The 72,089-nt window shown below is 39.0% G+C and overlaps 3 protein-coding genes across 3 annotated transcripts; 1 reads left to right on the plus strand and 2 right to left on the minus strand.

The window, feature by feature from the left end:
* Positions 1-1,502: 1,502 nt before the first annotated feature.
* Positions 1,503-2,413, minus strand: LOC138907237 (uncharacterized). The gene is made up of 2 exons (XM_070197729.1): positions 1,958-2,413; positions 1,503-1,835 (listed from the first exon to the last, which is right to left on the minus strand). The coding sequence occupies exons 1-2, from the start codon at positions 2,411-2,413 to the stop codon at positions 1,503-1,505; spliced, it is 789 nt and encodes a 262-aa protein (XP_070053830.1).
* Positions 2,414-11,594: 9,181 nt separating this feature from the next.
* LOC104115540 (probable polygalacturonase) lies at positions 11,595-16,049 on the minus strand. Its single transcript, XM_009626207.3, has 6 exons — positions 15,828-16,049; positions 14,179-14,496; positions 13,630-13,750; positions 13,365-13,539; positions 13,191-13,261; positions 11,595-12,682 (listed from the first exon to the last, which is right to left on the minus strand). The coding sequence occupies exons 1-6, from the start codon at positions 15,855-15,857 to the stop codon at positions 12,009-12,011; spliced, it is 1,389 nt and encodes a 462-aa protein (XP_009624502.2). The 5' UTR covers positions 15,858-16,049; the 3' UTR covers positions 11,595-12,008.
* Positions 16,050-37,224: 21,175 nt separating this feature from the next.
* On the plus strand, positions 37,225-37,656 carry LOC104115542 (uncharacterized). Its single transcript, XM_009626208.1, has one exon. The coding sequence runs from the start codon at positions 37,225-37,227 to the stop codon at positions 37,654-37,656; it is 432 nt and encodes a 143-aa protein (XP_009624503.1).
* Positions 37,657-72,089: the final 34,433 nt, after the last annotated feature.

The raw sequence follows: 72,089 nt of genomic DNA on the forward strand, positions 1-72,089 counted from the left end.
AATAATTTCTAAAGCTCAAATTGAATTGTTGGTAAATAATTTGCTAAGTTTGATCGGTTTGGAGAATAATGTGAAAGGAAAAGATGTGGTCGAGTGATCATTTGAAATTGCGGAACAAGGTAAGTATCGTGGTTAACCTTGACTTGAGGGAATAGAACCCTGAAATTATTTTTTACGTGAATTTCATGTGTAACGATGTATAGGCAAGGTGACGAGTGGCTATACGTCGTCAAGTTGATTATTTGCATATTTATCTGGAAATTATAAATTATTTTCTTTATCATGAGTTAATTATTATATTGATTGTTTATCTCATATTCCTCGCCAAATATTAAGTCTTGAATGCATGTTATAATTGCTACATGCTTATTTGACTTATGTGACTTAATTACTACTTTACATTTAGTATATTAGATATTAAATTACCTATTTTCTCCCTGATTTCCACAATTAATTGTTACTTGTCATTACTTGTTTACTAAATAATTTATAAATATTGTATGCTTTGTTACCTAATAATTTCTTATTGAATGTGATATTTATTGGAGTATTTTTATTACATTTAAGAGATGTTAAGTTATATTGTTGGAGCGGGTTGCACTCCGCAACAGAGATAAAAATAAATATATTGGGGGATCGGGTTGAACGCCGCAATGGATTATATTTTAAGTTTATTTGTTGGACCGAGTTGTACACTGCAATAGAATTTAATTGAAGGATTATGTTGGGGGAACGGGTTGCACGCCGCAACAGAATGAGAAAAGAAGTAATTGGTTGTGACTGCTGAAATAATTTCAGTTATTGTTATGATTTACTTGTCTTACTTCTATTCCTGTTATTATTATTATTATTATTATTATTATTATTATTATTATTATTATTATTATTATTATTATTATTATTATTATTATTATTATTATTATTATTATTATTATTATTATTATTATTATTATTATTATTATTATTATTATTATTATTATTATTATTATTATTATTATTATTATTATTATTATTATTATTGCGTACATGTTAATGTAAGTGACCTGCCTTAGCCTCGTCACAACTTCGTCGGGGTTAGGCTCGACACTTATAGAGTACATGGAGTCGGTTGTACTCATACTACACTCTGCACTTCTTGTGCAGATTCCGGAGTTGGTCCCAGCGGCGTACTGTAGATTTTGCTCGGATTCAGCTATCAGTGGAGACTTGAGGTATAGATGCACGACGTTCGCAGCTTTGAAGTCCTCTTCTACATTATTTTAGATGCGTGCTTTCTTTCAGACAACTTTATTTTTATTCAGACCATTGTTTGTATTATTCTAGAAGCTCGTACACTTGTGACTCCAGTTCTGGGTTGGTATTTAGACAGCGTTATTATTTTGGATTGTTCACTTTAATTCAGACATTTTTTTAGTTGTTTAGTATCTTTATTAATTAATTAAAATGGATTGTTAAAAATAGTTTAAATTATTCTAACGTTGGCTTGCCTATCAAGTGAAATGTTAGGCACCATCACGGTCCCGAAGGTGAGAATTTTGGATCGTGACAGTTCTAAGCATATTTAAATCTGCAGTAATATAGTGTGAAGCACCTGAATCTATGATCCATTCTCCAGAACATACATAAGCCATTAAACATGTAGTGATACCTGACATGTTTGCTTGTGGATTAGTGGTTTCCTTGTTCAACATCCCCAAAATCTGCTTGTATTGATCCTCTATAAAGTAGGAACCAAACTTTGGGGGCTCAGAGTTGTTTCCTCCTTCCATTCCCTCTGGCCTTGTGTCAAATTCAGCATTTCTAGTCATATTATTAACTGCATACTTCTTCTTTCCCTTGAAGTCACTTGGATAACCAATCAATTTGTAACAATTTTTCTTCAAATGACTTTTTATATTATAATATTCACACTGTATAAAAGATTTTTTTTTCCGGTGTAAGGTTGTCTTCGACCAACCTGCATAGCCAATGGATCCACCTTCTTTGCCAGTGCTGGAAATGGATTGGACCTTTGACTTTCATCCTCAATGATCATAGCATATGCCTGATTCAAGCTAGGTTTAATAGTTTTCATAAGAATCTGCCTTCGTGTCTGCTCATATGACTCATTAAGTCCACTAAGGAACTGAAGTAACCTCTGACGATACAGATACTCAATGTAATCTCTCGATTTTGGGCAGTCACAGCCCGGTGAAGGCACTAGGGTATCATACTCCGCCCATAGCTCCTTTAGTTTGGTGAAATATGCTGCAACTGAATCAGTTCCTTGTGAAATTGTGGCAATTTCTCTGTGTAATTGAAAGATACGCACTCGATTCACCTTATCAAAATGCCCATGTAGGTCTTTACAAATCAGATGTGCATTCGATGCATAAATAATTCCGCTAAGAAAGTCTAATGACACGGTGTTCATGATCCAAGATAAGACAATCGCATTGCAAGTTTCCCAATAGTAGATTAAAGACAGATTATTTAGAGTTGGGATTAAAATTGAACAAAATTCTGATCTACAAGGGAATTAATCAATAATTGAAATTGCAATGTTCAAGTTCGGATTCCAGTGACCTCATTATCACCGTTACTCAGTTAAATCTTAACTAGTCTTTAATTAATTATGTGACACGAAAATTCATGTCCGCAAAAATATTGATCTAGTATATTTCACAAGGTAAACAACCCTAATTTATTTTGGGTTGTCTCACTTAACTTTTCACCCACTTAAACCATAAATAAACACATCCAAATACAAATCCTAACAAGGTGCATGAAACTTCTGGAAGGAAGGCAGTGACCACATAAGTCCTTGGACCACCACATATACATTTTCCCATCTCTACAATTTGTGGGTAACATTTGTTTCGGAAGTCCAAACATTTGCTAAAAGTAGTAGTAACGTTGTACTGTCATGTTAAATTTAAGATGAGAAACAAGGTCTAGACTCTAGAACCTTCTCCTGAGTTCCTAACTCATTGTTCACTTTTCTCTTCTTTTTGGATGTAGGATTACTATTGCTCTCCTTTGAAACTTCACCGATCTAGAATTTTGTCAATCCTTCTCTGTAATTCGGCCCTCTTTCATGGGCACATCCGATTAGAGGCCGAATTGGCCGTAGTATATATAGACATATATAATTTTAAAAGTTTAACGTGTTCATTAATAAGAATTTTAAGCTTGCACCATCAAATTTAAATCTTGGATCTTCTCTTTGCATTCCACTATCTGCATAGTGTTCGTCTAATCATATATGTTGCATTGACCTTGTATCAATTAATAATTTGCAGTTCTATCGGACAAGAGGGAAAGATCACTATATGACACAGGGTTACTTCACCTCATAGGAGATGATAATGATGATATAGTCAGTTCCTTTCTTCTTCTGTCTGTCCCATTTCAGGTGTAACTTATACTTGTATATAACTAAAGATGTTGCAAAGGAGTAATTTTGTGTTACTATGTTAGCAGGAATTCTGCGAGTTTATGCAAGAAATGATAACAATGATGAAAGCTGAAAAATCTAGGGTAATCTTCCTTCAGTTTCTATTATTGAAATGAAAATCCTAACGTGAAAACAATGTCTTTTCTTTTTGTAATCAGTTGATAATTGAAACACAGGGTGCGAACACCTTGGAGGAATTTCAAGAGCTGTTATTAGACATGACGGGTGAACTTGATATTGATGAATCCCATCAAGTCCGCACGCCAAAGCGAAGACGTGTATAGAGAATGAAGAACCTCTTGGTCGGGAGCGCTTCACCCCTTTAGTGTGTCTACACGACACCAATACAGAATAGACTAACCAAAAAATAAAATTTTATTCGTCTATGATCCTTGATTACGTATAATCTGTTTTGTTTATTTTATTCCATTTTCCGTTCGATCGATATCTTTGTTTAGTTCCAATATGTGAGGATAGAGAAGGCGATCTTCTCTTGCAATAACTCGGTCAAATTTGTTGACGTTTTTTGTTTTTAAGATGAAATAGTCTTAAAATGAGGGTGAATGGGAAATGAAGGGAAAATAAAATTGAGTAAAATTTTAAGTTTCCCCCTCTTGACAATGAGACATTGTCCCATATTGGAAGAGGAAGAGATTTTTGGTGGGTATATATATAATTGCTCTTCTTGTAACTCTTAAAGAGTTAAGAAGAAAGCAAGCCTCGCACCGTCGTCGTCGTCGCTCGCTCGGCTTCGGCTACGGCTACGGCTTCGGCTTCGGCTTCGGTCAAATGATTGATTGATTAATTTTTTGGACCAAATTTATTTGTTAATAGTAAATATTAACGTAAGATTATCCGCATTTGTAACGGATATTTTCCAATCCGTGTATTGACCACAAGGCAGCCGCCTAATGCTCTTCCCACCATGATTGTGCTTGTCCCACAAACAAGCTAATGCTTGCTCCACCATGGAGGGTGGACGAGTGTTCTTCTTCAACACTGGTTGCTATATATATATGTGCAGCAGCTGTTGAAGAAAGACACACACAACACACAAGACATAAACTGAAAACGCTCAACTTTGGCTATACATTGCACTCCTTCCTCTCAGCATTTCCATACGAGTTTCTACTCCTTTGTTCTGCATTGTTTTAACTTCAAACAAAGCAACTGTAAGTGTGATTTGCTACCGAACTTTGTGTTCGCTGAAACACTGGGGTTTGAAGTACCGCTACACCAGTGTGTGATTCGTTCTATCCTGGGAGGAAATAATCCATTACCTTGGGTACTAGGAGGGATTAAATTCCTTAAGGAAACACTGTGAATTCAGTGGGCTCGAATTATTTATTGTTTCATTACGATAACTTATATTTTGCAGAATTATTATTTACATATACAGCAATATTGGCGGGACTAACAAGCTTAAGGAATTTAATAATTATTTCTGTATTTGTGTTATTCTTATTATTCTGCAAACTAAAACCTTTGTAGTTTTGTGTACTCCCGTTTTGGAGAGTAAAGCCTTCGTGGTGTTTTGTTGGAGATTAAAATCTACGTGATTTTTACTCCAGTTTGAAAACGTTTGTTTGTGTCATTCTTTTACAGAAAAAATGACGACTGAAAACGAAAACCAAGCTATTCCGATGGTGACTGCCAACGCATCGACAAGCCGAACACCGGCGTTGGCACTGGCAGAAAAACCCAGAAAATTTTTCGGGATTGATTTCAAGCGCTGGCAGCAGAAGATGTTCTTCTACTTAACTACGTTATGTCTACAGAAGTTCATCAAGGAAGATGTTCCTGATCTGCCAGATAAAACTCCAGAGAATGAACGCTTTCTCGTGATTGAAGCGTGGAAGCATTCTGATTTTTTATGCAAGAATTATATTCTTAGCGGACTGGATGATAATCTGTATAATGTATACAGTAGCGTGGAGACGTCAAAAGAATTGTGGAATGCGCTTGAAAAGAAATATAAAACTGAAGATGCCGGGATGAAGAAATTCGTTGCCGCAAAATTTTTGGACTACAAAATGGTAGATAGCAAGTCTGTTATTATCCAAGTCCAGGAATTGCAAGTGATTATTCATGATCTACTTGCTGAAGGTCTTGTCATCAACGAAGCATTCCAAGTAGCAGCAATGATTGAGAAGTTGCCTCCGTTATGGAAGGACTTCAAAAATTATTTGAAACACAAACGAAAGAAAATGTCCCTTGAAGATCTCATTGTTCGGTTGAGAATCGAAGAGGACAATAAAGCTGCTGAAAGGAGAGGCCGTGGAAATTCAATAATAATGGGAGCAAATATTGTTGAAGATAACAAAAAGAGGAAGAAGGCTTCTGGTCCGAAATACAACCCAAGCAAGAAGCGGTTCAGTGGAAACTGCTACAACTGTGGGAAAACCGGACATAAATCTACGGAGTGTCGTGCTCCGAAGAAAGACAAGAAAAGGGGTCAAGCAAACATGGTAGTAAACCATGATGATGTTGATAACTTGTGTGCCATGCTTTCTGAATGTAACTTGGTGGGAAATCCTAAACTGTGGTGGTTTGATTCAGGAGCCACTCGCCATGTTTGTGCAGTTAGAGAAGCTTTTGCTACTTATGCTCCTGCTGGACCCGGAGAGACAGTTTATATGGGAAATGCTTCAACAGCAAAAGTTGAAGGATATGGGAAGATATTTCTGAAAATGACTTCTGGCAAGGTCATGACTTTGAACAATGTCCTTCATGTTCCCGAAATGAGAAAGAATTTAGTCTCTACTGGACTTCTTGTTAAGCACGGTTTTAAGTGCGTTTTTGTGTCCAACAAGGTTGTCATTAGTAAGAATAAAATATTTGTAGGAAAAGGTTACCTCACCGAGGGCCTTTTCAATCTGAATGTAATGGTTGTGGAAAACAATAATAATATTTCAGCTTCTTCTTACTTACTTGAGTCAAATGATTTATGGCATGTACGTTTGGGTCATGTCAATTATAAAACCTTGCGGAAAATGATTAACTTGGAAGTACTGCCCAAGTTTGAATGCGAAAAATCAAAATGTCAAACATGTGTGAAATCTAAGTATGTTAAACATCCTTATAAGTCAGTTGAAAGGAATTCAAATCCTTTAGACTTAATTCACACAGATATTTATGACATGAAGTCAATACCATCTCGCGGTGGAAAGAAGTATTTCATAACTTTTATTGACGATGGTACTCGATATTGCTATGTTTACTTACTGAATAGTAAAGATGAAGCAATAGACGCATTCAGGCAATACAAAAATGAAGTTGAAACGCAACTTAACAAGAAAGTAAAAATGATAAGAAGTGATAGGGGTGGTGAATATGAATCTCCTTTTGAAGAAATATGTTTAGAATATGGAATTATTCATCAAACAACAGCCCCTTACACGCCCCAATCTAATGGGATTGCGGAAAGAAAGAATCGCACATTAAAGGAGATGATGAATGCGTTGTTGATAAGTTCTGGTTTGCCACAGAACTTGTGGAGGGAAGCCATTCTTACGGCTAATCGAATATTAAATCGAGTGCCCCATAGCAAAACACAATCCATTCCATATGAAAAATGGAAAGGAAGGAAGCCCAACTTGAATTATTTTAAAGTGTGGGGGTGTTTGGCAAAAGTGCAAGTTCCTAAACCCAAAAGGGTAAAGATAGGACCGAAAACCGTTGATTGTGTTTTCATAGGATATGCGACAAATAGTAAAGCATATCGATTTCTGGTTCATAAATCAGAAAATTCCGACATTCATAATAATACGGTTATAGAATCAGATAATGCTGAATTTTTTGAAAATATATATCCGTATAAAAAGGAATATGAGTCATTTGGTGAAGGATCTAAATGACCTCGGGAAGAAACAAAAGAAAGTACATGTAATCAGGAGGATCCAAGACGTAGTAAACGTCAAAGAACGTCTACTTTATTTGGACCAGATTTTGTGACTTTCTTATTGGAGAATGAGCCTCAAACATTTAAAGAAGCTATGATTTCTTCGGAATTATTGTTTTGGAAAGAGGCAGTCAATAGTGAAATAGAATCCATATTGAACAACCATACATGGGAATTGGTTGATCTTCCTCCTGGAAATAAACCTTTGGGTTCTAAATGGATTTTTAAGAGAAAAATCAAAGATGATGGCACTATTGATAAATTCAAGGCAAGACTCGTAGTCAAAGGGTATAGACAACGAGAAGGTCTAGACTACTTTGATACATACTCTCCAGTTACAAGAATTACGTCCATACGGATGTTAGTAGCATTAGCTACAGTGTATAGTCTTGAAATTCATCAAATGGATGTTAAGACGGCCTTCTTAAATGGAGAGTTGGAGGAAGAAATTTACATGGAACAACCTGAAGGGTTTGTGGTTCCAGGTAAAGAAAAGAAGGTATGTAGACTTGTTAAGTCTCTTTACGGACTAAAACAAGCACCCAAACAATGGCATGCGAAATTTGACCAAACAATGTTGTCAAATGGTTTTAAGATAAATGAATGTGATAAATGTGTGTACATTAAAAATGTTCCAAATCACATAGTCATTGTTTGCCTATATGTGGATGATATGCTGATAATGAGTAATGACATTGTCAACATAAATGCTACTAAGCGTATGCTCAATAGCAAGTTTGATATGAAAGACTTGGGAGTTGCTGATTTAATTTTGGGAATTAAGATCCATAAGACTCCTCAAGGTCTGGCATTGTCACAATCTCATTATATTAAGACAGTACTTGAAAAATTCAAGCACTTGGGCTTTAAAGTTGCAAAGACTCCAATTGACGTGAATCTTGCATTAGCAAAGAATAAAGGCCAAAGCATATCACAATTGGATTATGCTCGTGTGTTGGGATGCTTAATGTATATCATGAATTGTACACGACCAGATATAGCTTGTGCTATAAGTAAACTGAGTCGATATACGAGCAATCCAGGCCAATCTCATTGGATGGCAATGAAACGAGTTTTGGGATATTTAGAACATACCCAGAACTTTGACATGCACTACAGTAAATTCCCTGCGGTGATTGAGGGATACTGTGATACAAATTGGATCACCAGTTCAACTGATTCTAAGTCCACGAGTAGATTTGTATTCACTATTGGTGGAGGAGCGGTATCTTGGAAGTCGTCCAAACAAACATGTATTGCCCGCTCTACAATGGAGGCTGAATTCATAGCCTTAGATAAAGCCGGTGAAGAAGCTGAATGGCTCCGGAATTTCTTGGAAGACATTCCATTTTGGCCCAAACCGTTGGCACCAATATGCATACATTGTGATAGTCAAGCGACAATTGGAAGGGCTGGGAGCGTTATGTATAACGGTAAATCTCGTCATATACGACGAAGACATAAAACCGTTAGGCAATTACTCTCTAGAGGAATTATCACGATTGACTATGTAAAGTCAAGTGATAATGTGTCGGATCCACTTACAAAAGGCCTAACTAGAGAGGTAGTTGAGAAATCATCAAGGGGAATGGGGCTATGGCCGAGAACAAGTCATTGTGGCGGTAACTCTACCTAGAAGACTGGAGATCCCAAGATCTAGGTTCAAGGAGATCAAACAAAGTCATTAATGACGGTTCAACATTGTCAAATAAAATTTTAGTCCGTTCTCGTGATGAGACAATGTTCAGTACCAAGGATAAAGCATTAAGGCTTTTTAATGATTTCTAAATTTGATACGGGGTATATCAAATAGTGTATCTACAGGATGACACGTTTAGGAATCACCTATGTAAGTGTGAAGTGTTAGCCGCTTCAAGGAGAACTTTGTAAGGCCAGTTCTCTACGCACTTATGAAACCAGGCGGTGTTCATGGCTGAAACGAACACAACAATGAGAACCAAAGACGGTTAAGGGTTGATTGTGTGACTTATGGTTGTCTAGGTATACACCAAAGATCGACGGTTCAAAGATATCAAATCTACCGATTGACCGAGTATATCCGACATAAGTTTACTACGGAAAGTTCAAAGGGAAACCTACTTATCCAGATGCGATTAATCCTTGTTTGTAAATCACACAGTTTTTTCATGCATACTTCCGTGATATAGCCATTCCCCATTCATGTGGGGGATTGTTGAGGTTTTTTGTTTTTAAGATAAAATAGTCTTAAAATGAGGGTGAATGGGAAATGGAGGGAAAATAAAATTTTGAGTAAAATTTTTAAGTTTTCCCCTCTTGACAATGAGACATTGTCCCATATTGGAAGAGGAAGAGATTTTTGGTGGGTATATATATAATTGCTCTTCTTGTAGCTCTTAAAGAGTTAAGAAGAAAGCAAGCCTCGCGCCGCCGTCGTCGTCGCTCGCTCGGCTCGGCTCGGCTTCGGCTTCGGCTACGGCTTTGAATTTGGATTTGGATTTGGTCAAATGATCGATTGATTGATTAATTTTTTGGACCAAATTTATTTGTTAATAGTAAATATTAACGTAAGATTATCCGCATTTGTAACGGATATTTTCCAATCCGTGTATTGACCACAAAGCAGCCGCCTAATGCTCTTCCCACCATGATTGTGCTTGCTCCACAAACAAGCTAATGCTTGCTCCACCATGGAGGGTGGACTATTGTTCTTCTTCAACATTGGTTGCTATATATATGTGCAGCAGCTGTTGAAGAAAGACACACACAACACACAAGACATAAACTGAAAACGCTCAACTTTGGCTATACATTGCACTCCTTCCTCTCAGCATTTCCATACGAGTTTCTACTCCTTTGTTCTGCATTGTTTTAACTTCAAACAAAGCAACTGTAAGTGTGATTTGCTACCGAACTTTGTGTTCGCTGAAACACTGGGGTTTGAAGTACCGCTACACCAGTGTGTGATTCGTTCTATCCTGGGAGGAAATAATCCATTACCTTGGGTACTAGGAGGGGATTAAATTCCTTAAGGAAACACTGTGAATTCAGTGGGCTCGAATTATTTATTGTTTCATTACGATAACTTATATTTTGCAGAATTATTATTTACATATACAACAATATTGGCGGGACTAACAAAACTTTCGCAACCAAACACGTGATAATGTTGGTAAACTCACTTATTTTTTCCTTCCACTTTTTCTTCTTTTGTTTTCTTTTTCTTCTTGTCCAGGGGGGGGATTGAGTTCGTTTGGGTCATGATAATAATAAACCAATTGCAGTTAACTTGCTTCAAGTAGAAAGAAAATTCTTCATTGCACTTGCAATCTATCTGTTTCAACCTCCATTTATTTTATTTTTCTTCTAAATTACAGTTTGCAAATAAAACACTGCAGCAATTGCTGATATTTTTCATGCAACATTAAGAAAATGTTTCAGAAAAAATGATACAAAAACAAATGTAATTAAATAACTCGCCAAACTACTTTGCAACAAAGCAAATCAAAACCAAGTACAAGTCGATTTATAATCAATTTATGCAATTTATCAGTTTGATTTAATTTTTCGGTTTTTCCTTGAACACCCCTTCCACCAAAGTCTCCTGAATTGCTTTTGCAGCAGCAATCAGCAATTTTGCTTTTAAGATTCAACAACTTTTTCCTTATTCTTCAACTTTTCCCAAGAGCTTGTTTGTATCTATTGAAAACTATATCTTGATGACATAAAGACAGATGCTGGGGGTTAATATCCTCCATTTTCAGAATTCAACTTTTCAATGCATTATGGTGTCCACCGGGGGAGCTAGAAATGGTTACAAGCTTATTGGATCCAAACAGGATCTTAACTCCGCAATAACAAACACATTGTAATCTCACAAGTGGGGTATGGGGAGGGTAATGTGTACGCAGACCTTACACCTACCTTGTGACGATAGAGATGTTGTTTTCGGTAGACCTTAATTCCAATGGGGCAAAAACCAAAATTTAAGGACAATAGAAATGGTTACAAGCTTATTGGATCCAAACAGGACCTTAATTCGAATGGGGAAAAAACAAAAAAATTAAGGACAAAGGACAAAGAAAAGGTTGGAATGAAACCAAATTCGCGAACTGTTAGACTATTCTGCATTATAGATTTTCCCATTATGAACATTATGATCTTCAAATGTTTGACATAACTTAAAACTCAAAATGCGATGTATGTGAAGGTACCATTGATACAAGCTTTTCAGGAGTCTAAATATGAGATCTTGAACCAAAGACCAAAGAGCAAGCGTTATATGTTTTAATCAAATGGCTAGAACTTTTTATTGCAACAATGACAATCAACAATAACACTCCTTCAACCATATAGCATTAACCAATCTTACCGCAATCTCCATAAACCCAATTTACAAATGTAAAAAAAATCAAATGAAGAATGACACAAGGAACGACGTATCTGAATTTACTGAACTACCAAAACTTTTCTTACACATGAATAAAAGAAACGGATGCTGTACACAGGAACGATGTGCAGTGCAAGGCTACTTTTTTGAAGAGATTGCTCACCAGTGTTTTGACGTTGACTTGGGAAACCATGATACCGAAGATTCTGACTTGCATCTTATTGAAAGATTGTACACCAGAACTTGAACAAGATATGTGTCTCACTGTTCAGGTTCAATGAATAAATAGTTCCAATCGGAGATTATAATACTGCAATTTCAGTGTATGGGTTTGGAAGAGCAAAGCAAGCAGAACTAGAACTGGAAAACGAGCTCTGAAGCTCAGGACATGGTTCAGGAAACACATTTTCAGAAGATCCCGATACATCAGAGCATAACCATGGTGTAGAAGGGTCGGAAGAAATGGAGAAAGAGATATTTGATAGACATATTGAGGTGAAGGGAGATTCAGATAACCCAGTGAAATTGCCTGCTATCGAAATATTCGTACCAACAATGTCCTTAAAGGTGATCCCACTAACTACAGGTAATGAAGAGGGATCATATTTCTCATCTGGATGCGAATCATAGTAACCTGTGGCCCTGATTCCCACTTGCACATTTTCCATAACCACATTCATAATGAGAATATCTCTGATGTAACCACCCCTTCCTCTTGCTGTCTTCAGGTCAATCCCGAAAAGGGAGTCGTGTAGGGAAATGTGCTCAACAAGCACATTGGAGATACCACCAGACATCTCACTACCAAAAGCCACAGCAGAACCTGCAGACGACTGTAACCTCACACCTCGAATGTGGACATTTGAGGTAGGTTTCCCATAGGAAATACCATACTCATCCCAACCGCTTTTGAGAACGACAGCATCATAACCAATGGTAATGTTGCTGTTTTCAATGCAGACATGCTCAGACGAATCTGAAAAAGTACACATAAGGTTGCATGTTATGTAGGTCTAAACACGTGGTGTATCAATTACTTAGAAACAAAGGGAATAACATACATGTTTTCACAAAATCAACAAGCCTAATTGTTTCACTTTATCATCACAAAAAGACAAATCTGTTCCAAGCTCATGTACCAATCATATGTATATTACTCAGGCATGAAGAATTAGCTACTTCACTTTTATTTGCACAATTAAAGTCTAAAGAAATTTGTATCTATGATGCTACAAGGAAGCTCTTATCATCAAAACTCAGATTTTAGCAATATCTGGAAAGCTAGCATTTAATCTTTACGAACAGCTAAATTTGATCTGCAAAAGTTGTTTTTGTGGTGCTTGAGAAGCTTCCATCGTAAGACACATTCTAGATAATTTTGAAGACCCATGAACACTTAACTGATGAATGTCTAAGACAAATATAGCTTTTTAATTAGCTTGGCCATTTAAAAACTAAGGCGAAAGATTTTATTTTTAACCAACCTGGGACGATCCCATTAGTGTATGGGGAGTCTCGTGGAGAATGAACCGTTAAGTTCTGAATGATCACATTACTGCAAAACGTAAAATTCTCTCAAGGATTAGCCAAACCCAGATCTTAACACAAGCAAGAAGTATATGAAACGTTAAACTCCTTATAGGGGTAAATCAAGTTACCTGCAATATGCTGGGCGGATGTTCCAACCAGGAGCATTCAAAAGGGTCAAGTTTGAAATAACAACATTTTTGGAGCTAACAAACTCTACTAGATGTGGTCGAGTATAATTTAAGGAATGGGAATTGAACATCTCCCACCATATAGAGCCCTGGCCATCAATAGTCCCGTTGTTACCTGCAAAATTATTAGAAATCAGAAGGTTGCATGAAGGTGGGACAGAGAGAAACATAAAACTAAAAATCCGCGTAATGAAGGAATTCCTACCGGTTATTACAACATCAGTTAAATTATTTCCAGCAATCAAGCTGCGGTATCTTCCATATTGTGCCTCAATACCTCGGCCATAAGATGGTAAGGCTTCAACTACATCCCAATGAGCATAATCCTGAATATTGAACACATAAAATATTTACCATGACATGCATTAAGATGATCCAAATTGATAGATGGATAAAAATTGAAGCACTTATCTAAACCATCATTGGCAACTAAAAATGTAGTTACTAAAATTTGAGTTACTGCAGTATAGACAACATATCATGTCGAAAACCTCTCTATTGGAGTTACCACGAATATGTCAAGAATTCATTTTATTTGTGAAACAATAAGCCATAGAATCTAATTCCAAAATGCCAATGTATCTCGTGCTTGAAACCACTTGTTGATCGAACCTATTACACGACTACTGAACTTTTCTTTTCCAGAAAAAATGTTTTAGTTTTGCTAAGGCTAGCCTTTTTGGCTAAAACACAAATATATATGATTAGAAGTGCAAAAAAAAAAAAGACATGCAGGCAAAGACCAGTGGCTAACCTCAGATCCTAGAATAACGGCATCTTTTTCCAGGAACAGCGTAAGGTGGCTAGTAAGATTGATGCTTCTTGTCAGCCACTTGCCAGCGGGAACATAGAGCTGCGCACCGCCCTTATCAGCAAAGGACTTGAGATAGAAAATAGCATTCTGAAAAGCTACGGTATTTATAGTTTTCCCATCCCCCACAGCCCCAAAGTCCAATACTGAGACACTGTGAGGTCTGGGTTTCAAAGGCTTATTGAACTTGCATTCTCCATCAAACTGAGCTTCAGTATGTAATATACAATGACTGAATGCCAATAGCAAAAGTAGCACTGCCTGGAAACAAAATCAAAGAGAAATGGTAAATCATTCATCATCCAGCATATTACTACTTCTAAGCTTTCACAATCATGTAAAAAGGGCAGCCCGGTGCACTAATCTCCCGCTAAGCGCGGAGCCCGGGGAAGGGCCGGACCACAAGGGTCTATTGTACGCAGCCTTACCCCGCATTTTTGCAAGAGGCTGTTTCCACGGCTCAAATCTGTGATATCCTGGTCATGGCAGCAACTTTACCAATTACGCCAAGGCTCCCCTCAAGCTTTCACGATCATGTAAGCTAACAAAATCTATGTCAATTTGCAGGCAAGATATTCAGGCATGAAGTGCCAAAGTGATGCAGAAGAGTGGTCAATCCCATATCGTAATTTAACATATTTTGGCAAGTTTCACTTTTAGCACATCTCGCAAATAAAAAATTCAGGTCTTTGGCTGCTGTTTTTTTCCCTTTCACATTCACATTCTTTTGTTCAAGAGATTTAACAGGAAAAAAAAATATGTAGAAAGCAGATGACCACATTGAAAAAGCTTTAATCTTTTCCCACATTCAACAAAGAAGAACCCCAATTACAAATTTTAATCACAAGTGAACTCCTACAAAAGTAGATGTCACAAAGGAGCAGGTAATACCAGTAGAAAGAACACAGCTAGATATTATTTTCCTTTTATAGAAAAAGAACTCAACTTGTTAGAGACTTCATTGGAGCAAAAACGCTGAACAATTTTAAGTTCAAAAGGGGAGGAGAAACAAAGAAAACAATTTATGAGAATAAAAAAGAAAGAGAAAATTGATAACTTGGTCTAACTTATACTAGTACTGAAGCAAAGTCAATGTATACCAGTAGTGACTCCCTATCAGATCCAACTACCAAGATTGATGGGCTATAATACAAAACAAATTTCATTCTTTTCCGTGATAAGTAGGAAAGTAAAGGGTAAAAAAATCAAAACTTTATGATTGCAAAATAACATCCAAACAAAACTTAAATCCAACAATTCTTGTTTTGGGAAAAAAGGACAATGTAGACAAAACAATAGGCACCCTAGTTGGAGAAAAGAAGAGATCAAGCGAATCTGTAAAAAATCTGTCACAAAAAGGCAATTCAGAGCCTCTCTTCAGCAAGAAAAAGAAGAGAAACCAAACCAATTGAACAAATCAATTTGAAGAATATAGATTGCCACCAAATAAAATACCCAGTAATATTTCAAGTCAAAATGTTAGACTACTGACGAGGAAATCAAGATTTAGTCCAAAAACAAGACACCCCTAGTAATTATTCAGTGAACAAATACAAGAACACAAATGATAATAAATAAACAAACGTACTTACTAGCCTCTTCATGATTATATTCTGTGTCATAGTGTCATTCACAAATCTGAAACCACCCCTCTTCTCCAAAAAATGCTTATTAATTTTGTAGAACCAAAGTGAGAAGAGGGAGGATGAAGAAGGGAAGGTAGAGAAAATAAGAGGGTTGTATGTTAATTGTATGATGATGAGAGAGTGAGTGGCAATTAAGGAGAAAAATAAATAAAATACTAGTAATAAATTAAATATGGAACTAATACTACTAGTAGTACTACCAATAGAAAAGAAAAACGGACGGTAAGAGAAAGGGACAGCGAAGAAATAGAAAAAGACAGCTCTTCATCTACACATTATTAACACTATAACAACACAATGAATATGAAACAATTTTGGTTTGGTTCATTTTTGTAATGTTTTATATGGGGTTTAGTCTAACAAATAATGGAAAGAAAGGACTACAGAATAATCATATTTAATTCCCATAATTATTAGCCATTAATCACTCTTGTAAATTTTAGTCAATTTTCTAACGGACATTGCCGACACTCAATCAGCACAACTTGAAGCAGTAAGAGGCATTGACTGTTGTAACTACTACAGTTATAAGCATGACTTTAGGTAATAATACTAAAACAATTAATAGGTTCCTAATTCCGCCAGGTAAAATTTCTTTACCAGTTTTGTCCTAAGAGATCCAGCTTACTGGTCAATTTGTATCAATTATAGGGAGTATCCCGATGTTGACCCAATGACTCCTTCCGTCGAATTGAATAATCGATATTTACATTAAACCATATTAATTAATTTTAATTAAAAATAACAAAAAAAATATACAAGAATATTATATATTTATTAGTTTTGTATAAACACTAAAATGTATAATAGCATGTTTGGCACTTTTTGCCAAAAATTGAGTTGTTTGGCTAGCTTTTGGAAGGAAAAAAAAGTACTTTTGAGGAGAAGCAGAAACAGTTTTTGAGAAGCAGAAAAAAGTAGCTTCTCTCCAAAAATATTTTTTTGAGAAGCACTTTTGAGAAAAATACACTTAGAAGAAATTTTTAAAAGTTTGGTCAAACACTAATTAATGCTCAAAAGTGCTTTTCAAACTAATTAACCAAACACAAATTGATTCTCACCAAATGCACTTTTTTAAAAAGTATATTTCAAAAAATCACTTTTAAAAATAAACTGATTTTAGAAGCTTGGCAAACAGACGATAAGTCTCCCTATCATCATTGTAGTAGTAGAAACTAAACTACTTTCGTCCTACGAAATTTGTAATTAAAAAAAAATCTTCACTAACATAAGTCTAGTATTCGAACCTCGAATATAGAACTATCTTTTGTATGGGGCTGAACCCACTACACTATAGTAGACTTTCTATGGCGCAAATCTGAATTAATCGAATTGGTGAGTTTGGGACACTAGTTTAACTTGTTATATCTAGTTGGGTCTTTTTCTCATTACGGTGGTGATTAAATTAATTTTATCGTACCCCAACTATTCTACTAAATACTTACTCGTAGTACCTCCCTCAACTATTCTAAATAATACTTATATTGGTATATACTGTCAGACATCTCTATAACAGCATCCCTATATAATAACACTTCACTATAAAAATCAAGCTTTTTCGAAATTACTTTTCATATTATGTTATAATATGTGTTCTATATAATAGTATTTCGCTATAACATCTAAAAATATTCGAAACAAACAAGTTTATTACGATAAGATTTGACTACACATCAAATAATTTTGTCCACCAAAATTTAGAGGGATGGCTAATAAGGTCATTCTTAGGAGGAGGTTGCATGTGCTTGATGAGAATTTAGGAGGGGGCCACACCAATGATGTGTGGAAAATGCAAGGCTGGCAACACTGAACTAGCCAGATCATATAGGGGTATGCCGTAGTGGGCTGGATCCCCCCACCACCCCACTCCACCCCGGTGGGTCCTGCTCTTGTTCTTTCTTCTACTAATAACACACATAAAAACAGCAAATGTCATGACCCAATTAGAATAGCCTTGCTGTTGTGGTCCTCCTTGTCTCTTGTGCTCCGTTGAACTCAATCTACCAATTATTCCCTCTCCCTTTTTTATTCTTGTGCTTTTCCAGTTAGTCATATTCTTTTAAACTAATTGCCTGCTCTAAAAGATTTTAAGGTGGTGTTTCTTTCAAGTTTTCCTGTCAGTTTTCCTTAGCCTGTTTGTTTAAAATGAGTTATTTCAAAACTTAACTATCTAAATAAAGTTACTCCGGCCTCCTACATGTTTTAATTAAAATAGCATCAAACGAATTACTTCTTTTTCTAACATCTATTTGGTGCATGCACAAAGTGCAAGTAAATTCTTTTTTTCAAGTCAAGGTGTAAGGTTACAACAGTTAAATCAATTCGTAATTAAAAAATTTACTCGTAAGTTGTATTTGATGTTTACACTAAATTATATTGTTAATGTTTTATGGTCAAAATTACAAACTAAGGCGACAATATGTTACTTATTAGCTTGTATATTTTAATGATAAAATATGCATCATGTATTGGTTGGTATTGTTTACCCTCAAAATCGGATAACAATTGAATTTGTAAGTGGTTTTAAGGATACGTGGACTAACTTGACACAAAATGATAAATTAGATTGCAATTGAAATAAATAATGATAAAGTAAATGCAAATCACACGAATTGAACGATCTTAGCCTTGGGAGGTTAATCACCCTCGAATTAGGTACGCTCCGATCGGTGCCAGGATACAGAAGAACAAGAGCTTAAAATAAAAATGATATATAGCTTTAGAATACGTGTTACAATGTGTAATGAATTATCAGACCCCCCCCCCCCCCCCTTTATATAATATAGGAGTGCTACTTTAGGTACAATTCTATAAAAGGAAAAAAATCTCTTGATTTGATGATTGTCGGTGCCTTGTTGATATGTGCCGAGATTTTCGCCGTAATATCTGACCGGTCACGGATATTTCAGCCTTCTGTTGGTTATGCTAACAACGCTTCTTCGAGCTCGATCGAGGCTAAGGTCGACTATGGGATTACGAACTCAGTGTTCTCGAAGGCAGGCGTTATGACCCCGGGTTCTAGCTCGGTGGGATTCGGGGTCGATCTTCAGTCTTTGGTTGTCATGTTCCTGACCTGTCATGTCGTAGGCGAGCTCGATTTCGACCGTACACAGATAGTCCCCTCGTTTTTCAGAGAGTAGGCGACGAGAAACAACATGAGCTTCTGATTCTTTCTTCGATATCACCCGATAGAAATGACAAAACCTTCGAAATGTCTCGTCAGTCAAGTCTTAATGGCATTAAACGCTTGTCAGTTGCTAGTCGGCCACTCCTAGATGTGAACCGTCGCTGGAAAAATATAAATACCCCCTAATTTGTTCATCCAAACTTTACATTCAAACCTTCTGCCCTCGTTCCTAAGAAATTTCAATACTTCCAAGTACTTATATTCTTGTTACTTTGAGATTTTTTACAAGAACTCTCACTCGACCTTTTCTCAAACCACTGAGTATACTCTTTTAACTTCCTTTTTTTCCTTATTTCCTCTTTATAAAGAAATGGCGAAACTTCCAAAACGGTTCCCCAAAAAGAAACTCATTCTACCTCGCGGTTGGCTACCGAAGAGACCGTTTCACGCACTGTTATCGAGGAACCAACACCGAAACCTCCTCTAAAAATGTTCATCCTGGGGGGATGCCCGGTAAATGCTGATTTTAAAGTCGAAAAGCCCTCATCCGTACCAGACCGGTGTGAGGAGGTCTTGTGGTATATCTGCTCGATCACCGAGGATATTCTCTCCGAAGTCAAGAAAGATTGCAACTGGACTGACAAACATGTGGTGATTCCTGAACCTAATGAAGCTATCACCACTCACGTCGAGGGATTCTTAAGTGTTTACACTTATTCCTCCACGTTGGGCCTCTTGGACCCGGTTATCGTTGACTTTTGCAAAAGATACAAGGTAACCCTGGGTCAAATTCACCCTTCTTTCTGGAGGATCGTAATCCTCCTCTGTTTCTTTGTAAGCAAGATCGAAGGGTGCCCTTTCATGATCGATCACCTCATGCACTTATATAGTCCCCGACTATACCAGGGGGGACTGATCAAGCTCGCCCGTTGGACTAATTAAGTTGCGTTCTCGAGTATCGATGAAGATAGGGATCGAGGTTGGCTAGGTTGTTTCGTCCGAGTGAGGACCTCGGACTTGATCCCGGCCGAGCACATGTCATTCCCTGAGAAGTGGAACAAGAAACGTAAGTATATAATTTTGCTTCCAAGATTTTATTTATCGCCCTTTTTCTTCCTTCTTATCGGTGTTTTGTGATGGTGCAGTTGTTGCTCAGATCTCGAACACAGTTCCTCAACTCAAGGAGTGGGTCGAGGTCATCGTATTGCAAAGGCCTTATTCTGAGCGCTCGTGGCGCGAGCTTTCAAAGGGCCGATGGGAGGCCCGTTCGCACGGTGAGATCTCTTTCATAAGTGATATTTGGTTTCCCCTTTGCATGATTAAGTCCTTACTTGTTTTATTTCCTTCTGCAGGTTTATCCAAGGATGTCCAAATGAGGACCCCATCCAGTAGTGACGATTTTCCCACTGAGTCCCCTACTCCGAAACAGGGTGAAGAGAAGAAGAGAAAAAGGGCTCCGAGTTCTCCGAGCTCAGAGAAAAAGAAACCAAAGAGAAGGCTTATCCACAAGCCAAAAGAAACTTCCAGCTCCCGAATACTTGATTTGGACTCCCTCTACCGGCTCAGGGACGAGTCTGTAGAGGAGGAAATATTAGTGGCCCGGGAGACATCGGTCAATGAAGAACGGGCATCAACCAAAGGGGGCCCCGATAGAGGCCAATCCTTCCCAAACTCAAGAGGTCGACACATCAGTGAGGGTCGAGGACCCTCAAGACGTCGGTTCTGCTCCACCTGGTGTCATCGATATAACGTGATCACCTTCGTTCATGGACTCAATGTTTGGTAAAGCTCAAGCGGTGAATGAGCGTTCAAACGAGGGGGTCCAAGGAGCGAACGATCCCCTCCAAAGCTATTTTGATGGCATGGACTCTATTGCCACAGAGGATGTTATCGGTTTGGGTGATTTGGAAGTACCAAGAAGAAGTCCACCCTCGGGAACAAGTGGATCTAGCTCGAGCCCGAGGTTGGTCAACCGATTCCTTACCCCGAGTGCTGATCCCAATCGGAAGCGGTCGATCATTATCTATGTTTCGGAGGACGCCCGAGTCCTTTCTGCACCTATTGGGGTAGCTAGTTACCTCCGGTGCCTGGTGACTGAAAAAGACCAGTCAAAGATAAACGGGGTGAAATCTCCATGCTTGTTCAACAAAGCACAGCAGGCATTGGATCGGGTAAGGTGTTACCAAACCTTTTCATTTTCCAGTTTGGTTACTTAATGATCTTAATATTTTTTCTTGTATTCGCAGGCCTCGATGCTTCACCACGAGACCTTCCTCTGATATCGGGAAAAGTTGAGTCTCCTCGAGGTCGAAGTCAAAGAGCTCACAGAGAAGAGAAATATGTACAAACTTCTCAGTGAGCAACGTGAAAGGGAGGTTAAGAGCCTCCGAGCTGAGATGGAGGTGGCTCGAAAGGAGCATACCGACTTGGTCGAGCAGGTAAAAATATTTGAGGTTAGTGATGAAGAGCTAAGATCGGTGACTAACGGTCGGAATCCGCAGGTCCAATAAACAATTGATCGGATCGATCAACTGCGAGCTAAGATGGATGCTGTCAAGGCCGAGACCGACGAATGAAGGGGCATGATGGATCGTCTAGCCTCAAAAAAATAGGTTGCTCAGGTGCAAATGACTTCGGCCGAGGTCCAGCTTCGAGCAGCAAAGGAAAAGGTCGAGGTGCAAGCCAAAAAGTTTGAAGAGCTCCACTCTAGGCTAAGTTCGGCTGCCTATGATCGAAAAATTATGGCCAAGGAACTTGAAACGGCCAAGTCAATAGCTGTTGTGGTTAAAGCCGATGCCGACGAGATGGTGGCCCAATATAAGGCCGATGCCGAGGCAGCCCAGGACCGGTTGAAGGACGTTGTTGATTATGAGAAGCGACAGTCGCGAAGAGAGGCCCTCGAGGAGATTCATGCTCGGGGTTTCGATCTATCAGCCGAGATCAAAGCCGTTAAGGGGCTCGAGGCCGAGGCCAAGAAGTTTGCCTACTCAGAAGAAGAAGAAGAAGAAGAAGAAGACTCTGAGGGTTCCGATGATGGACCCGGGGGTGGAGAAGACTAGGCTATTTTGACGCTTTTGTAAAAAACTTTCCTTTTTTGTTTTTTATTTTTTGTATTTGTGTACTTTAGTATTTTTGTTAGGGCTATTTGGCCTTTTTAAAGACTGTATATAATATACAAGGCTTTGTTTTTCCCTTCGGCAGCTTAAGAATTTCGCTTTCCTTTTCTTTATTCAATATGCTTTGCAAAGATCGAAATACCTTAGCATAAAATAGTTAAGTCATGTTCGGGGGTTCGAACAAGCCTTGCCTTAGACATTATTTTGTTTAAGGAATCATGGGGGTTCGATATGACAGAAACTTTTCCCCCCAAAGTACTTATAATTTTTTAGATTATAGTTTGCCGAAGATAGTCTTTAGAACTGGTTATGAAATTTTGAAGGCCTTTTTTTTGTTACGGGTCTCGGACGTCTCCGGGCCATTTTAATATGGTCGTAGCCTTTAGTTCGGGTGCTGCTCAGTGGGCTTGTTACCCCGAGTTATCCGGGGTTGCCTAAGATAACAGTTTCTGAATAGGGATGGTCGTAGCCTTTAAGATTCAGGCGTTGCCTAATAGGTCTTGTGCCCTCGGGCTTTCTCATCCCAAGCCGTCCGAGTTTATTTTTGGACGGCAGTCCCCGATTGGGAGTGATCGTTTGAACCCAGGTAAAGGCGGCCCTTGGGCTCGATACCTTTAATGGATCGGATGTAGGAAATTCTTGGTGATAAAAAATAAAAAGAGAAATTCTTAAGGGACAAGATATTTATCCGCAAGGTAGAAACTTCTTTTTATTCTTGTGCGTAATAGTTACACATGTGTACAAGTTTTGTGCCAGTTGTTCAGTAGTTTCTCATCGTTCGTTGTTCTAAGCTTGTACGATCCTTTACCGGTGATATCGATAATTTGATAAGGTCTTTCCCAGTTCGGCCCCAGCTTTCCTTCGTTTGGGTTCCGGGTGTTTAGTGTGACCTTCCTTAACACTAAGTCCCCAAAATTGAAATGTCTAAGGTTGGCCCTTCGATTATATCATCTCTCGATCTGCTATTTTTATGTAGCCAACCGAACAAGGGATGTTTTGCGCCTTTCATCTAATAGATATAGGCTCGTGTTCATAGCCTCGTCGTTCGACTCCTTGGCTGCATATTGGAATCTGAGACTTGGTTCTCCGACTTTGATTGGTATTAGAGTTTTGGCGCCATAAACCAGTGAGAACGGGTTGGACCTGGTACTGGAGTTCGAGGTCGTACGGTATGCCCATAAGTTTCGGGCAGGATTTCCTTCCATTTTCCTTTGGCATCGGTCAGTCTCTTCTTGAGGTTTTGGAGTATGATTTTATTAGTCGATTATGATTGTCCATTACCACTAGGGTAGTAGGGTGTTGATAGGATCCTTTTGATCTTATGATCTTCGAGAAACTTGCTAACTTTGCTGCCGATGAATTGTTTCCCGTTATCGCACATGATCTCTATCGGCATTCCGAATCAGCATATGATGTGGTCCCAAATGAAATCGATGACTTCCTTCTCCCTGACCTTCTCGTATGCCTGGGCTTCTACCTACTTAGAAATATAGTCAGTCATAAATATTATAAATTTAGCCTTACCGGGTGCCCACGGAAGGGGGCCAACGATATCCATTCCTCACTTCATGAACGACTATGGCGACAAATTCGAATGCAGTAGCTCCCCGGGTCGATGAATTATCGGAGCGTGCTTTGACATTCATCACATTTTCGTACGAACTCCTTCGCGTCCTTTTCCATATCGATCCAGTAGTAGCCGACTCTGGTCACTTTTCGAACCAATGATTCGGCACCTAAATGATTTCCACAAGTGCCTTTGTGGATTTCCCTCAAAACGTACTCAGTGTCCCTGATCCTAGACATATCGTGAGTGGGCTATCGAATGTTCTTCTGAACAGGGTTCCGTCTTCGGACAGCTAAACCGGGCTGCCTTTGAACGTAGGCCCTTGATTCATTTGGATCGGAAGGCAGTTTTCCGATCTTTAGGTATTCTATATATTTATTTCTCCAGCCCCAGGTTAGGCTCGTTGAGTTAATCTCGGCATGACCTTCTTCCACTACCGATCTCGTAAGTTGTACTACTACCCCCGAGTTGAACTCGTTGTCCTCGACCGATGACCCTAGGTTAGCGAGGGCATCAGCCTCACTATTTTGATCCCGAGGTATGTGTTGCAAAGTCCATTCTTTGAATCGATGTAATGTTACCTGCTATTTATCCAGGTACCTTTGCATTCGTTCTTCTCTAACCTCAAACGTCCCATTAACTTGGTTTACCACAAAGAGGGAGTCGCATTTAGATTCAATTACCTCTGCCCCCAAGCTTTTGGCTAGTTCGAGACCTGCGATCATGGCCTCACACTCAGCCTCATTGTTAGTCAATTTCACAGTCCTAATAGATTATCTAAATATATTGCTTGTTGGTGGCTTCAATACGATGCCAAGTCCAGACCCTTTTGTGTTCGAGGCGCCGTCCGTAAAGAGGGTCCAGATTCCCGAGGAGGTTCCTGAGTTGATTAATAACTCTCTTTCGACCTCGGGTATTAAGGCCGGCGTAAAGTCAGCCACAAAGTCTGCCAAAATTTGAGACTTAATGGCGGTCTGGGGTCGATATTCAATATCGTACCCACTGATTTCCACAGCCCATTTGGCCAACCGGGCCTAGAGCTTGGGCTTATGCATAACATTCCTTAATGGGTAAGTAGTCACGACATATATGAGGTGACACTGGAAGTATGGTTTTAGCTTTCTAGAAGCGCTTAGCAAAGCGAGCGCCATCTTTTCTAGGTGAAGATACCTAGTTTCGGCCTCACCTGGGGTCCTCCTAACATAGTCAATTGGAAATTGCGTACCTTGCTCTTCCCGGACCAGGACTCCACTTATCGCTATCTCTGATATTTCCAAGTACAAGTATAGTTGTTCGTCTATCTTCGGCGTGTGGAGCATCGGTGGGCTCGATAGATACCGCTTGAGTTCCTCCAAGGCCCGTTGGCACTCCGGGGTCCATGAGAAGTTATTCTTCTTCTTCAATAATGTGAAGAACTGGTGGCTCTTGGCAGAGGATCTCGAGATGAATTGCCCAAGGGCGGCTATGCGCCCGGTTAATCTTTGCACGACCTTCACATTGTCCACAACCGTGATATCTTCGATGACTTTGATCTTGCCGGGTTGATCTCGATTCCTCGGTCGGATACCATTAATCCGAGGAATTTACATGACCAACTCTAAACGTACATTTCTCCATGTTTAGCTTCATATTGTATTTCTTTGATATGCTGAAGGTTTTCTGCAAATATTTTAAACGGTCCTCTGCTCCCAAGGACTTAACCAACATATCCTCAATATAAACCTCCATTGATTTTCCTATTTATTCTTCGAATATCCGATTTACTAGGCGTTGGTAAGTGGTACCGGCATTTTTTAACCCGAATGGCATCACGTTATAGCAGTAGGTGTCGTATTTAGTGATGAAAGAGGTCTTTTCCTGGTCACCCGAGTCCATCCGTATTTGGTTGTCCCCGGAGTAGGTATCGAGAAAACTGAGGATCTCTTGGCCGGCTGTGGCATCGATCATGCGATCAATGTTGGGAAAAAGGAAAGAGTTCTTGGGACATGCCTTATTCACATCCTTACAGTCTACAAACATTCTTAATTCGTTCCCTTTTTTAGGGACTACCACTACGTTCGCTAACCAATCCGGGTATTTAACCTCCCAAATTTAACCTATTTTAACGAGTCTAAATACCTCGTCCTTGATGAAAACATGTTTGATCTCGGACTGGGGTCTCCTCTTCTGCTTCACCGGATGGGATTTCGGGTCCAGGCTTAGATTATGAGTGGTTATTTCTGGCGGGATCCCTGTCATGTCAAAGTGGGACCAAGAGAAACAATCTATGTTAGCTATAAGAAACTAAATGAGTTTTTTCCTGAGCTCGGGATTTAACCTCGTGCCCAGGTATACCTTTCGATCAGGTAGGTGCTCGACCAATATGACCTGTTCCAGCTCCTCGACCGTCTAGTGGCATCGGAATCATCAGGGGCTATAAAAGACCTGGGTACCCCGTAATCATAATCATCGTCTTCATCAGTCCGCTGTTTCTCCTATTGGGTCGGGGCTGGTGTCAGTAATTGCTATTTAGTTTCTGGCTTTGTGACCGAACTCAACCCTTTTTGTCTTTGCAAGTGCGGATATCGGGATCGCCTCTTCGACCGCAAACATCTCCTTTGCGGCTGGCTGTTCTCCGTAGATTGTTTTAATTCCACTTGGTATTGGGAATTTTAACACTTGGTGCAGAGTTGAGGGTACTTACCTCATGTTGTAGATCCATGGCCTTCCGAGCAAAGCCTTGTATCTCATGTCTTCTTCGATTACATAAAACTTAGCTTCCTGGATAGTCCCGGTGGTGTTCACCGGTAATGTTATCTCACCCTTAGTGGTTTCACATGCCATGTTGAATCCGTTTAGAACTCGGACTGCATGCACGATTTGATCTTGTTGACCGAGCTACTCCAGGACCCTCGATCGGATAATGTTCGCCGAGCTACCTGGATCAATTAACACACGTTTAACTCGAATTTTATTTACGAGTACAAATATTACCAGTGCATCATTATGGGCTGCGTGATCTCTCCGCGTCTTCGTCGTTGAAAGATAAAGTTCCTTTCGTTATGTAATCTCGAGTTCGTTTCTCCCTCGTGATGGACACTTGGTGCATTTCAACATCGGCCCCTGAGGGACATCGACCCCACCAATGATCATGTTAATGATGTGTTGAGGTTCTTCTTGTTCGGTCTGTTTGTTAGAATCCTTATTCCTGAAATGATTCTTGGCTCGATCGCTTAGGAACTCTCGAAGATGCCAGTTGTTGAATAGTCAGGCTACTTCCTCTCTCAACTGTCAGCAATCCTCCGTTATGTGGCCGTGTGTGCAGTGATATTTACATATATGGTTAGGATCCCTTTGGGTTGGATCAGATTATAGAGGTCAAGGCCATTTGGAATCTTTGATGCTTCTGATAGCTGATACAATGGCGGCAGTATCGACATTAAAGTTGTATTATGATAACCTCGGTGCTTCTTTAGGCCCCATGGGCCTATCGAAGCTGTTTTTGCTCATGAGTCTCCGGTTGCTCTGACCTCGGTCACTTCTCCTTTAGTTTCTCATAGAGCTATGCCCGGACCTACTGCTTCTTCGGTCTCCATTATATGGATGGTACAGATCCCTATTTGGTCTTGGTTCACGATCGATGTCTCTCTTGACTCTGTCGATGTTTCTGACGGGATAAACAGACCTCGAAGGGGCCCCGAGTTTATCATCATCCACTTTGATCTTTGATTGATACCTGTTATGCACGTCGGCCCAAGTAACGGCCGGATTTTCTATTAGATTTTGTTTTAACTGTTATGAAGCCACTAAGCTTCGAACGTTGAGCCCTTGAGTGAAAGCCTGAATGGCCCAATCATCAGCGACAGGTGGCTGGCCCATTCGTTCCATTTGAAATCGGGACACGAACTCTTTGAGCATCTCGTTATCCTTCTGATTTACTTTGAAAAGGTCTGATTTCCTGGTTTCGACCTTGATGGCCCCGGCGTGTGCTTTCACGAAAGAACCCACAAGCATAGCAAATGAATTAATAGAATTAGTAGGTAAGTTGTGATACTATATCATAGCCCCTTTTGACAAGGTCTCTCCGAACTTATTCAATAGGACACACTCGATCTCATCATCCTCCAAGTCGTTCCCTTTGATGGTACATGTGTAAGAGGTTACATGCTCATTTGGGTCGGTCGTTCTGTTATACTTAGCAGTCTCGGGAATGAGGAATTTTTTAGGGATCGGCTTCGGAGTCGCGCTTGGAGGAAAAAGTTTTTGCATGAACTTCGTAGAATCCAGGCCTTTCAATATTGGCGGTGCTCCTAGAATCTGGTCTACCCTGGAATTGTAGGTTTCCACCTTTTTGTTATTAGCTTCGATTTTCTTCTCCCCCGATTCTATCTGTTTTGTCAGCTCTTCGAGCATCTTTATGATTGTTAGCCCCCGATTCATGTTTATTTGACCTTTCTGCGACCGGTTTATCCCTGCAGGTGACTGGTAGATCGGGTTCAACCCTGCTCGGTGCACGACTTTGGTTCTGTAGCTGAGCTATCGCCGCTTGTTGAGCCTGCAACATTTCAAAGATCACCCGTAAACTGATCCCGTCTCCTCCAATATTTTGTGTGTTTTGAGTTGCCGATCGGGCTCCACCACAGACGCTATTCTCGGGGTCGGTAGGCAAGTTTGCATCGATAGCCACATGTGAATTAGCATCAATCAGACCCGCAGTCGGAATTCCGATAGGATCAACGGGCGGTACCTCGTCACATGGCGCTATATTGTTATTTTCACCGTGATGGCCGGACTCGTTGTCAACATGTAGGGGTGCTGATTGAGAGTTTGACATTTTGAGTTTTAACCTGAAATTAAAGACACTTCAAGAACAAGTGTAAAGTAATGTGTGTTAAGGAGATTTGTATCAAATAACAACTATTATCCTTGGCCCCTCGGTGGGCGCCAAACTTTACACTCAAAATCGGATAACAATTGAATTTGTAAGTGGTTTTAAGGATACGTGGACTAACTTGACACAAAACGATAAATTAGATTGCAATTGAAATAAATAATGATAAAGTAAATGCAAACCACATGAATTGAACGATCTTAGCCTTGGGAGGTTAATCAGCCTCGAATCAGGTACGCTTCGATCGGTGCCAGGATACAGAGGAACAAGAGCTTAAAATAATAATGATATATAGCTTTGGAATGCGTGTTTCAATATGTCTAATAAATTATCAAACCCCCTTTATATAATAAAAGAGTCCTACCTTAGGTACAATTCTATAAAAGGTAAAAAATCTCTTGATTTGATGATTGTCGGTGCCTTGTTGATACGTGCCGAGATTCCCACCGTAATATCCGACCGGTCATAGATATTTTGGCCTTCTGTTGGTTATGCTAACAACGTTTCTTCGAGCTCGATCGAGGCTAAGGTCGACTGCGGGATTACAGACTCAATATTCTCGAAGGCAGGCATTATGACCCCGGGTTCTAGCTCAGTGGGACTCGGGGTCGATCTTCAGTGGTTATCATGTTCTTGACCTGCCATGTCGTAGGCTAGCTCGATTTCGACCGTACACATGTATAAATTTTGGATTCGAGTAAGTTTTTACCATTAACTAATAATAGTAATAAAATACTAAATTGAGGCCAGCAAACTATTCTATTCTTCGGTCAGAAAATGAAAGGATAAAACATTCTTTAATCTTTTCGGTTTGATTTAGATTTTTATTTTTCCTTGATCATTTGAAGTAAGAAACATTTATAGAAATACATATATAAATAAATAAATAAAAGCTATACGAGAAATCATTATGACCTGTTTATGATGGGTATTGGAAAAGGCTAAACAAGAGAGGCACCAACATGTTACACTTTAGTTGAGCATATTTTCTTTTCACTGTAAAACCAAATTTTGAAACCCTAAAAAGGGTTTCTCGGAGAAACTTAGGTGACCACATTGTACCATAGATGGGAAAAAAAGTGCATTGGAAAATTGATGGGTTTTAAAGAACTCGGAGATATGAAGGAAGACAGTAGTGGATCTAAAATATAGATAATGTTGATTCTGAGTTGAAAAATAAGTTCTAAAATGTATATCTGATTTTTTTAATATTTTCTCTTTTTTCAAACTCCTAAAGAGACGATATTTAGTAGTAGTTTTTTTTTTCTTCCATCACATTTTAATTATCAAAAGTAATTACATGCCTAAGTTAATTAATGCTGTCCCCTTGTCTTTGCATAAAATATATTTTCGGGACTTTGTTGTCGAACATGGTTATGTAATTGTTTTCCTAATGATCATCAATTCATAAGAACAGCAGTGAATATACATGCCGAATCAAGGGTCGGTTTTCTTTGTTTCTCCTTAAACTTAAGCATAAAAATGAAAGAAGAAAAAATATATAATGCGTTTAAGTTTTTAGACTATCAAATTTAAACAACTCAGCATTGCACGATAGCAAGTAGAATCTTGTGTTAGATTCTCAATTTCGATCCTTAACAAAAGTTATTATGTGTACTTGGGATAAAAATTTAATCAAACTCCCTTGTAAGAAGCTTATTACAGATTTAAAAGCAATTGTAAAGGGGGATATTTTAATGTATATTAACGTTTAAATGTGTTGACCATCAATGCTAGAAACTTGACAGTATTTTTACTATATTATCCGAAATTACTCAAAAAAAAAATTATTATACTTTTACATTTAACAAATTGTCTCGTATTTGCACTTGTCATTAATGAAGCTTCAACACGAAATAAATAGATTCTATGAGTCCAAATTCTTTTAGACAAAACATCAAAGTTACCTCTCAACTTTTGACTATAGTTTAAAATTACCCTTAAGTTGGAGCTCTATTTGAAGTGAAGGCCTGAAACAAGATTTCCCCCCCCCCCCCCCATGGCATGGAAATATTGGACCAAAATTCTAAATATGTTGATTATCGGGGGCAAAATATAAAATTGGTCATTCGATCGACTCTACTTTTCATGTTACTACTAAAAAGTGTGTGTATATATATATATATATATATATATATATATATATATATATATATATATATATATAATAAAAAAAATTGGGAACAATTAAACATATATATTTCTTCTTTTTTTCGGCTCGAAAATATCTTCACAATCAAATGCCAATTGATCTATGGTCTGTAACAGCTTGCATTGCGCCGTTGGGAAAGAGTATATATCCAACGGGAGAGCTTTACCTACCACATGCTGTCACCTCTCTTTTCCACATGATTTAATTCCACAATTCCATTATCAGACTTATTCCCATTTTCTTCTGTCCGTTGTGACCTCTTGATCTTCTTTCATAGGACACCGAAACTTAATAGAACCTTATTTTAAGTGATCATAGTCCAAAGTTTATAGGAGCAATATGGCCCTCGAGATACAGGACATTTATTGTATCTTAGTCGTGCTTGGGCTCGTATAGCTAGAGTAATGTTATACACTTGGCATACTTGTTGTTGATATACGTATGTTTTGTGGGTACGAGCATTATGGCTTGGTGGGTATTTCCTTATTGATTGTTATGTGTGGATCGGGCGGCACACCGCCACGAGTATCATGTTTGGAACGGGTTGCACGCTGCAACGGTATCATGTGTGGATCGGGTTGCACGCCGCAACAGTGAGATGTTGAGTACGGTTCCTTACATTTATTTTGTGTGCCTTGTTTTTTTATCTTTGAGATAAGTTCATAGCATTGGTTTGGTTGGTTTAGTACGTTGCGCGGGCCGGATAGTCTTGTACTCAGGTTCGTGATTCCTTATTGGTCATATTCGAGTTGTGGCTTGTTGGCGCATTGATAGCGTCATATGAGATTTTAGACAGTGTTTGAGGTCGATTATTGCCCCAGCAGCTTGTATTGGGTGAGACGAGGTTGTTGGACCTGGAATTAGTGCAATCAGATTTATATAATGTATATTAAAGGAGAAATTTCACTAATCAGTTCAGAATGAGGCAATGGTTTTCGCCAAGCGGAGAGACTCCATGAGTTATTGATTTGGTAGGTAGTTATGAGTTTCTACACATCTCTTACATCATTACAGTATTTTGAGGGTTGGAACAAGACTTATATGCATTTATGACAGGCATCAGCTTCGTAAATTTGCAGCTATTGTGGTTCGAGGTTGTTATTACGAGCATACGAATTATGCGGTGCACTGCGCGAATTCAGCATGGGTGTATGATCATGTTTTGGTATATTGTGTTGAGATTGATACAACGTGCGTATGTTAGAATCAAACCTGGTAGAGAATTCCAGATGTTGGAATTTGGTTTTAAGGCTTGTGGGCTAAGGTAGCCGGAAGGATCTTCAATCTGGCTTGAGCTAATATGCTCATATGGGTTGTGGTGGCACGGGTAGGTGCATGAGGTGCTAAACAATGATTTTGGGCAACTATGGAACGACTCTTGGTACGTTCGAGGACAAACGTATGTTTAAGTGGGGGAGAATATAACGACCCGATCGGTTTTTAAGCTCTACCGTATCGTTCGGCGGTTCGAGACTGTGAGTAGCTTCACTTAATGTATTATGACTTGCACGTGTAGTCGGATTAGATTTTCGGGAAGATCAAAGTTGGTTTGGAAGACTAATTCTCAATTCAGAAGCTTTAATTTGGAAGAGTTGACCATTGACTTTTGGGTAAACGACCTCGGATCGGAGTTTTGACAGTTCCATTAGGTCCGGATGATAATTTCGTACTTAGCCGTATGTCCAGATTTAGATTTGAAAGTCCATAATTGACCTGGTACTTTTTGGCAAAAGTTGAAAGATTGAAGGTTGATAGGTTTGACCGAGAGTTGACTTTATTGATATCGGATACAGATTATAGTTTCAGGAGTTGGTATAGATTTGTTGTGTCATTTTGAACTTGCATGCAAAATTTGAGGTCATTCCGGGATGATTTGGTATGGTTCGACATGATTTTTAGAAGTTTAAATGTTCATTAGGCTTGAATTGATGTGCGATTCATAGTTTTGATGTTGTTTGGTATGATTTGAGGTCTCGAGTAGGTTCGTGTTATATTTTGGGACTGGTTTGTGTGATTGGGCGGGGTCCCGGAGGCCTCGGGTATGTTTCGGATGTGTTTGGGTTGTGTTGCGCTCTTATTTGATGTTTCAGCATCGTTTCTTTCGGCATAAAGGGTACTATATTGAGAAAATAACCTTTGATATATGATTAAATTGAATCATTAGATCCGTATCGTAATTACAGAACCATAGCAACAAGAATCGTCGAATTCCGAGGTCGTATGAGAGAGTTATGCCCATTTCCGTATCGGGAAAGATTGCTGGTTTCTGGTGCGAACTTTTGTTCTTCGCAAATGCAAGAGAGGTTCTGCGAACGCGAAGAAGGATTTCTAGGTTGACAGGTCAATGCAAAAAATTGCTCTTCGCGAACGCGAAGGTCTCTCGTGAAAGCGATGAACAAAAATCATTTGGATAGTGTTTTAAATCGAGAATTTTAATATTTTGAGCATATCTTGAGTTCTAGAGCTCTGTTTGAGGTGATTTTCACGGCGTTGTTCTCGTCTCAACAAAGGGTTAAATATATGACCTTTATTTTAATATTTTTCCATGATTAGTTTTATTGATTATTATTTTTATCCGTCTTTGAATTGTAGAAATTAGGGTTTTTAGCCCCCAAAGATGAGAAATGGTAAATCTTTCATTTGAGGTTCAATCTGTGGATGAAATTGGATAATTTTTTGGATATATACTATATAAGTTAAGGGTAATACTTATTTTCGATAATATTTGGAATCTCGGTACGTGGGTTCGGGCGTTGACCTTGTTGACTTTTCGAGCGGAGTTGAGAATTGTCACAAATTATTAAATTACAAGTATTGGAGTATATTTTGGTTGGTTTGCAAGTTGTTTTATTAGTTTCGGATCGTTTGGCATCGGTTTAAGGAGTTAGAGAGGCGTTGGAGCCGGATATCGGATTTTGGAGCGAGGCAAGTCTCTTGTCTAACCTTTTTAGGGGAAATTTACACCATAGGTGTTATATCTATTATGTGCTACATGTCGTGGGAGATACACGTGTATGAGGTGACGAGAGTCTGTGCATATGCTAGAATTCCTGATTATATCCGGGTAGACTTAGACTCACGTCATGCTTTAATTGTACTATTTCAGTTATTCTTGCCTATTCAAATGCTTTAATTTCCATTTAACCTGAGACTAGACTAGTGTAGAGTATCAGACTTGCTATTTTAGATACTTAATGAGCTACTTGATTAGCCATAAAAATTGTACTTTCCTTTACAGATTTCTTCCGCGTTGTGCGTATTCGTGCGATAATTTTTCTTGAATTTTATAACTCACACGTATATTCATGAGTGGGGTCAGTGACCCATCAAAGTTTCATATTCTAATGAGATCAGGTTGAATGATGGTAGGCTATAATTGCGTATTTTGGCCATTAATTACATTCTAATTTGCTGCATTTTACTAGTGTTTGAGCTTTAAATGGTATTATTTTGTATTGAGTGTGTGATTTATGCTTTGTAGAAGCGATTCCGAGTTACGATGAGGTTTTGGAGCCAATTCGAGCTAGTCTAGAGCTTTGAAGTCTGAGTAAAAGCCCATGGATTAAGTTGAGATCATAATCGAGGATCAACGGACAATAATGCACTTAATGAAGAGAAACGGCGAATGGAACAGGAAGCCACCTAGGTGTGCGATCGCGTACTGAGCGCGCAAGTGGAGCAGAACACTGTCCAATATGCACGGCCACATGCGCGGTCACCTGCCCAGGTGCGCGACTGCACACGTCTATTCCGAAAAATTTTCCAAGCCTATTTTTATAATTTCGGAGGCGACTCCTCTGACCTATATGAAGCCCAGCTCGTCTAAAAGAGGATATCTTGGATTTTTAGAGCAACTTTTGGGAGAGAAGAAGGAAGAAAAGAAACAACGAAAATGCAAAAGACTTGATCCAATTCATTCAATACGGAAGTTTGTTTGAATTTGGGAATTGTAATGTCTTCTTGTTCTTCTAATACTTTTGTGATGAATACTTTTTCCATTATGGAGTAATCTTGCTTAGGGTTATTGACGGATGTTGTGATTTGACTATTGCTTTAGGTTTTACTCTCTGTTAATTGCCCCGATTCATTGAATGAGTTATTAATTTTATTGCAAGGTTTATTGTGGTTTTACTTTAATCGAAAGAGAAGTGTTGCTGCAATTTGCATTGTGCCATATCGTTTAGGTTAATTTTACACCTTTTCTAGGTAATCGAAAGAGCTTAGAGAGTTATCAAATAACCTAGTTTAGAAGAATAATCAATAGGTGTCCTTCGAAGGATCATTCATTCATTGTGTTTGTACATATGTTCATAAGACCTATTATTAGGTGGATTAAGGGAACTCTCATTCATTCGGAAGAAGAGTTTGAATCCCTAAGGTAGCCTAATCATCTGTTGAAATCGAAGGAGTCAATAGAAGTTAAGAATGAACTTAACCCAGAGTTACCCGTAACAATAGTTGGTCACATATCTTGTCACAACCCTTACTTCTCACCCTGATATTAAATCGTTGCTCCTTAATCATTAAAGTGCCATTAGTTTATTATAATGGATAATCTTAATTTTATTTGTAGTCGATAATAACATCAATCAAAGGTTTATTATTCTGGATAGTGTTTAACTAAAGATTTATTAGAACATTAGTTAAATCAATCCCTGTGGAGACGATTTAATACTATACTATTTTTGACTAGCGAGCCTAAGTTTTATACACCGGTTTTGCGCTCGTTAAATTTTGGCGCCGTTGCCGGGGATTGGAAATTAATAGTGTTTAAATTAATTTTCAGTGCTAATTCAGGAACAACTTTTTTTTATTTTTCTTTTTTATGCTCTTCTCATCTGTGTGCAGGCAACATGTTATGTTCAGCGGTGTATGACTCGATCCTTCTCAAAGGACTTGGTGTCATACGACCCAGAGTTAAACAAGCACCTGAGGCAGTTGAGAAGAGAGAAAGGATCGAGTGGATTGTTATTGGGTCAGCCTTCAACTCAAAATACAATGGTAAAAAATAAAGAGGTAGTGGACCTAGCTGTGAGAGAGGCGACTCAGTAACGGGAAGCACGGTTAGCAGCTGAAGCAGCCAGAATTGCGGATGAAATGATCAACGGGGAGCGAAGGTTCAATCCAAATCTAAACGTGATAGAAGATGAATTTGAAAATGCAGCTCCTAGACTTGAGAGGTCGTTAGGAGATTATGCCAGACCGGTGTACAACCAACAACCATCTGATGGACTTTGATGAAATTATGAACACATTCCATTGCAATGGAGCATCACATGATGCCATCTACCTCAGAGCATTCCCATTCTCTCTTAAGGATAATGCAAAGTAGTGGTTGAGAAGTCTGCCCACAGGGTCAATCCGTACATGGGAGGAGATGACGACCAAGTTCTTAGAAAAATATTTCTCTGCCGCTAAGACTGGACGAATGAGGAAAGAGGTTCACAATTTTAGCCAGTGTGATGGGGAGACAGTGTTCTAGGAATGGAAAAGATTCAAGGAGCTATTGAAGAGGTGCCCTCATAACGGAATGGAGCAATGGATGCAACTCCAGGACTTCTGGGACGGTTTAAACCTGTCATCAAGGAAATTGTTGAATAGTGTCGTTGCAGGCCCTCTAATGAAGAAGACTCTTGAAGAGATTGTCACTCTTCTTAATGAACTATCTGAAGACGCAGAACAATGGTCCACTGATCAAGGAGACCGAAAAAGATCAGCAGGGGTGCACCAAGTAGAATCCTCGATAGCAATGTAGGCCCAAATTGCAGCTATGGCTAAGGATATCAAGCAACTGACACTAGCTCAGGTGCAAAATAAACTACAAGTGGGATGTGATATTTGTGGATTGGAACACCCGATACATGAGTGTCAAGCTACAACAGAGGAAGTCAACGTTGTGGGGAACTTCAACAGAAGCAACTACCAAGGAGGTGGTAATTTCAATTCTATGGGGTAGAGACATCCAGGGTTCTCATGGAGTTCTTCAACTGGTAGTTTGAACTCATAGCAGCAGCAAAATCCCAGAGCACCAGTGCAAGGACCTCCTGGTTTCCAAACTCAACAGAGGCAACCATACCAACCTCTACAACCCAACAACTCAGGTTTAGAAGATCTAATGAAGGCATTTATAAATAAATTCGATGGGAAACTTGAGACTCAAGGGACCGCTATCAAGGAGCAAGGCACAGCCATCCAAAATCTAGAAAGACAAATGGGGCAGCTTGCAACATTGTTGTCAGAACGGGCGCCGGGGACTTTGCCGGCAGACACTGAAAAGAATCCAAAAGAGACAATCAAAGTTGTGTCTCTCATAAGTGGGAAAATATTAGTAGAGACAAAGGCAAAACCAAGGGACGAGAAGGAGATCAACTCAACCAAGATAGCTGAAGAACAGAAAATCGATGAATCTTTGCCCAAGGAGAATGTTAGCATCAAGGATGGTGATAAGTAGAAGGTGAACACCGCAGTTGAGGAAAGCAAGCACATACCATTATTACCTTTTTCTCAAAATATGAAGCGGGAGAAATTAGACAAATGCTTTGGGAAATTCTTGGAGATGCTGAAACAGTTGTATGTGAACGTCCCGTTCACGGAGGTGCTCACGCAGATGCCAACCTATGCAAAATTCCTGAAGGAAATCCTCTCAAGCAAAAGAAAGCTCGATGAAACAAAAGTAGTCAAACTCAATGCCTACTACAGTGCCATTCTACAAAACAAAATTCCCAAGAAGTGTGGGGATCCTGGCAGTTTCACTATACCTTATTCGTTGGGTAGCGAAAATTTTGACAAAGCCTTGTGCGATTCAGATGCATCCATTAACTTGATGCCATTATCGGTGTTCAAGAAATTGGAAGGAGAGCTAGGAGTGATCAAATCTGCGCCCGTATCCTTGCAACTGGCTGATCAGACCACGATCAGACCACGATCATACCAGAGGGCATAATCAAGGATATTTTGGTAAGGGTAGACAAATTTGTTTTCCCTGTAGATTTCATCGTAGTAGATATGGAAGAGAATAAGGAGGTACCTCTAATCCTGGGGAGACCATTCCTTTATACTGACCGGGCTATTCTTGATATATATGAGGGAAAACTCATACTACGAGTGGGAAACGAAAAGTGGTGTTTCAAATAAAGAGAATGATGAAATACCCGTATGATGAGGCATCTGCCTATACTTGTCTTAAGCTAGATGTGGTGGGAGAGTTAGCTGAACAACACAAACTGGATAATCGGGTAGCTAACTCACTTGAGATATACATTAGTCAATCAAGCACAACAGAGGATGAAGATCGTGAGATCAAGAAGGAAGTTGAGGCGCTGGAAAATGAGAACCAGGTGGTAGATGAAGAAGAATTCGAGAAATAAAAGAGAAAGCCGAAGCTGGAATTGAAAGTACTCACGACCCACTTGAAATATGCTTTTTTGGAGACTAACAATGTTCCTGTGATTGTTGGTGCTGATTTGACAGCTGAATAGGAACACATGCTTGTGGAGTTACTACGAAAGCATAAAAAGACAATCGGTTAGAGTATAGCCGAAAGGGGATCAGCCCTGCAATCTGCATGCATAAGATCATGTTTGAAGGGGGGAGTAAACCAGTGGTGCAGCCCAATGCAAATTGAACAAGAATCTTGAGGATGTGGTTCAAAAAGAGATACTCAAATTGTTGGATGCAGGCATAATATTTTCCATCTCTGACAGTCAATGGATCAACCCTGTACAGGTTGTGCCGAAAAAGGGGGCATGCCGGTGGTAAAAAATGAGGACAACGAGCTAATTCCTACCAGAACAGTTACTGGGTGGAGGATGTGCATTGATTACCAGATATTGAATGATTCAATAAGGAAGGATTACTTCCCTCTTCCTTTCATTGATCAGATGTTGGAGAAGGTGGCGGGGCGTGGATGTTACTGCTTTTTAGATGGATATCCAGGGTACAATCAAATACCCATTGCTCCTGAGGATGTTGAGAAAACCACCTTTACATGCCCGTCCGGAATCTTTGCATACCGGAGAATGCCTTTCAGACTATGCAATGCACCAACTACTTTCGAGAGATGCATGATGTCAATGTTTTCAGATTTAAATGGGAAGTGTTTGGAGGTGTTCATGGATGAATTTACTCTATTTGGAGATGACTTTGAAGATTGCTTGAGGAACCTCGAACATGTTGTGAAACGATGTGAGGACACTCACCTAGTACTCAACTGGGAAAAGTGTCACTTCATAGTTAAGGAGGAGATAGTCCTGGGCCATAAAGTCATAGCTGAAGGTATTGAAGTTGACAGAGCTAAAGTAGACGTGATAGCCAAGCTCCTGTCACCAACATCAGTGAAGAGCATCAGAAGTTTTTTGGGTCATGCCGGTTTCTATAGAAGGTTCATTAAGAATTTTTCTAACATTACCAAGCCATTGACTACATTACTTGCCAGGGATGTAAAATATGTATTCGATATGGTGTGTCTCATAGCATTTGAACAAATCAAGGAAAAGCTAGTGATTGCCCCCATAATGGTGACTCCTAGCTGGAGTGAGCCTTTTGAGATAATGTGTGATGCCAGTGATGTGGCAGTAGGAGCAATGCTGTAGCAGAGGAGAGATAAACTGTTCCGACCCATTTACTATGCAAGTCGGACCTTGAATGATGCTCACATGAACTATGCTACCACGGAGAAAGAATTCTTTGCAGTAGTCTTTGCTTTCGACAATTTCAGATCTTATTTGGTAGGAAACAAGGTAATAGTGCATACTGATCACTCAACACTGAAAAAATTGCTGAGTAAGAGAGAGTCCAAACCACGTCTGATGCGGTGGATATTGTTGTTGCAAGAATTTGATCCAGAAATCAAGGACATGAAGGGCACGGAAAATCAAGTGGCTAACCATTTGCCGCGATTGGAGAAACCACATGTTGAAACAGTGGACATTCGGGAAGAGTTCTATGATGAGCAGATTTTTTCCATTGCAACAGTCTCCGATAGACCACCATGGTTCGCTGACGTAGCCAACTTCTTGGCTAGTGGGTGGCTACTACACGACTTAACCTCAGATCAGAAAAAGAAGTTGCAAGGTGAGGTAAGATGTTATTTTTGGAATGAACCCTTCTTGTTTAAACTGTGTGCATATGGTGTGATTCGAAGATGTGTGCCTGAATGCGAAATGGCAAGCATTCTGTTTCATTGCCACGATAGAGCAGCTGGAGGACACTATGGCGGGAATCGTACTGCAACAAAGGTAATGGAAGCCGCTTTCTTTTGGCCTACCTTGTACAAAGATGCGAGAGCGTATGTAACTGCATGTGACAAGTGTCAAAAGGCATGTAATATTAGTAAGAGGGAAGAAATGCCTCTCAACTCCATTCTTGTATGTGAAATTTTTTACGTTTGGGGCATTGACTTCATGGATACGTTCCCATTGTCACACTCTTATGAGTATATCATAGTAGCCGTTGACTACGTCTCTAAGTGGGTCGAAGCAATCCCTAGGACCAATGATGCTCGGGTGGTGTGTGAATTCGTAAGGAAAAATATCTTTACATGCTTTGAGACACCTAGAGTGATTATCAGTGACAATGGGTCACACTTTGTAAACAAGCAGTTTGCTGCACAGCTATCCAAGTATGGTGTCACACATAAAACGGGAACCCCGTATCATGACTAGACTAGTGGGCAAGTCGAAGTGGCTAACCGTGAACTTAAACGAATTCTTGAAAAGATAGTTAGTGCTTCTCGTAAGGATTGGTCGGAAAAATTGGAAAAAGCCCTATGGGCGGACAGAACTTCGTTCAAAACAACCATATAGACTTCACCATTCAAACTAGTGTATGGGAAATCGTGTCACCTATCTGTTGAGATAGAACATAAAGCTTATTGGGCAATTAAGATGCTTAATCTTGATCTTAGTCTTGCAGGTGAACACAAGTTGGCGTAGATGAATGCATTGGAGGAGTTTAGACTGGATGCGTATGAAAATGCGCAGATTTTCAAGGAAAAGACTAAAAGGTGGCATGATCGTCTGATTAAGCCAAAGGAGTCTCATGAAGGGGACAGAGTCTTACTGTACAATAGTAGACTCAGATTGTTCCCCGAAAAATTTAAGTCTAGATGGACGGGCTCGTACGTGGTGAAACATGTATCACCATATGGGGCAATTGAGATCTAGAACTAGGACGGAACGAAAAGTTTCAAAGTGAATGGGCATAGACTAAAACCGTACCTTGCTGGAAGATTTGCTCAGTAATCCTCGAGCATCAAAATCAGTTGAGGATGCCCGGTTGAGTCAAGCTGGCAACTATAACTCAGAACTACTTTTAACTCTTCTATTAGTTAGATTTTTCATTTTATGTATAGTGTAGAATCGATAGATATTAGTGTATAGTATGATGGGGTAGGTTCATGAAGGTACATGTCGTGGAAGGAAGGAATTAAGGTGTCTAAAGGACCCCTTTTGAGGGTAGTCGTGCGCGACTACTTACTTAGGGGGTCACTTCGCGCACCAGGCAATGTTATACGAAGCGAGACGTGCGCGGCCGTGCATCTGATGGGGTGACCGTGCATCTGATCATGCATTTTCACCAGTGTACTGCCTCAAGTGCGCGATTGCGCACTAACCGCACACCTACCGTGCATCAGGTAAGTTTTTCCCTTTTAATTTCGGACTCTCACCTCTCAAAACCCCCAATTCTAAAATTCTCTATTTCTCTCCCCTACACTAAATAACCCTAATTCGACCGCCTCTCTTATCCTCTCTCTGTAAGACAAACTACCCCATACCACCCCCTCCTCTTCTCCCTTCACCCAACCTCATGTATCTTCTCTCCCAAGTCCCTTCAGGTAAGTGAGATGCTTTCTCTCTATTTTCTTAGTTATTGTATTTGATTTTGCTTATGTTGTAGCAGATTTTTGTTTTTGTTTTCTCTCCTTTTATGCTCCTAGTCTTGTGGGTTGGGAAGTCGAGTTTCACCATGGAGACTGACCATATAGTGGTTAGGTGTGACATTGGTGAATCCTTAGTCTAATTAGGGCTGAAATTGAGTTGTGAGGGTTAGGAAGAACCGTGCTTTTTATGTGTTTATGGAATTGCCTCAATGAAATTGTGAGTAATGTTGTGACCAAGTGTAAGTGTGAAGTCTGAGTAGCCTCTCTTGGTTCGCCATGTGATTCATTATCTAATAGTTGGCGGTTTGTTGCAGGTACTATGGCGCCAACCAAGAAACGAAAAACCACAGGTGCCTCCACAAGTGGTCAAGCGGGCACATCCCAGTCCCGAGCTTCGGCATCTGGTCGCCCGTATGATCAGAACAAGTTCATCTCCTGGGAAGCCTAGGAACGATTCCAACACAAGGCAAGAAAGAAGCCCATTCCGGAGAGGGGAATTGATATTGGGTCCCTCCAGAATGACTGTCTCCATGTGTATCATGAATTAGTCAGGCTCGACTTGAGGATATTCTTTGAAGAACCTGACGAAGCGAACTTAATGGTTGTTCGGGAGTTTTATGCAAACTGCCCGGAACATGACGCCCATGTCTGCATAGTTAGGAAGAAAAAAGTGGACTTCTCCAAAGAGGCCATCCGAAGGGCCTATTATTTGCCGGAATTCGTGAAAGATCCGGATACAGGTGACTATTATGACACGCACAACAGAGAACCATACCTTTGGCGCCTGTTATTCGCAACCATTTGTGTACCTGGCAAGGAGGTCGTGTGGATAAAGAAGGGGCAAAAGTTTCACTCAGCTTCGCTCACCCTTGAAGGGAAGTGTTGGGTCTACATTATCAATAACCGCCTGCTGCCTTCAGGAAGTTGATTTGCTGTCCTATGCAGAGGTATGGTTTCTTTTTCTCATCATTAGTCACTCGGTTATGCCGTGGGGCCCGAGTACCGGAAATAGGGACTTGGATGGAAAAGTAAAGTGCGAATATAAATTTCTGGTTGATAAGGTTGTAATCAGGAAGGACCCTGCTGGGCCCTCTGAGGTGGATAGCGAGGAATCTGATGCGGCCGAAGAGGGCAATGAGGATGTCACCGTTTCTCCACCATATGACCCCGGGTGTTGGGGTAACTTCAAGTGGCGGTTGGGACACGAGAATGAGCACTTTACAGCTTGAGATGGCGGGGATGCGTACTTCTGTCACTGATTTGGGTACTTGAGTGGACGCCCTTGCTACACATAATGCCAAATCCGAGAAGAAGATCATGGCATGGCTGCGTGCACTTGGCCGGGCTTATCATCTGGACTCCGTAACCATCTCCGACACGGACTGACTTGATCAAGGGAGTTTTCTTCACCTTTGTATTTTTTTTTGTATTTCATGGGGACATGCCACTAATTAAAGTGTGGGGGTGGGAAATACTTATATGTTGTATGTATAAGTGTTTTGTGTAGTTTGTTTTATTAGTTGCAGTAGTTAAAAATAGATGAAAAAACAAAAATACATAAAAAAATTAAAATTTTCGATTTTTTCCGACGATGGATATCATTCGACGGGTTTCTTGAGGGATTAAAGTCGAAAGCAAAAGACAAAAAAAAAAATTCTCTTGTAGGTAGTGTATTAATTCCCTATTGGTTTTTTTTTGTGTTGTGGTTCTTTTCCAAGGGTTTTGATTGAACCGGGTGTAGTTAGTTTTTTTTTTCTTTCTATTTTTAACTACTGCAACTAACAACAATAAACTACACAAAATGCATATACATACAACATACAAATATTCCCCACCTGGTGCTCACTTTGACACTTGTCACCGGCAACGACGCCAAAATTTAATGAGCGTAAAATCAGTATATAAAACTTAGGCTCGCTAGTCAAAGATCACACCTCCTTTTTCCCGTGGGGATATGGGGATAGGAGAGTTTTTCCAATTGAAGTGACATTAATCGAAATGAGATTATTTATTTGATTTTAGAGTCGCCACTTGGGATAATTATGGTGTCCCAAGTCACCGGTTTATTTTAAATTCCAAATCGAGAAAATTGACTCTATTTATGGTCCACAAAATATAGAAGACCAGGTAAGAAATTCTGCTAACCAGGGAGAAGGTGTAAGTCACTCCCGCATTCTGTGATTTTAGTACGGTCGCTTTTAATCATACCTAGCCTAATTAAATTGTTTAATTACGTATTTTAGAACCATGTGTATTTTACCTTTTACTGCTTCTAATTACTCGATTATTCGTGATTATGGAATTATCTTGAAACGAATAACGCGTACGTGTACTCTTTTTATTTGGCGCGTCAAGAATTATGTCACGCGTACGTATACACAATTAACAACACTTAATTATTTAAGAAAGCTTGGCCAAAGTCACGCGAACGCGTACCTTGATTTATTTTGAAAATCATAATTATGTCACGCGACCATGTACGCAACCACGATAGTAGCTTAAAATCCGCGCCTAAAAGCATTTCTACGAGTATTTGATTAAGGCATTTTATTTACTAAGAGTATTTGACCATGGTCACGCGAACATGTACCATGGTTTATTTTGAGCATCACAACTATGTCACACATGCATGTACATAATTGTAATAATTAATTCAATCTAAAGTGTACATAAAATTGTGATTATTTCTCTAAACTAAGTACCCTATGTCATGTAACTAGGTGTAAAGGTTCCAAAACTATGTGAGACATTTATTTAATCAAATGGGGCAGCTTGTGTATTAGCTGAAAAACATGCTCAGATTTTAAAGTTTGGGGTCTGACAAGGACCGAGTCCAAATGAACTCTAGCCCAAGACATATATTGTCTATTACTGAACGGTTAATGAATTTAAATCTAAAGAGACTTGGGCCTGACTGAGTCTAGATGAATCTGGCCCAAAACAATGTTATTAAGCATTCAATCAATTAAACACATTTAATGCTGGATGATTCGGGCCTACTAATGAGTCTAAATAACTGTGGCCCAATATCCACTTGTGGACAAAAAAATAAATTTAAAAGATAATATTTGGGCCTAATGATAATAAGTCCAAGTGAACTCTAGCCTAATGCATATTTGTGTGAAAGAGTTTGAGATAAAATTTTGTCATGATATTTGTAAAGTTTTACCTATATTTTGTTTACCTTTTAAAACAAAAGTAAAAGGAGTTTTTGAATAAATCGAAATTTTGTTAAATTTTGGGCAATCTTTCTACTGATTTGCCCAAGTCTTTATTTCGAAATGCTGGTTTTTAAAACTTATTTGTATTTGAAAATCTTGAAGTGTAAAGGCCATTGATCAACTTATTTTGTTTAGAAAAAAAAAGAACACAATTCCATGAACCCAATTGGTTTTGGGCCTGAAAATGTATTATGGTTACCATTTAGCTTACTTGTAAAAATCTTGTTTTTCGTGACTTTAGGCTAACAACAATCAGAATTAATTTAATTATTTAAAACAGTATGGTAAAGTTACTGATCTATTAAACTATCATACAAGGAAATGCAATAAAACTAAATTATTACATTTTTTACTAACTGAAAAATGATAACCAAGCTGCCTATTCGAACAAAATTTTCATGAAAATGATTTATGTGATACTGCTGCATACGAACATATAAATTTTATAAATGAAAGAAGCCTAAAACAGTGTAAATAACTAAACTTATATGAATTTACACATAACTATTAAACAACCAACATGATTTTTGTAGCATTCAAACAAAATACAGATTCTTAATAACCAGGAAATCACACTCATGATATAGCAATATTTGCTTTACATTGTTAAGAAAATACCTTGACAGCAGCAAGAAAACAAAGCAAAGAGAGAAAATATGTCTCTAAAAACTTGAGTAAAAGCAGCAGCCAGAAAATCCAAACAGGAAAACCCAAAACAGCTTTCAATTAAAAACCCAGAAATCTCAAAAAATAGTATGAAACCAGTAAGAGTTCTTTGCTAAAAGTGAAAGAAAGAGACTCCAAAATCAGTGCAGAATCAGTGTATTTTAAAGGAAATATTTTCTACATTTCAGATCTATATCAGTGTATTTTTAGTTCTAAAAATGTATATCCAGCTCTGTGTATAATAAAAAAAAGGAGTGTATTTATAGAGGGAATGGGTAAAAAGGGATAAGCATTAGGGCACAAAAGAATCTACTAGAATTCCTTATAAATTAGGAAAAATGGCATCTTCTTACCAGAAATGGACAGCTGTCCAATTTCTAGTACCTTCCTTATCTCAGAAAATGGACAAGTGTCCTATTTCTGGATATTTTTGGATCTTATCCCTATTTTTTCACTCAGCATTGGGACAATTGTCCCTAATCTAGAAAGTTCTAGTACTTTCTAAATTAATTTTAGAATTAGGTTTCCAAAATATGAACTTTAAGGGCCTTGGATTTACTTCAAAACCAAATTGATTCTCGGCCCGAGTCAGGTGACTCTTGGCCTGAAAAGCTTGGGTTCTTAAACTTTTAACAAAGCTATGGGCCTATCTATTTAGCCAGGTCCAATAATAATAAAATAACAAAGCTATGGCCTTGTCTATTCAGCCATGCCAAATTTTATGAACCAAAGGGAACGAGCCAACTTAGTGAGACCCAGTTCTTAACCAATAATTAAATATATATAAAAAATTAAAAAATTGATGATAACAGTAATTAGTTTAATAATAAATAAACAAAACAATAAATGCTAACAGAAAATAAATGCAAGTTTAATGAAGATTAAAAAAAAATAGAATGCGAAAAAGGCAAAAATAAATTAATTTAACCCTTTTTTCACTTTATTTTAATAAGTCCATTTAGTTAATTAATTAATGTAAACAACATAACAGAAAAAATAAAATGCGTAAATGTAAACATGCACTTAAATACTGATTTTATTTATCATTTTTTAGTTAAGTCCTATTTAATTAATTAATTTTAACAGAATATAACTGACAATAATAATTAATAAGAAAAATAAAAACAGAACAGAATATAACAATAAAAATTTTTTTTAAGAAAAGCAAAAAAATGACAGAAAATAGCCAAAACTTGTAAAAAAAGTAGATCTAACCGTGAAAAAAAATCCCATGCCAAGACTCCCATCTGGGATCTGAGATCCTTGATGGGAGATCTTGACAGGAGGATTTTTTGGCGGCTAGGTGGATTTTAGGGTTTTGAAAAATAGATCTAGTCGGAGAAAAAACCCTCATGCCAAGACCCCTATCTCGGATCTGAGGCCCGTGAAAGGAGTTCTTGGCCTGAGGATCTTTAGACGGACTAGGTAGGGTTTTGACATATCTAGGATTATTGGTGGAGGTTTTAGGGATTTGGTCGGTAAGATGAGGTTTAGGAGGATGAGAGGAGGGTATGGAGTGAGTTTGAGTGGGTTTAGAGTTCCACCGCCACCTTAGGCGATTTTCGGCGGCGGGGATAAGGCGGCGTTCGGCCATTTTTTAGGTGTAGATTGGTTAGTTTTTTGTGGGGTTTTGAGGGTAAGGATTTGTGAGATGGGGTTTAGGAGGAGTATAGGAGAGAGTGGGGTTGATTTGGGGCGGTTTTAGTCTTTGTCGCCGCCTTAGGCGATTTTCGGCGGCGGCTCAGGGCAGAGAGTAGAGAGGCGGCTAAGGTTTGGGGTGCGGTTAGAGAGAAAGGTGTGAGAGAGGGGAATGGACGAAATGAGGGGGTAGAGGTTGTTAGGACATTTATATACTAAATGACGGGTGAGTTTCGAGCCGTTGGATCTTGTAAAGATCAACGGCTTGGATTCATTGGCACCAAAACGGTGTCGTTTAGTTAGGCGGGATTTTGAACTGGACTGGGGTATTGGGCTTCATCGATTTTGGACTAGGTTTTTGGGGATTGGGCTGGTTTAAAATTGGTCCAGTCCGTCCAAGGCTCACTAGACCCACTTTTGTTTAATTAACTTCTTAAAATCTAATTAATTTAATTAAATACTAATTTATCTTAATTTGTAAAATTAAACTAACTATCTATTTGTATTATTTACATAATTAGTCAATCCTTAACTATTAAAAGAAAAATTACTAATTTTTAACACTAAACTAAAATGTCAAAAATAAATATTTTTTGTGATTTTCTTCTAAGAATATAATCAAATTATGTAATTAGATGCTAGATTCAATTACAAACCTAATAATGCTATATGATGAGGATTTAATTTTTTTTTTCATTTTCCATGACTTCAAAAAATGAAAAATGTAACTAAATGCAAATTATTTCAAATAATTACAAAAAATTCTAAAGAAAAAATCTTAAAATAAATAGGAATAATCTATTTATTAGTTTTGTAGGAATATTTTTGGTGGGGTAAAAATTACATGCTCACAGTTGCCCCTCTTTGCTCGGAAACACGAAGAGTTTTCGGGCAAAGACAAAGTGAGCAGTGATGAACGAATTTTATCCGTTTTGATACTCCATAGGAAGCATTTCAAAAAAATCAGACCGAACCTTGCTTCAAAGGTTGCCTACATATCCTTGGCTATAAAGGAATTAGGTCAGTGTAGTTCTGAAAGTTTTGGTAGCTGGGACTACCGAAAAGCTGTGATTTCACTGCGGTTACTGCTGTTACTACTGCTGAACTCCTTATTACACCAAAGTAACAAAACGAAGAAAACTAACTAAGCCTATCAGCTACGAGTTACAAGATTCCTATCTGTAAGTTTTTCGAAGCTTGGTCTTGAGTCTTGGCTAGTTCTTTATGCCGACTCAGATCTAGATCTTGATGCTTGTTAGCCGCAGGTGCTGGTTCAATCTTCTCGTCTTTCGGGTCAAGATGGGACATACATAACTGATGACTTCAATCTTGTCCTTAGCAGTCCACATCCTCTCCACTTCTGTACTTTGGGTTCAGCTTTCTCTGTTCTTCTTTTCTTTTATTCTGGATTGAAACTTCTTCTTTTAGTCATCTCGAATCCAGTGTCCTAAGGTATAATCTGCTCAAAATCAAAAACAAACGAACAAAATTTTCTACCCAAGTTTTTTGCTAGGAAAATTTTGCGAGTTATTGTAACGAAATTCTATACAACTTTATTACTGAAAGCGATGAAAGGCGGTAATGGTGTACCCGGAGTAAATGTAGACAAGGGAGTGGAAAACCTATGTCTAAAAGGTGAAATCAACTAGGGATTGGAGACCCTGGGCTGGAAAAATCATAAGGTTATGCTGGCATCAACTGGGGAGTGGGATCCTATATTGGAAAAGTCATCAAGTTATGCTGGCATCAACTGGGGAGTGGGATCCTATGTTGGAAAAGTCATTAGATTATGCTGGCATCAACTAGGGAGTGAGACCCTATGTTAGAAAAGTCATCAGGTTATGCTGGCATCAACTAGGGAGTGAGACCCTATGTTGGAAAGTCATCAGGTTATGTTGGCATCAACTAGGGAGTGGGGACCCTATGTTGGAAAAGTCATCAGGTTATGCTGGAATCAACTAGGGAGTGAGACCCTATGTTGGAAAGTCATCAGGTTATGTTGGCATCAACTAGGGAATGGGGACCCTATGTTGGAAAAATCATCAGGTTATGCCGGCATCAACTAGGGAGTGGGGACCCTATGTTGGAAAAGTCACTAGGTTATGCTGGCATCAACTAGGGAGTGGGACCCTATGTTGGAAAAGTCATCAGGTTGTACTGGCATCAACTAGGGAGTGGGACCCTATGTTGGAAAAGTCATCAGGTTATGCTGGCATCAACTAGGGAGTGGCACCTTATGTTGGAAAAGTCATCAGGTTATGCTGGCATCAACTAGGGAGTAGGACCCTATGTTGGAAAAGTCATCAGTATGCTGGCATCAACTAGGGAGTGGGACCCTATGTTGGAAAAGTCATTAGGTTATGCTCGCATCAACTAGGGAGTGGGACCCTATGTTGGAAAGTCATCAGGTTATGCCGGCATCAACTAGGGAGTGAGGACCATATGTTGGAAAAATCATCAACTAAGAAATGAGATATCCTATGTTGGCATCGAGTTATGTTGGCATCAACTAGGGAATGGAGACCCTATGTTGGAAAAGGTATAGCTAGGGATTGGAGGCCCTATACTATCTTAAGTTTTTTTTCAACATCATTTATTCTTTTCTTCCTTTATTTTGAGAGGATAAGTGAATGCGGGAAAGAATTTGGAGGAGACTTCCCTTTTGGAGTTGTTTTTGCAAAGTTGTTTATAGTTTTTGCGCAACTTCTTTTGATTGCCCCTGCTTCTTGCAAGGTTGCTTTCAGGTTACACCTATTTTTCTGTTTCCTTCAAACAAAGAACAATTTGTCAGTTTGAAACGGTGGTTGGTTTTGTGGCCTTCATTATTTCGGTCACTTAATCTCGGCCCGTCTTTTGACGAAAATCTCAACTGCTTGCTGGCTCGCTGGGGATTGGTTTCATTTCTAACCCTGTAGATCTTGGCTTTTCCAAAATCTTACCAGGACGGTTAATTACGTGGGACTTAGCCTTCTTTAACTTTACTTTGCCTTTGTAGCATTTTAACTTTGGTCCCTTTCTTTCCGGGAATTCTTGATTTCGAAGCATCAACCATCATGGCCGGTCGAGGCCGACTCGATGTACCTGCCGAGGCTGGGCGCTTTTTGCATACTAACTTGTATCAAATGAGAACCTTATAGATCGGTCTTTCCATCCTTTCTTTGTCTTACTTTAGAATAGAATTAGATCGAAAGGGATTGAAATAAAATAAATAATAGAACGGATAAATGAATTTAGACAAGAGGTATCCCTTCCGGGAAAAGGAAAGAAGGACTTATCTGGAGTGTATGAGGCCTTCAATGAACATGACATGCCTCTTGGACTGGATGCCCAATCTGTGCGAACCGTCTAACTCTCAGAAATCCATCTTAACCTATACCTCAAGATTGAGAAACCTTGCCCCGGACTGTGTCCATATTAGTGACCAATTATCCTCTCTTTCGATCAACGGTGCCCTTTGCGGGTTTTTACCGGCTTACCTCTCTCATTTCTCTTCTTAACTTCGCCTTATAGTGCTCTTTACGAGTTTTCACTAACAAGACTCTCTCATTTTCAATTTCTCTGCTTACCATCGCCCTACGGTGCCCGTGTGGGTTTTTACCAGTAGGACTCTCTCATTTTATTTCTCTCATTTGATTGTATTAGATCCATATCTTCCAATTCGAGCATCTTCATCGATTGGTCTGAAGGACTTGAACAGGATTTAGGTAAAAATAATTTTAATTGAATTACAACTTTGGAACCTTTTAGGTGAAAACGACGCCAAACCATTGTAAATTCTACCCCAGTTTTATCTTCTGGGGGAATTTGCATTTTTATTTTGATGTGACTAAACCCCAGAGAGAGGTTGCCTACGTATTCTTTCGGAATCAAGTCGAACGTAGTTGAGGGAAACATTTTTTTAATCAAATATTCCACTAGGCATACTGCCTAGTGGCTAATATATATATAAATAAACAATAACTAGGATCCAATGTTTACAATTTGTCCAAACAAATCTCAAAAATGGAAATCTAAAGCTAATGCTATAGAAGTATAAAATTCTAGCTATTACAACTTCTGTCCAAACCAACTCCCCTCTAAAGATGTGTGTATCCACTAGCCAAGTGCAAAACCTCAATGTAGCACCTCCAAAGCTCTCACCAGGCGCCAAGTTTTGCGTTCCATAGGAAAGGCAAATGTGAATCTCCAAACAGCATCTTCAACTGAGGTTGTCCAAACATCCATGTAGCTGATCAAAATATGTATCAAAACTGATTTCCATGTGTGAATTAGCTGAAGCACAGTCCAAGGTGAACCTGTGAAGAATAATGTAGTCCAGCAATAGACAATAGAGGATGAAGTTCAATGAAGCTTATTCCATGTGATAGTACTGCTGAGACACCTCCAGATTGGACATGAATGCATGTCAATACCATTGAATAATGTCCCAACCTTACGATTCACACTGCTCTAAAATCTTACACCCTCCAGAAACCCTTGTAAACGAATTTGTAGGGTTATGTATGTGTGATCAAATAACCTACTGCCCATGCCTACATAAAGTATCAACATTAACCAGCAGCACCCTTTAACTTTATGCCAACTCTGATGAATGAGAGACTCATGTGCACTGCCAAACCATCTCCAGGTTGGGTATAAAATACCAAAACCACTCGATGATGTCCTAGCAGCACACACAAGCATATAGTTAAACATCCAACCTAATGTATCATTTGGATCCCATCTTTTGTGAAGCAAAAGCCATATAATTAGATCATATCTAGCACCATTGTTGCTCACAATCCAATCTATGTTCTTATTTCTTTGAGTAGAATTTGTATAAGCCAGAAATGATATGAAATACACTATCCTTAGCCTTCTTAACATAACAGATCTATACACTAACAAAGCACCTCCATAATGAGAATGTAACCATGCTAATACCACTGAATAGTACCCTATTAGTTCACAGAATTTGATCAAATAATTGTGCCAAGCATGCAAGTGTAGTATCAAACCTTTTATAGCCATAAATCTTGAGCTCTTCTCTTAGCTATCCTAACCCTGAGATTAGGAGTTTGTGACTTGTCAAGATTGATTAATCTCCTCCCTGCAGAAGGCAGTTCAGAGAATGAATGAAACATTATGTTTTTGTTTTGATTTTTGACTCTTTTTTCTTCTTTTTTTTGACAACTTTGTTTCCAAGGAGGGTGATGAAAGAAGAATAGACGGCTCAAAGAGTTTACAAAAGTTGATACTGTTTAGGATAGCGAGAATGAAAGCCTTCGTCATTCCAACTGGAGAGTGTAAAGACCGCGAAAAGGGTTAAACATAATACCTTTTGACTGCATCTGCATTGGCAGCCGTTTCGGGGTCATTTCCTTCGATGTCTCCTAAGTACAATGCCCATTTTGGCAGCAATTTTCTTATAATGTATAGACCTTTCCAATTCGGGGCGAACTTTTCTTTCGCTTCTTCATGATGCGGGAGAATACGTCTTAGAATAAGTTGCCCCACTTCGAAGTTCCTAGGCCGCACTTTCTTGTTGTAGGCACGGGCCATTCTTTGTTGGTACAACTGACCGTGATAAACCGCGGCCATCCGTTTCTCATCAATCATAGTTAACTGTTCCAGCCGGGTTTTGACCCATTCATCATCCTCGATTTCAGCTTCAACAATGATCCGAAAAGAGGGAATTTCGACTTCTGCAGGTGTCACGGTTTCAGTGCCATAAACTAATAAATAAGGCGTAGCCCCAACTGATGTGCGCACGGTCGTGCGATATTCCAATAATGCGAAAGGAAGCTTCTCATGCCATTGCCTAGAACTTTGGATCATTTTCCTAAGGATTTTCTTGATGTTTTTATTTGCCGCTTCAATGGCGCCATTGGCTTTGGGTTGGTAAGGGGTGGAATTGCGGTGTGTAATTTTAAACTGTTCGCATACCTCCCTCATCAAATGACTGTTCAAATTCGCAGCATTGTCGGTAATGATAGTTTTTGGAATACCAAAACGACAGATAATGTTGGAATGCATGAAGTCCACCACTGCTTTCTTGGTGACGGCTTTGAAGGTGACCGCTTCGACCCATTTTATGAAATAATCAATGGCAACCAAGATGAATCTATGCCCATTTGAGGTTTTCGGCTCGATCAGCCCAATGACATCTATTCCCCAAGCAACGAACGGCCAAGTTGCTAACATAGGATGCAACTCTGAGGGCGGTGCATGAATCAGGTCACCGTGTATCTGACACTGATGGCACTTCCGGACAAAACTGAAGCAATCATTTTCCATGGTCATCCAGTAATAACTTCCCCGCAGGATTTTCTTTGCAAGGACATATCCGTTCATATGGGGACTGCATACTCCTGAATGTACTTCGTTCATGATCTTTTCAGCTTCTTTGGCGTTCACACACCTTAACAGATTCAAATCTGGAGTTCTCTTATACAACACTTCTCCGCTTAAGAAGAAACTGCTAGCGAGCCTTCTAATGGTTCTCTTTTGGTCTCCACTGGCCTGCTCCGGGTATTCTTTTGTTTCAAGAACCTTTTAATATCATGATACCACGGCTGTACATCGGGTTCTACTTCAACCGTGTTGCAATAACCATGTCTTTCTCGGATTTGAATCTCCAACGGGTCAATATGGACGTTGCCCGGATATGGCAGCATTGCAGCTAAGGTAGCTAATCCGTCAGCTAACTCATTGTGGAATCGAGGAATATACCTGAATTCAACGGATTTGAACTGTTTGCTACGATCTTCCACATGTTGTCTATATGTGATAAGCTTGATATCTTGGGTTTCCCATTCGCCTTGTGCTTGCCGAATGATCAAATCAGAGTCTCCCATGATTAATAATTCCTCTACATCCATATCAATTGCCATGTTCATGCCCATTATGCAAGCTTCATATTCAGCAGTGTTGTTTGTATATAAGAACCGAAGACGGGCGGTGGCCGGATGGTGCTGACCCGTGGGCGAAATCAAGATTGCCCCAATCCCAACACCTTTCGCATTTACAGCTCCATCAAATAACAGTTTCCAAGTCTTAGTGTCTTTTGGGATTACCTCAACTGAATTTACTTCCTCATCTGGGAAATAAGTGCTTAGGGGTTGGTACTCGTCATCAACTGGGTTCTCAGCTAAATGATCGGCCAAGGCTTGGGCTTTCATGACTGTGCGAGTGACATAGACAATGTCGAACTCAGTGACCAGGATTTGCCACTTTGCTAGCCTTCCCGTGGGCATCGGTTTTTGGAATATGTATTTTAGAGGGTCTAATCTGGTTATGAGATACGTGGTATAGGCCAACAAATAATGTCTGAGCTTTTGAGCGACCCAAGTTAAGGCACAAAAAGTTCTTTCCAGTAAGGTGTATTTGGCTTCATAACCAGTAAATTTCTTGCTCAGATAGTAGATGGCTTGCTCTTTCTTCCCGGTCGCATCATGCTGCCCGAGGACACAGCCAAAAGAATTCTCCAAGACCATTAGGTATAGGAACAAAGGTCTTCCAGGTTCAGGCGGGACCAACACCGGCGAATTTGACAAATATTCTATGATCTTGTCAAAAGCTTCTTGACACTCATCTGTCCATTTAAACGACGCGTCTTTCTTTAATAGCTTAAATATGGGCTCACAGGTGGTCGTAAGCTGGGCGATGAACCGGCTGATGTAATTCAATCTTCCCAGCAAGCTTATGACCTCTTTCTTGATTTTCGGAGATGGCAGATCTCGGATAGATTTTATCTTTGTTGGATCTAACTCAATACCCCTTCGACTGACTATAAACCCCAAGAGTTTCCTAGATGGAACCCCAAATGCACATTTAGCAGGGTTCAATTTCAAGTCATACTTACGTAGACGCTCAAAGAACTTTCTCAAATCTCGAACATGGCCTTCTTATGTTCTGGATTTAATGATTATGTCATCAACGTACACCTCGATTTATTAATGCATCATGTCATGGAAGATGGCAGTCATATCTATCATATAAGTTGCTCCGGCGTTTTTCAAACCGAATGGCATGACCCTGTAACAGTAGGTCCCCCATGGTGTGGTGAAAGCTATATTTTCCGCATCTTCTTCATCCATCAGGACTTGATGATACCCAGCATAACAATCCACAAAAGATTGTACCTCATGTGGATGTTTGGTAATGGAAAGTTATCCTTGGGACTCGCTTTGTTCAAATCCCTGTAGTCAACACATACTCGGATCTTCCCGTCCTTTTTTGGTACTGGGACTACATTGGCTAATCATGTGGTGTATCAGACCACTCGGATCACACCGGCTTTTAATTGTTTGGCAACCTCTTCTTTAATCTTGTCACTGATGTCTATTTTGAATTTTCTCTGCTTTTGTTGGATAGGCAGACAACCGGGATAAGTTGGCAATTTGAATACTACGAGATCGACACTTAGTCCTGGCATATCGTCGTAGGACCAATCAAATACGTCTTTAAATTCAAACAAAAGTTGAAGCAATGCATTCTCTAGTTTTTTCCTTGGCGTGAATGCTTATCATGGTCTCCCTGACCTCTTCTGAATTGCCCAAATTAATTGGCTCGGTTTCATTTAGGTTAGGCTTAGGCTTATTCTCAAATTATTTTAATTCTCGATTTATGTCCCTAAAAGCCTCATCTTCATCATATTCGAGCTCTTGATTCATTATTTCACAGCTAGATAGCATTTTAAGATCTGGGCATGAAGTTCGAAAGCATGTCATGTTATTTAAGTTCGCATTATTAGGACTGAAAAGATAAGAAAAATAACAAAATCAGAAAGAATAACAGAAAAAGATCCATAGACGATGAAATATTAATTTCATTTCATTGAATTTGAAGATAGCAGGGTTTACATTGGAATTTAAAAGATAACAAAATAAAAACACTCGAGTTACACCCTGAAATAACTCAGAATGCAGAAAAGATAGCAAGACTGAACTACCGGAATTCCCGCCTGACTGGGAATGGAGTAGCTTTCCAGTTTTGAAATTTAGCATTGGGTCCCATGTATTGCACCTCAGCAGTGCTCGAGCCTTTGCCCGGTTGGACCATGTGGACTCCGTAGAGCATTTGCCTCATTGCTTCACAGATATCCTCAATTTCATCGGCCGTAAAGGCCTCTTCTTCCTCTTCTATATATATTGGCTTAACAAACGATCTGGCGAGGTGCGGGATTGGCTGAGGCAAAACCCACCCATCTTTCTTACGTTTATCAGCCCATTTTTCGTCGGCATCGGTAGCCTGAAAACCTATGCCAAAGAATTTCTTGTTGCTAGGTAAGGTAACGGGTACTGTGACGCCCTATAAGGATACCCCGAGCCCTTTCCCGTGCTTGTATCCATGTTTGATCATTTCGCTGGCAACCATGATTGATGCACTTGATAAACAAGGTTGAGGACATGGGGTTCCTTCCTCACATTGGTCGGCGAGCACAATGTCAAAGGCTTGGTAAATGATGTGCTCGCTTCCCTCTCTTGCCTCAAGACATGGGACTAACGGGTCCCTGTAGATTGACTGTTCATCTTCTCCATGGACAACTATTTCTTGGTTCTCATACTCGAACTTGACCATTTGATGGAGAGTAGAGGGCATGGCTCCCGCAACATGGATCCAAGGTCTTCCTAATAGAAAGTTATAGGAAGTGTCCATATCCAGAACTTGGAATGTTACTTCAAAATATACGGGTCCGATGGTTAGGATTAAATCAATTTCTCCTATAGTATCCCTTTTGACATCGTCGAAAGCACGCACACAAACATTGTTTGGCTTAATCCTTTCAGTCCCAATTTCTATCCTTTGCAATGTTGATAGAGGGCAAATATCGACTCCGGACCCGCCGTCCAACATAATCCTTTTCACATAATATACCTAACACTTGACAGTCAAGTGAAGGGCCTTGTTGTGGGCGGCTCCTTCGGGAGGCAAATCGTTTTGGTTGACCTCAAAAAATCGCTCTGCCATTTTTTCTAACTGTTCAACCGTGATCTCGATTGGAACATACACCTCATTCAGCGTCTTTAGGAGCACCTTTTGGTGCTCGTTTGAGCTCATCAGTAGAGACAAGAGTGAAACCTGGGAGGGAGCTTTTCTAAGTTCATCAATTACAATATACTCCAAGGTTTTCATATTTTAGAAGAATTCCTCCGCTTTTTCAGCAGTAATAGGCTTTTTGAGGGGGAAACGCTTCTGCTTGGTTTTGTTCAATTCATCTGGGTTATGATACTTCCCAGATTGGTTTGTTTCATTCACTTCCCCTCTAACTTTCTTCCCTTTACAGGTGACCAATGTTTGGTTGTAGTTCCAAGGGATGGTAGTAGTGTCTCTTATGGGAATTTGTGGCATGCGACTAATGATCAAGGGCTCATCCAGCCTAGGTAGGATAACTAGCCTCCGTGCCACATACGTCCCCTTTGGTACATACATTTTTGGCAAATTTGATGTGGTTTTCCTTTGCTCCAACCTCTTTGGAGGGCTTAACATGAGCTACCCATTTCTGGTAGCTCTTGGGACGTAGAGGATGGCTTCTTTGGCGGGAGCTGCCCCTGTCTTTTCTTCCTCGGCCTTTTCTTTATTTTGGAGAGTGGACTTTGTCTTCTTTTCATCCCGACCCTGTTTTGCCACTGTTTTAGGTTTCTTTTCTATATCAGCGATGGCAATAGTGGCTTTCAATACAGGGTCAAATTCTTTATCTTCACAAATCATCCCGATGACTGACCCGTTGTTGTGGGCCGGTAACGGGTTGTTGGTTACATTGGGGACTTCCTCGTCCCTTAGCACTGCTCTCTTCTGTTCGATCAGGTTCTAGACTGCTCTTTTAAGGGTCTAACAGTCCTCGGTGTTATACCCTTCCACCCCGGAGTGATAACCGCACCTGGTACCTGGCCTGTAGGATAGAGATTCTGGGTTCTGTCTGTTCGGGGGTACAGGCTGCAACATGCCCATTTGGACTAATTTTGGGAAGAGGTTGGAGTACGACTCACCAATGGGTGTGAAGTCAGCTTTTCTAGGTGGTTCACGGGGACGGGTGTTATAGGTAATTATTCTGTGGTGGATGGGGATTATACGGGGCTTAGTGAGGAGGGTTGTTTCTTAGAGGTGGAGCTCTGTTCTGATTGTAATGTTGTTGTGGCCGGGTATACGATAAGGGGCCATAGCATAGGCTGCATCCTGGTGGGGGTAATAATGTTGCGGGGCCCTGGAATGTGGACCAGAATAATCCCGGGGTCGCCGAGAGTTTCTTAAGCTCGAAGCCATCATGGCTCCCTCTTCGTTTTTCTTCCGGCTTGCTAAACCTCCCGAGCCGCTCTGAATGGCTTGGGAAGTGGCCCTTAGAGCTGATTGACTTAAGATGCGGCCTGTTTTTAAGCCTTTTTCTACCATTTCTCCAATTTTGATGGCCTCCGCGAACGGTTTGCCCATTGCAGATATCATGTTTTGGAAATAATCAGCCTCTTGGGCTTTTAAGAAGACACTGACCATCTCGGCCTCATCCATCGGGGGTTTTACCCTGGCCGCTTGTTCACGCCATTTGATAGCGTATTCTCGGAAGCTTTCTGAGGCTTTCTTTTTGAGGTTGGATAAAGAATTTCTGTCTGGAGCTATGTCTACATTGTATTGGAACTATCTTACAAAATCCCGGGCTAGGTCATCCCATATGTGCCAACGGGAGATGTCTTGGTCTATATATCATTCAGAAGCAATTCCGGTGAGGCTTTCTCCAAAGTAGGCCATTAACAACTCCTCTTTTCCACCGGCTCCTCTCAGTTGGTTACAGTATCACTTCAAGTGGGCAATCGGGTCTCCATGCCCGTCATATCTTTCAAACTTTTGGTGTCTTAAAGCCCACGGGTAGATGCACGTGAGGGAACATGCACAGATCAGCATATGACATGCTCTTTTGACCACTCAGGCCCTGTATATTCTTGAGGCTTTGCTCGGTGCTTCTCATTTTTCGTGCATCCCCTCTTGTTCATTGTTTATCACGAATTTCCCATGTTCTATGGGAGACTTAAATTGTGGGTGTTGAGGATAGGAATTTGGGGTAACCCGAGCGGTGTCCAATTGGAATTGGGGAGCTTGGAAAGTAAAAGTTGATGGTTCGAAGATTTGTCGAGGCAGTGTTGGTTGTGCCACACTAGCAGCTGGTGGTGCTGTGAATACGGTAAATGGTATTTCTGAAGATGGTGCCTAAGGGCGAACCTCAGAAGGCATTCCAGTGAAGTTTATTGACATGGTGGGGAACCCAAATGGCATGAATGGGGTGGCTACTGAGATAGGGACATTGGTAGTTCCTCCCATACTTGGGTTTAATTCGGGTAAACCAGGGATAGTACTGGGTGGCTCCCTACCATTGGACCATGCATCCCACATTTCTAGCATGCGGCATCTTAACTGCCTATTCTCCTCAGCAGTTGCTGACTCAGGATGTGGGATAACTGACGCAGGGCTATCTTCGGGCTCAACGATAGATAGATGACTCTCTGAGGCCATGGCGATACTTCCTTTAGATCTCGTGAAATAAGGGTGTAAGGCCAGATTACCACCACAAAACTAACCACCTAAAAGTAGAACCTGTTCTTTTAAAGCACACACAACAAACCGGTTAGTTTGAAACATTTAGCACATAGGGAATCACATATTGGGGATGCAACACACTTAAATAGTTAAACGTTTTGCTAAGATGTTGTGTTTCATCCCAGCTTTATTGTCTCTCTTTTTTTGCTTTCTTAATTACTTCTTTTAGGATTATGATCGAATCCTACGTGGATTGCCTACGTATCATGACGCCGCATGAATTAGATCATTACGTAGTTCAGGGGACAAATATAAATTAACAAAGTGCATTTTTTTCATTTCATTAATAAAGGATATCTCTTTCTTTTGGGTTTTTCATTATAGGGAATTAAAGTGTTGACAACAATACAGACTCAAAACAAGCTACAAAACAATTTAAAACTCTAGAAAGCAGTAAAATACAGACTCGAAAACTGGTTAATCAAAAGTACATGAGAGCTTCTACTGGTCTTCTTGGAGCCTATGGGGCATTAGCTGGTCTTTGCACGGGCCTTCGCGCAATGTCTTCTTGAAGACTATCCAAGTCATCCATTACTTGGTGGACGAAGGTCATCATAGAAGTAAAAAACATGGACCTAGTCATGTCTTCACACTCGTGACATTTTATCACGACATAGTCAGCTATTTCCTTGATCCTAGTTCTGATGACTCATTTATATTGAAGCAGACGCCCAATCTGCTATGCCCAGGCTTCCAACACTTGGGCACTTATGTTGTTTTGGTCATGTAGTTGTTGCACGCTTTCTTCTAGTTGGCAGATTAGTGCGTAACAATGCTCTTTTTTTGTTTTGAAATCTTTGGTTTGTTGGACCATCTCATTCCCAAGGGAAAATAGCTTTTCCTTTAGAATTGTTATTTCTTTGCCATATTTCTGCCTCAAATGGTGGGCTTGTTTTTCTACTCCCTTAGCTAGTTTTGTTTGAGCATATAGCAAATCCTTTTTGGTTTTTATCAAGTCAGCTTCATAGCCATGGACCTTCATTATTAAGTTGTTGATGATCTTTTCATCTCTCTCGCTTCTTACAGGCGTTTCAGCGGCTATTCTCATATTTTGGAGTTGGGCTCGGAGCGCCTCGTTCTCTCGGGTTAACTTTCTCTTTTCATCTTCAGCTACTTGTGCCTGCAAATCATTGTCAAATGCGAGGTTTCTCAATTTTTCCTCCAAGGCATGGATAGTGGCTTGATATTTCTTTTCTTTTTCTCCCCAGGCCAACCGTTCTTGGATCTTGTCATTAAAAGCTTGAACATGAGGCCTTTTGGCGGGCCTTTTTGGCTCGGGCTCTGGTTCCTCATCAATGCAATTCCTTTTCTCGAACCATGCGGCATATCCCGGATCTACTTTGCATCTGGAAAGATCGGGTACTTGAGTATCCTCTTTCAAGTATCGGCACTCATTCCAGATTTGTAGAATTAAAGCTTCGGGAGGTGGGGCTTCGGGATGTAACTCAATAACTTGGATACTCAAGTCTTCGTCCTCAGGTACTACTTGATTTCTTCCCAATTGCCTCAGAACTCTTTGGGGTGCATATGCTTGGACACTTCGTAAGCCCATCAATAGTAAATAATTCTTTGTGGCTGACATATATATAACTTCCCTCACCGGGAGCCATCCTAAAGTCCACTCAATATGATTTGCCTTTAAAGCTCACAAGTGGGCGATCCAAGCTTCAACCCCTTCCTGGGAGTTGTAGTCTTTCACCTTTTCTTCATAGCTTTCAATAAAGTTGCTCTTGCTTGGACCGTAGTTCATAAATTTCGGATGATGGCGAAGATGTTTAATTAACCACATTTGTAGAAGAATGTTGCAACCTTTGAAGAATGTCGCCCCTAACTTACACTGCGTCAATGCCCGATAAATATCCGACAATATTAGTGGAGCGAGTGTGTGATATTCCTTATTAGTTAGGACTTGTGCAATTCTAGCCATACGAATATCAACTGTCCCCTTTTCATTTGGGAAGACCATGACACCCAGAAATGCCACTATGAAGGTAAAATGACGGTGAACTTTACAAGTATCTTTGCTTTGCTTATTGTTCAACCCTTTTTCATGCGTTTCAAATCCCTCTGGATGCCCATACCGGGAGTATATGAAGTAGAATGAGTAGCAGCCCTCGTTCACATGGTTCTTTCTTATTTGCTTACTGATGTTCATGATATCAAAGAAATGGCGCACTGACATGGTCCTCGGGAATATGAGTTGTTGGTTTCTCAATCCCCGACCAAAACCTGTATACCCCTCTATTTCCTCCAAGGTGGGAGTGAGCTCGAAGTCTGAGAAGCGGAAGACATTACGAACAGGATCCCAAAAGGTCACTAAAGCCTTGATTAGTTCATTTCGTGGCTTAACTTTCATGATATCGGTGAGAGCACCCAGATGTTCGACTACCCAGTCTTGACCCTCTTTGTCTAAATCATACCACCACATTTGGAGCTGTAGCGGAGCTTGCTCTACGGCATTCGATGGTGGATTCTTGACGGTATTCATTCTGTACCTGTGAGCGGGTAGGGTTAAGGTTGACTCTAATTTTGAAAGACAAGACCAGCAGAAGTAAAGGTGTCTATTTGTGCAACCTCGACCAAAATGGTCATTTTTCAATAGTGGCCCCTTCATATTTTTGAATAAAGTTTTGACGCCGAAATAAGGCACTTTTCTGGGAAAAGTGATGATTTATTGACAGACATGTTCGTTCTTAGTGAAAATAGCCCTTGACAATTTAAAGGTATTCCAAGGCTATTCCGGCAAAAACGGCGCAGGACTTAACCGAAGCTGGGTCGGTTTTATTTTTGATCAATGGACATGCTTTATTTATTTGATTGGAAAAAATTAGGATCTGCACCGATGAGGTTTGCCTACGTATCTCACATCCGGTGAGAATCAGACCCACGTAGTTCGGCCAATTTTGACATAATTGGAAATGCATGATATTGATTTACTTGCATTTTTGAAATGCATTTTCTTTTTCTTTTTTCAAAAATTTTGGCAGAGTTTCGAGGCATTTTCAAATACCGGGATTTTCATACCAGGGTGAATTTTCTATTCTACCTCACTCTTGATTTTTCTGTTGTTTTTCTTTCCTTAGCCGGTTTACAAGCAAGCCGAAACAAATGAATGCACACGTAGCAGGTAAGATGCACCATGATGGTCTTTAGGGTACACATGTCCTAGACGGAGCCAACCCCTGTGTTGAGTCCACTAAGTCAAATGCACGTGATGCAGATAAGCGTTCCTACTAAGGATCCGACGTGAGGCTATGTTATTGTAGGTTTAAACCTGGGGGTGTGTTCTAGACATGGTTTACCCAAGCGGACAACTTGAGTCGAGGTGGGAGCGACGTACCGGGAACACGAAAGTCTACCTAGCCTAGTGGCTGATTCATCCTCGTTTTATTTGGTATGACCTCTAACAGAAAAGTGGGTCACACGTACGTGTGCACCATATTTTTAGAAGACTCGGAAGAGAGGCGTAAGAAGACAGTTTACTACAGTTCAAATAATATTAAAGTGGTAAATGAGCGGCAATTAGCACATTAGGCCCACAAAATACAGTAATATCAACAATCAATAAAGCCAAGTAAAAATCACAATAACAAGCTCGGATTCTTGAACCCTAAACCAGAGATTCTGGGTTCGATCCCCAGCAGAGTCGCCAGAGCTGTCACACCTCCTTTTTCCCGAGGGGATATGGGGATAGGGGAGTTTTTCCAATTGAAGTGACATTAATCGAAATGGAATTATTTATTTGATTTCAGAGTCGCCACTTGGGATAATTATGGTGTCCCAAGTCACCAATTTATTTTAAATCCCAAATCAAGGAAATTAACTTTATTTATGGTCCGCGAAACTCAGAAGACCAGGTAAGAAATTCTGCTAACCCGGGAGAAGGTGTAAGGCACTCCCGGATTCTGTAGTTTTAGCACGGTCGCTTTCAATCATACCTGGCCTAATTAAATTATTTAATTATGTATTTTAGAACCTATGAGTATTTTACCTTTTACCGCTTCTAATTACTCGATTATTCGTGATTATGGAATTATCTTGAAACGAGTCACGCGTACGTGAACTCTTTTTATTTGGCGCGTCAAGAATCATGTCACGCGTACGTGTACACAATTAACAATACTTAATTATTTAAGAAAGCTCGGCCAAAGTCACGCGAACGCGTACCTTGATTTATTTTGAAAATCGTAATTATGTCACGCGACCATGTACACAACCACGATAGTAGTTTAAAATCTGTGCCTAAAAGTATTTCTACGAGTATTTGATTAAGGCGTTTTATTTACTAAGAGTGTTTGACCATGGTCACGCGAACATATACCTTGGTTTATTTTGAGCATCACAACTATGTCACACATGTGTGTACATAATTGTAATAATTAATCCAATCTAAAGTGTACCTAAAATTATGATTATGTCTCTAAACTAAGAACCTTATGTCATGTAACTAGGTGTAAAGGTTCCAAAACTATGTGAGACATTTATTTAATTAAATGGGGCAGCTTGTGTATTAGCTGCCAAACAGGCTCAAATTTTAAAGTTTGGGGTCTGACAAGGACAGAGTCCAAATGAACTCTAGCCCAAGACATATATTGTCTATTACTCAACGGTTAATGAATTTAAATCTAAAGGGACTTGGGCCTGACTGAGTCTAGATGAATCTGGCCCAAAATAATGTTATTAAGCATTCAATCAATTAAACACATTTAATTCTGAATGATTTGGGCCTATTAATGAGTCCAAATGACTCTGGCCCAATATCCACTTGTGGACAAATAAATGAATTTAAAAGATAAGATTTGGGCCTGATGATAATGAATCCAAGTGAACTCTAGCCCAATGCATATTTGTGTGAAGGAGTTTGAGATAAAATTTTGTAATGACATTTGTAAAGTTTTACCTATATTTTGTTTACCTTTTAAAACAGAAGTAAAAAGAGTTTTTGAATAAATCAAAATTTTGTTAAATTTTGGGCAATCTTTCTACTGATTTGCCTAAGTCTTTATTTCGAAATGCTGATTTTTAAAACTCATTTGTATTTGAAAATCTTGAAGTGTAAAGGCCATTGATCAACTCATTTTGTTTAGTAAAAAAAAAAAAAGGAATACAATTCCATGAACCCAATTGGTTTTGGGCCTGAAAATGTATTATGGTTACCATTTAGCTTACTTGTAAAAATCTGTTTTTCATGACTTTAGGCTAACAACAATCAGAATTATTTAATTATTTAAAACAGTATGGTAAAGTTACTGATCTATTAAACTATCACACCAGGAAATGCAGTAAAATTAAATTATTACATTTTTGCTAACTGAACAATGATAACCATGCTGCCTATTCTAACAAAATTTTCTAGAAAATGATTTATGTGATACTGCTGCATACGAACGTACAAATTTTATAAATGAAAGAAGCCTAAAACAGTGTAAATAACTAAACTTACGTGAATTTACACATAACTCTTAAACAACCAACATGATTTGTGTAGCATTCAAACAAAATGCAGATTCTTGATAACCAGCAAATCACACTCATATAATCAATATTAACTTTACATTGTTAAGAAAATACCTTGACAACAGCAAGAAAACAAAGCAAAGTGAGAAAATATGTCTCTGAAAACTTGAGTAAAAGCAGTAGCCAGAAAATCCAAATAGGAAAACCCAAAACAGCTTCCAATTAAAAACCCAGAAATCCCAAAAATAGTATGAAACCAGTAAGAGTTCTTTGCTAAAAGTGAAAGAAAGAGACTCCAAAAGCAGTGCAGAATCAGTGTATTTTTTAGGAAATTTTTTCTACTTTTCATATCTATATCAATGTATTTTTAGGTCTAAAAATATATATCCAGCTCTGTGTATAATGAAAAGAATGAGTGTATTTATAGAGGGAAGGGGTAAAAAGAGATAAGAATTAGAGTACAAAAGAATCTGCCAGAATTTTCTATAAATTAGGGAAAATGGCATCTTCTTAACAGAAATGGATAGCTGTTCAATTTCTAGTACCTTTCTTATCTCAGAAAATGGACAAGTATCCTATTTCTGGATATTTTTGGATCTTATCTCTATTTTTCTACTCAGCATTGAGACAGTTGTCCCTATTCTAGAAAGTTCTAGTACTTTCTGAATTAATTTTAGAATTAAGTTTCCAAAATTTAACCTTTAAGGGCCTTGGATTTACCTCAAAACCAGATTGGTTATGGGCCTGAGTTAGGTGACTCTTGGCCTGAAGAGCTTGGGTTCTTAAATTTTTAACAAGGCTATGGGCTTGTCTATTTAGCCATGCCCAATAATAATAAAATAACAAAGCTATGGGCTTGTCTATTCAGCCAAGCCCAATTTTATGAACCAAAGGGAACGGGCTAACTTAGTGAGGCCCAGTTCTTAACCAATAATTAAATATATATAAAAAATAAATAATTGATGATAACAGTAATTAGTTTAACAATAAATAAACAAAAAAATAAATGCTAACAGAAAAATAAATGTAAGTTTAATGAAGATAAAAAAAAACAGAATGTGAAAAAGGCAAAAATAAATTAATTTAACCCTGATTTTTTTCACTTTATATTAATAAGTCCATTTAGTTAATTAATTAATGTAAACAACATAACAGAAAAAATAAAATGCGTAAATGTAAACATGCACTTAAATACTGATTTTATTAATCATTTTTTAGTTATGACATGTTTAATTAATTAATTTTAACGGAATATAACTGACAATAATAATTAATAAGAAAAATAAAACAGAACAGAATATAACAATAAAAAATAAATAAACAAATTAAGAAAAGCAGAAAAATGACAGAAAATAGCCAAAACTTGTAAAAAAAAGTAGATCTAACTGTGAAAAAACCCTCATGCCAAGACTCCTATCTAGGATCTGAGATCCTTGATGGGAGATCTTGACATGAGGATTTTTTGGCGCCTAGGTGGATTTTAGGGTTTTGAAAAACAGATCTAGTCGGAGAAAAAACCCTCATGCCAAGACCCCTATCTGAGATCTGAGACCCGTAAAAGAAATTCTTGGCCTGAGGATCTTTAGACGGACTAGGTAGGGATTTGACAGATCTAGGGTTATTGGTGGAGGTTTTAGGGATTTGGTTGGTAAGATGAGGTTTAGGAGGATGAGAGTAGGGTATAGGGTGAGTTTGAGTGGGTTTAGAGTTCCACCGCCACCTTAGGCGATTTCCGGCGGCGGGGATAGGGCAGCATTCGGCCATTTTTTAGGTGTAGATTGGTTAGTTTTTTGTGGGGTTTTGAGGGTGAGGATTTGTGAGATGGGGTTTAGGAGGAGTATAGGAGAGAGTGGGGTTGATTTGGGGTGGTTTTAGTCTTTGTCGTCGCCTTAGGTGATTTCAGGCGGCTGCTCAGGGCGGAGGGTGGAGAGGCAGGCTAGGGTTTGGGGTGCGGTTAGAGAGAGAGATGTGAGAGAGGGGAATGGACGAAATGAGGGGGGTAGGGGTTGTTAGGACATTTATATACTAAATGACGGGTGAGTTCCGAGCTGTTGGATCTTGTGAAGATTAACGGCTTGGATTGATTGGCACCAAAACGGTGTCGTTTGGTTAGGCGGGATTTTGAACTGGACTGGGGTATTGGGCTTGGCCGGTTTTGGACTAGGTGTTTGGGGATTGAGCTGGTTTAAAATTGGCCCAGTCCGTCCAAGGCTCACTAGACCCACTTTTGTTTAATTAACTTCTTAAAATCTAATTAATTTAATTAAGTACTAATTTATCTTAATTTGTAAAATTAAACTAACTATATATTTATATTATTTACATAATTAGTCAATCCTAAATTATTAAAAGAAAAATTACTAATTTTTAACACTAAACTAAAATGTCAAAAATAAATATTTTTTGTGATTTTCTTCTAAGAATATAATCAAATTATGTAATTAGATGCTAGATTCAATTACAAACCTAATAATGCTATATGATGAGGATTTAAATATTTGTTTTCATTTTTCATGACTTAAAAAAATGGAAGATGTAACTAAATGCAAATAATTTCAAATAATTACCAAAAATTCTAAAAATAAAATCTTAAAATAAATAGGAATAATTTATTTATTAGTTTTGTAGGAATATTTTTGGTAAGGTAAATATTACATGCTCACAGATAGTATAGTATTAAATCGTCTCCACAGAGATTGGTTTAAATAATGTTCTAATAAATCCTCAGTTCAACACTATCCAGGATAATAAACATTTCATTGATGTTATTATCGACTACAAATAAACTAAGATTATCTATTGTACGAAACTAATGGCACTTTAATGATTAAGGAGCAACTCTGGGTTAAGTTCCGGGTAACTCTGGGTTAAGTTCATTCTTAACTTATATTGACTCCTTCGATTTCAACAGTTGATTAGGCTACCTTAGGGATTCAAACTCTTCTGCTGAATGAATGAGAGTTCCCTTAATCCACATAATAATTAGTCCTGTGAACATGCACAAACACAATGAATGAATGAATGATCCCTCGAAGAACACCTCTCGATTATTCTTCTAAACTAGGTTAATTGATAACTCTCTAAGCTCTTTCGATTACCTAGAAAAGGCATAAAATGAACCTAAACAATATGACACAATGCAAATTGCAGCAACACTTCTCTTTCGATTAAAGTAAAGTCACAATAAGCCTTGCAATTCAATTAATAACTCATTCAATGAATTCAGGCAATTAACAGAGAGTAAAACCTAAAACAACAGTCAAATCACAACATCCGTCAATAACCCTAAGCAAGATTACTCCATAATGGAAAATAATCATCACAAGAGTATTAGAAGAACAAGAAGACATTACAATTCCCAAATTCAAACAAACTTCCGTATTGAATGAATTGGATCAAGTCTTTTGCGTTTCCGTTGTTTCCTTCCTTCTTCTCTCCCAACAGTTGCTCTAAAAATCCAAGATATCCTCTTTTTAGACGAGTTGGGCTTCATATAGGTCAAGAGGAGTCGCCTCCAAAATTACAAAAATAGGCTTGAGAAATATTTCGGAACAGACGTGTGCGGTCGCGCGCCTGGGCAGGTGACCGCGCATATTGGATAGTGTTCTGCTCCACTTACGCGCCCAGTGCGTGCCCAGTGCGCGATCGCGCACCTGGATGACTTCCTGCTCCATTCGTCGTTTCTCTTCATTAAGTGCATTATTGTCCGTTTATCTTCGATTACGATCCCAACTTAATCCATGTGCTTTTACTCAAACTTCAAAGCTCTAGACTAGCTCGAATTAGCTCCAAAACCTCATCGTAACTCGAAATCGCTCCTACAAAGTATAAAACACACACTCAGTATAAAATAATACCATTTAAAGCTCAAACACTAGTAAAATACAGCGAATTAGAGTGCAATTAATGACCAAAATACGCAATTATAGCGTACCATCAACACCCCACACTTAAACCATTGCTCGTCCTCGAGCAATCAAACTACACTTCACTTAAAATACGACATTTTTCAACAAATCTCAAGACTCATCACACCAAGACTCTTTAAAATAAATTAAGCACAATATTGTAACATCTTAACCTCGAGATTTGACTCAAAAGTACCAAGCATTATCTATAATCCACTCACTTACTCTAACATAGAGGTCAAGCATTACCTTTCCTTCGTGAATCTAGTGCTCTCACACAAACATAGAGAGTAATTCCGTACATAAAAGACGTTAAGAACAATTAGGAACTCAAGATAGAAAGAATTCATTCATTCTCAAAAACAACATTCATATGCCACACAAGATGAACCATAGGCTTGCCCGTAGTGTACTACTCTACTAATTGAGCTCATTCAGTCAAGGATCAAGTAGAACTTTTGTGGTTGTAATATAGGTTGCGGGACAGGTAGGATACATATGGATATAAGAGTGACTACATGTCACGACCCCAAATTCCCTCCATAGGATGTCGTGATGGCACCTAGTCTCTAAGACTAGGTAAGCCTATCAATGCGGAATAATAATAAATATCTGAAATAAATAAACTACAATTCAAATAATTTCAACTCCCAAAACTCGGTAAAATAAGTCACAAGCTTCTAAAATTTATTCTCAATGTCTCTATATGTCAGGGTCTAAATAAAATATAAGGAAGTAACATAAAATGATAGAAGGGGACTCCGGAGTCTGCGGACCTGGCAGATATACCTCGAAGTCTCTGTGCGCAGGTAACTCACTGACGTCTAGGCTGGTAAAATGTACCTGGATCTACACAAAAAGATGTGCAGAAGCGTAGTATGAGTACACCACAGCGGTACCCAGTAAGTGCCAAGCCTAACCTCGGTAGAGTAGTGACGAGGTCACGTGAGGCCCTACTGGAATATAATAATGGCATGGTAAAATATTTATCAATGTAGTAAAATAAAATGACATTGGAAATGAATCAAATACTATGTCATATTTAATGACACCAAATAATTACAAATAATATCTCGTGGAAATCAAAACAGAATTTTCTTCAACTTTATGAAAATCACAATAATTAATCGAAAGCAACTATGGCCATAAATCAATATCAACAAGGGCACTACCGAGGTACCGACTCGTAGTCCCAAGTTATAAATAATTTTACAATATCTCATTTCCTTATATCACCGCGGGAGCCTTCACAATTTATTTAAAGAAAACATTTTTTTCCGAAATAGCATCCCGCATTTTAGCCATCCTTATCACACCGCATGACTTCTAGTAGTCACCCCTACTAGCCACGCGTATCAAGCCACCCTTATCTCACCGCATGCGTTTCAACACCCAGACCTTATACCACCACATGCGTATCAATATCACAATATATCACAAGTTGCACCTCAAGTGCTCAAATAATTTAACTTGCCAAAATAATTCAACAATAATATTTTTCCACAATAAAGAGCCCACGGCTCATGCCAAAATAAATTATCAATAATAGTTTTTCACAATAAAGAGCTCACGATTCATATCAAAATAATTCATCAATAATATTTTTCCACAATAAAGAGCTCACGGCTCATGTCAAAATAATTCAACAATAATATTTTTCTACAATAAAGAGCTCACGGTTCATGTCAAAATAATTCAACAATAATATTCTTCCACAATAAAGAGCTCACGGCTCCCTCACAATGAGTATAAAAATATTCAAGAGTAAATAATTTAGGAAAATAATATTTTAAAATCTTTACTACATTGCTTCAATATCAAGTTTAAAAATATCAAATACTTCATATTAATAATATTTAATTTAAAGAAAATCAACCTTCAAATAATGCACAGAATAAAAGAAACCAAGTTTCAACTAAACAGGTAAAACAATTAGTAAGAAAAGATCAAACAAATTTGAAGTATATATCTCAGATCAATGATGAAGAATATAACAAGAGAAAATAATTTAATAAATGCGCAACAGTGATCTACACAATTTAAAAATATAATCTTTCGCAATTTAGCCTGTGTACACACTCGTCACCTCGTGCACACGACTTTCAACACATTTCAATAATCACATCAATACCAATCCTAGGGAAAATTTCCCCAACACAAGGTTAGACAAGTCACTTACCTCGACTTGCTCCAATTTAACCAAGTATTATATTTTTTTCTCGATTTTCCGACTCCGATCGACTCGTATCTAGTCATAATTAATTCGATACAGTCAACAAAAATTATAGTAATCAATTTCATAAGAAAATATTATATTTTCATTAAAATCCGAAATTAGCTCAAAAATTGCCCGTGGGGCCCATATCTCGGAATCCGGCGAAACTTATAAAATCCGATAACCCATTCAATTACAAGTTCACCCATACCAATTTTACCAAAATCCGATAACAACTCGACCTCCAAATCTTAAATTTTCGTTTTTGGAAGATTTTGCAAAAATCTTGATTTTTCTTCCATAAATTCACGGATTCGTGATGTAAATGAGTATGGAATCATGAAATATAATCAATATAGGATAAGGAACACTTACCCCAATGTTTTTCCGTAAAAATCGCCCAAGATCCGTGCTCCAAAAATCCAAAACGAAATGAATGAAATGACCATTTTTGGTCCTTAAGTTTCCGCCAATCCGTCACTAAAAGTCCATTTTTCGTTACTAAAAGTCCACCAGAAACTGCTCTACCAGCCTTCCTTCAATTGATCATAACTTCATGTACAAATGTTCAAATGATAAATGGTTTAACTTTCTGGAAACTATAATCCAACGACTACAACTTTCATGTTTTAAAAATGTTCTGATTCCTTATGAATTGCGAGATATAAGCTTCCAAAGTCGGCTCTACGCATCAGAAATTTCTGGTGAAACTGCTCTACCAGCCTTCATTCAATCCGTCATAACTTCCTGTACAAATGTCCAAATAATGAATGGTTTAACTTTCTAGAAACTATAATCAAATGACTACAACTTTCATGTTTTGAAAAT

This window comes from Nicotiana tomentosiformis, chromosome 1 (assembly GCF_000390325.3).
Source record: "Nicotiana tomentosiformis chromosome 1, ASM39032v3, whole genome shotgun sequence".
NCBI classification, from domain to species: Eukaryota; Viridiplantae; Streptophyta; class Magnoliopsida; order Solanales; family Solanaceae; genus Nicotiana; species Nicotiana tomentosiformis.

Coding starts and splice junctions, on each gene's coding strand:
- LOC138907237 (XM_070197729.1), bottom strand. CDS start 2,413: ATGAACACCGTGTCATTAGACTTTCTTAGCGGAATTATTTATGCATCG. Junction 1,836..1,957: donor TGGATCCATTGGCTATGCAG/GTTGGTCGAAGA, acceptor AGTGACTTCAAG/GGAAAGAAGAAGTATGCAGT.
- LOC104115540 (XM_009626207.3), bottom strand. CDS start 15,857: ATGACACAGAATATAATCATGAAGAGGCTA. Junction 13,751..14,178: donor CCGTTATTCTAGGATCTGAG/GTTAGCCACTGG, acceptor TTCAATATTCAG/GATTATGCTCATTGGGATGT. Junction 12,683..13,190: donor CACTAATGGGATCGTCCCAG/GTTGGTTAAAAA, acceptor GTACTTTTTCAG/ATTCGTCTGAGCATGTCTGC.
- LOC104115542 (XM_009626208.1), top strand. CDS start 37,225: ATGAAGCGGGAGAAATTAGACAAATGCTTTGGGAAATTCTTGGAGATG.